Consider the following 66458-nt stretch of genomic DNA (forward strand, 5'->3'; position numbering starts at 1 on the left):
TTCATTTGCCTTTCCTTCTCTTCCTCATCCTGATGCTTCTTCTTTTGCCTTTCATCTTTTATCTTCATCATTTGTCTTTCATTCTCTTCTTCCTCCTTCTTCAATTGTCTTTCCCTCTCCTCTTTCTTATTCTTTTTTTTGCATTTTCCTCTCCTCCGCCTCCTTCTTCATTTGCCTTATTCTCCTTTGCTTTTAAAAATATTTTTGCTTCATCAGTTGCCTTTTCTTCTCCTCATCCTCCTTTCTCTTCTTCAATTTCCTTTCCCTCTCCTCCTCTTTATTCTTTTTTTGCTTTTCCCTCTCCTCCTCCTTATTTTTTTTTTGCCTTTCATTCTCCTCCTTCTTCTTCCTTTGTTTTTCCCTCTCCTCTGCCTTCTTCTTTTGCCTTTGTTTTTCGTTTTCTTCCTTATTCCTTTGTTTTTTCATCTCTTCATCAACCTTCTTCTTCTTCATCTTTAGTTCTTCACCATTCTTTCTTTGATCTTCAACCTCAAAATTTGATGGATAATCCTTCGCATAATACAATTCCAATGCTTTCTCCATGTCTTTATCATTCTCAATCTTCATTATATTTTGGTACCTTTCATAACGCTCATATAGATAGGACTGACGGATAACTTCTCTAATATTCATCCTATAGAACGAAGGGTTATTTCTTGTCTGACGAGCTGTAGACATTGCTAACCTGAACAACACATAAACTTAACTGCATCATTATACGTTACAACCGCCTTCCCAAGTATATAATAATATAAATTATCTCATTCGTTAAACAATCACCAATATTACAAATCATTGCAATATTTGGCTTCATAAGTAAACATCGTTGTAAGATTTAGCAAACTTAAGTACAAATCAAGGTAACTTCATAAATACACATCGTTAGTGCTTTAAATGTATAAATAGTTATTGCTTCAAACTTACAAATCGTTGTATAAATCGCAACATTCGTACATATCATTGTAACATTTGGCTTCATACGTATACATTATTATACGATTTATCAAAATTAAGTATAAATCGTGGTAGTTTTATTAAATCGTTATTGCTTTAAACATATAAATCGTTCATGCTTCAAACATACAAATCGTTGTAGAAAATTAGCCTTCATAAGTACATATCGTTGAAATGTTTGGCCTTCATAAGAACAAATCGTGGTAACTACTTTTCGACGCCCAGAAGGTGGTTAGGTACAAATCGATTTGTTTCAGTATAAAAATATGTGTTATTTAGCATGAAGACGGCCACCCAGTTGTAAGATTTAGCATTCAGATTTACAAATTGATTTATTTGTATAACGAAACCTTACACGAAACTCATCGAAACGATAGGACTTTTGGTAATCTGACAATGGAGGAGAAACACCCAGAAGGGAGACGCAGCCGATGGTGGCAACAATGCTGCCACTGCGTAGACGACATCAAAGGGTGCTCTGGCGGCAGCAGACGAAGGCAAAGGTTGCTCCGACGGCAGCAGACGACGGCAAAGGGTGCTTCGGTGGAAGTAGACGATAACAAAGGAGGGTCCGGTGGCAGCAGACGACGACAAAGGAGGGTCCGGTGGCAGCAGACGATGGCAAAGGGTGCGTCATCAAAGGAAGCTCTTGTTACAGCAGAAGTTGCAAAAGTTTACTATTTCGAGCAAAAATGGAATGTTTAGACTATTTTAAGAGTTAAGATCATCTTCCCTTTTCTGGATCAAGGACAATTTGGTCATTTTTCTCAAACCGACGTTTCACTTTTCTAGATGGAGGATATTTTTGTTCTTTTCTCAAACTGATGCTTCACTTTTTTAGATGGAGGCTGTTTTTGTCCTTTTCTTCAACCATCGTTTCATGACGAGAATGACGGTAAAGGGTACTTAAGTCTTTGCAACTCCGATCCTAGGTGATGCCGACACACACGGAGATATGAGCCCCACGTGCTTATATATGTGGTGCTCATTCGGACCCCCAAACACGAGATGTAGCTAACGGCCATCTTGGGGGGGGGGGCATATAACCTGCTTCGGCTATAGATCTTGACTTGCTGCCAATCGTCTTTAGGCGCTGTAGCAGGGACATCTTCGGTCGATTGTTGTAGTCTCGTAAGACATGTCACAGCGAGTGATTGGTAGAACTGCAATGCGAGCAACACCGAATCTTATGCTCGTATACGATCTCTTGGAGGAAAGTCTGGCGATTTAAACTTGCAATCTCTATCTGAAACTTTGGGTTGAAATCGAGGGAGACAGCAACACAGATTTGCACCAAGGAAACTCTCTCCATGGCTTGTGTATAGCTATCAACTTAGATTAATTGCCTCTGTAGGAATTGTGCGATTTCCTTGAAGACGTCTCTTGTCCAGCACTCCATGGACAAGCCGAGCACTCGAATCCATAGAGGGACCCGGTTAGATGCTTGGAGTTTCAACTCCATACCAAGAACCAAACCACTAATGGGCAACCAGAGCTTGTCCTTCGATTTTCCAATGACCATCGTAGAGAACATGCGACATATCCTCAAAATTGTTTAATCGAACAAGAAAGAGACTGACGTAGAGGAACAAACATAATTGGAACAACGAACTTCCATAGACCTCGAAGGGCTTGAAAAGCATACTGAAGTTCCAAACGCTTCCATGGATTGCCCCCGGAAAATCCCGCTAACATTGCCTATTTGAAGGGCTCCATCATCTCGGCATGGACTTCAGTTTCGATGATATTTCTAATCGGAAGGAATCACCATGATGGACTACCGTGGCTTTCAATAAAGATCCCGAGTAAGAAGATCCTTCCACGCGCCCAAGAACGTTGGTCCTCAGAAATAGCTTGATCACCAGAACTGTGAGCTGTGAGAAGCATGGTGCTTTTCTTCCCCTACTGGGAGGGGAACGGAGCAGCAGCAGCATCCAACGTTTATTATACGATTTTCTGTCAAATCCTTCCCAACTTTATGGGTGCAAGTGCCAGCCGCTGGGCCAGGTTTACAGGAAAAAAATCAGTACGTACTTTGGCCCTTTTGAGTGTCATAGTGGTATAAACAAAGAAAACACAAATTCCAATCAGATCACCGATGCCATTCAATTAAATAAAGAATAGCTTTTTTCTTCAATAAAAGGCCTGCATTTCTATGAATATGACCCTTGAGACAGCTAAAAAGAACAAAGCAGGTTATATGTTCCCCCCCGAACAGGGCAGTTAGCTACATCTCATGCTCGGGGGTCCCAAAGAGCACCACGTATGTAAGCATGTGTGTCTCGTATCCCCATGTTTGACAGCATTAATTAGTGTTGGAGTTTGATGCGATTGCAAAGACTTAAGTACCCTCTCCTCCATTGGTGCCAAAAAAAATGACGATTCTTGAAAAGGAGTGGTTGTAAAGACTTAAGTGCCCCGAAGATGCTTATTTAGGACCCAGTCTCTGCACTGCAGGATTATCTGAGAAAGAAATCTCCCCTGAAGGAGGCCATGAACATCAACCCTCTCACACTCTCTCTCCCTTCTATTTCTGCTTCTATGCACATCCAACAGAAGATCTTACATTGCTCCATCAAGCACCGGCTGACCTGCACATTGACTGTTGTGGAGCCTCATTCAGAGTTTTTACCCTTACAGAAGGAGGGTTTGGGGGTTCATCTCAGCGTGGGTATCATCATTCAACTAAATGAGTTGTAGATCCTGATTCAGAGTTTTTACCCTTATAGGAGAGGGGTCTTGGGGCTCCTCCCAATGTGGGTAGCATCATTCAACTTGAAGAGTTGTGGAGTCTGATTCAAAGTTTTTACCCTTACAGAAAAGGGGGGGTCTAAGGGCTCCTCCCAGCGTGGGTAGCATCATTCAACTTTTGATGAGTTGTGGAGTCTGATTCACAGTTTTACCCTTATAGGAGGAGGGTTTGGGGGCTCCTCCCAATGTGGATAGCATCGTTCAACTTGATTTATTGTAGAGCTTGATTTAGAGTTTTTGCCCTTACAGAAGAAGGGTTTGGAAGCTCCTCTCGATGGTCATCCGACGAAACAAACCTGAGCCATCAAAAATGTCTGTTTGAACTTTTAATTGTCATCTTCTTCTTCTTCCTTCTCCGTAAAACACTGTAAAACCCTCTCTCTCTCTAGACAAGAAATCAAGGGAGGCAAAGAGTTCTCCTTGGAGAAGGCCATGAACATCAATCATCTCACTCTCTCTCCCTTCTCTCTCTACTTTTGTGCACATCCAACAAACGATGTGCACTTACTATTTTATTTTGATTAAATGCCAGAACCTTGTATCCAGATTTTATAAATGTTCTGATTTTGGCCCCATATCATGACTGTTGTAGCACTTCTTCAACAAATCGTTATTTGATTGACAATATTCTTCAGCAAATTGTTGTTATGATTTTTTTGGGTCTCTAATGAGTTCCTACTATGATTTGTAGTATTTTTGGGTCTCCAACGAGCCTCACAATGATTTATAGTGTTGTTCGGTCTTTTAACTATAATTTATAGTGCTTTGGGGTCTCCAACGAGCTCCACATCGATTTGTAGTGTTTTCGGTCTTTTAACTATGATTTATAGTATTTTCGGGCCTCTAACGAGACCCACAGCGATTTATAGTGTTGTTGGACCTCGCTATAGCGATTTGTAGTGTTTCTTGCTAAACACTACATTGATTAGTGATACAAATCGCTATCCGAATCAGGACCAACTTGTCAGGGCCATATCTCCCTAACCAGAGATCGGATTTCAAATGCGTAAAAAATGGTGTCTTTGTTATGAAGTCTAGTTTATTACTGTAAATTTTCAGCGATTTTTATGATCATTTGATACCCCATTTGAATCTAAAATCAGACCCCTATTAGTCTACCTTATTTGAGTGACATAGGTTTTTATTTCAGTTTGTAAGAGTCATATCTCCCCAACGAAAGATCATTTTCCAAATCCGTAAAAAGGTCTTAAAATATGAATGGGTAAAAACTTTGAATCAGACTCTACAACTCTTCAAGTTGAATGATGCTACCCACGCTGGGAGGAGCCCCCAAACCCCCCTTCTGTAAGGGCAAAAACTCTAAATCAGGCTCCACAACTCATCAAGTTGAATGATGCCACAGTTAGTGTGCAGGTCAGTCGGTGTTTGATGGAGAAATGTTGGATCGTTTGTTGGATGTGCACAGAAGTAGAGAGAGAAGGGAGAGAGAGTGAGATGAGGTTTTACCCCTCTCTTGTAAGGGTAAAAACTCTGAATCAGGATCTACAATTCATTTAGTTGAATGATGATACCCACGCTGGAAGGAGCCCCCAAACCCTCCTCCTGTAAGGGTAAAAACTCTGAATCAGACTCCACAAGAGTCAATGTGCAGGTCAGTCGGTGCTTGATGGAGCAATGTAGGATCTTCTGCTGGATGTGCACAGAAGCAGAAAGAGAAAGGAGTGAGAGGGTTGTTGTTCATGGCCTCCTCCAGGGGAGATTTCTTTCTCGGATAATCCTACAGTGCAAAGACTGGGTCTTAAATAATCATCTTTGGGTCACTTAAGTCTTTTCAAGAATCCTCTCTTGATTTCTTCTCTGGAGAGAGAGAGGGTTTTACAGTGTTTTACGGAGAAAAAAGAAGAAGTCTTTGAAGAGTCAACATCATCTTCGACTTTCTGGATGGAGGACATGTTTGTCCTTTTTTTGAACTGTTTGTTTTTTCTTTTTTGAATGAAAGACATTTTTGTCATTTTCTCAAACCATCACTTTATGAGAAGAATAGCAAGAAAGGGTACTTAAGTCTTTGCAACAACACCAGAGTCCGATGCAAAGTTATGTCAACATACACGAGAATACGAGCCCCATGTGCTTGTATACGTGGTGCTCATTCAAAGCCCCGAACACAGACGTGGGATTCAGTGAATCATCGGGGGGGGGGAACATACACCACCCTCTCTAAAAAGAACAGGCGGGCAACTTGTTTTTGGCATATCACTTAACTCCTTTATCACATACAAGCATGTTCCGGGAAGGACTCAAGAGAGAGATCATGAAAACTTGGTCATGTTTGATTCTGTTTGATAGACCTGCTTCTTTGAGAGAGCGAAAAAAGTAACAATAATGGTTTCAGAAGAGGCTACAAATCCTTGCACTAGAATTGGATCTTGGTGAGTTTGTATTCAGGTCCAGCCTTTAGGGAACCAATCGGATCTATGCCAAGATCTTGCTGGCAATCCCAATTTTAACTGGTTGGAAAACAGAGATTTCTTGATAAGATTAAGATTAAGATTAGTGTAAAACAAGGTTGTCCTGGTGTCAAATCCGGGGGGTGCAGGTCAAGGGTACCCAAAGTGAATCCAGCTCTAATTGGGATATGGATCTTTCCGACCTGATTTGACCTGTTGGACCCATTAACTGCATTCAAGTCCATTGTCAGCTCTACATGAAACGCCATAGCCATTGTGTAGGCACACTTGAAGCAGTTTTACATCCCACTGATTGAGAAGGGGATACAAGTCAGAGGTACTCCTGACGGTCATTTAGATGCCGTTCATCTGTACAACGAACGGCATCTGATGAACATGGATGGTCCTTTTGTTTTCAGCCGCCCACTCCAGACCTTCTAGATGCCGTCCATCTAGAGCATGAATGGCTCCGAAAATATTGTGGGGCTCATCTGAAATACAAGCAGCCTTATCATGTAGCTAGGTAGTATGAAAATGGGTCAGATCCAGGTTTTGCAAATTTTGGCTGTTCTGGATCGGAAACCTCATATATTCAGCTGTTCCGGATCCGAACCGTTTGCATATATCCCTACATGTAGGGAATAGTCATCCAAGACTATTGCTCTCCCAGGCGTCATCCAAAAAGACAAGAAGTAAAGAGGCTAGAAAGCTTCATTCTGTATACAGTCATGAAGCTTCAGGAACACAATCTTTCTGTTTCTGGAGATCCAATATGATTCAATGATGCTGGCATTATCATTACGTGAAATTATTAAAGCATATACAAGAGATATGAGCATCAAAGCAATGAGGATGATAAGGTGAGAGACATTGGACTGTGATGCGCATGGTGTGAATGTTGGAGAAGTAATAGGACAGACTTGGGGGCAATCCTTGACAACGGGGTGGCTGGGACATTTAAACTGTGGATGTACATGGAAGGCCTGAATGTTTGAGGTTAATTAGGCAGACCCCTACCAGTCGGTTTTGAACCTGCAACGTCCCAACACAAGGTGACGTGAACTAGCTGCTCCTACCAGACAGGCGGAGCCCCTGTTGGTAAAAGCCTAACATCTAAGGCCTAAATGTTGGAGAAGCAAGAGTATGGAGTTTTGTGCTTAAGGTTGTGATGTTGGAATTGCTCATGTTGGGATGACAATTGGACTTATAAGTGTCAAATCGAACCCGGTCAATCTGGACCTAGGTGGACCTGCTGGCTGTAGTTGGGACCTTAAGGCACTTACTAGTTAAGCTACTCTTTAGTTGTGTGTGTGTGTGTGTGTGTGCGCGCGCGCGTGCACGTGTTTGTGCATGTGTGCAAAATGAAAACTAGATAATAGACCTAAATTGTTTTGCTTTGCTTTGTGCTTGAGCTTTGCTTACACAATCCTTCCTTGGTTTTAGACCATGATCGTTTATAGACCTGATTAATAAAAGAAATGAGGTGCCCAATCCACATATCTAAGATTTAGCATCCAAAACTTGCCTATAGTCTTTTTATTAAGATTCATCTTACAAAAAGAGAGTGGAGAGTTGTAGAGAAGTGTTGTAAGATTTTCTATGCTTGTTTATTCATTTGCATATAAGACTACTTGAATTATTCATGTTTTTGTTGTGATTTATAGATTTTAGATTCTTCTCTTTATTAAATCATTTATTCGAACCATTTGATTTACAACTGATATAGTCGAACTATATTTATAAGAATCAGAGACATGATGGGAAGGAGCACAAGCACACATGAATGCACACGATTTACGTGGTTCAGTTCTTATTAAGCTACGTCCATGATGAATCCTCACTCTCTCTCTTAATAGTTAGAGAGGAGGTTCTGCCCTCTATTAAATTCAAAATATTGCTGAGATTTGTTACTATGGTTTAAAACAAGGAAAGTTTTATTAATAAACAAAGGTTAGATGCAGTCTAACACCGTATTTATGAAAAAGATGAACGCAATGAATTAGAACTTGAAAACTATACATGTCACAAGGACACAGCCAAAGGAACAGGGCATGCCATTTTTGAGTAATTGTCTATTAAAAATAATATACAAGGGGACATGACACGGAAGTATCCTGTGACTGGGTTCATATCAAATATTATATTCAATCCCCACTATACATCTCACTTAGTTGTGTCAACGGGTCAGGTTTGACCCGGACCCACCAAACCCTATAGGGTCAGGGTTTGGTGATAAATAAGAATACCCGATTAGAATCCAGGTCGGACCCGAAAGTTCCAATTAATACATGGAACGGGGTATGGTTTTGTGAAATTTTACAACAGACCCGGGCCCGACCCGAGTTCCAATTAAGATCTGCAAATTTTCAATGCAAAAATGATAAAAAAATATTATTTTACCGGGTATGCATGGTTTGGGTCTGGTTCATGTAGTCCTTATAGGATCCAGGTATGGTTTCTCTTATGGTGGGTCTGATTAGACCCAGACCCGGTACCATCATCTCAAATCTGGTTTCACCTGGGTCCCAACCAAACCCTACCCGTTGACACCCCTAATCTCACTTGATGGTGATGCGTGTGGGGGTCCACACAGCTTCCAAGTGAGATGCACGGTGTGAATTGGATATAACCTGGTCTTTGTCTAATGCCAAGATCTCATGGATTTGTTCTTGCATTGAGGAACTCCAAGGAATTGATTTTTTGTAAACAAGGATCAGAATCCATGCGTTAAAGCAAAATTGGGAGAAAGAAAATGTTCTAGATTTGAAGGCGAGTCTTTCTCCGACCCCAAAAGAGTAATGCAATAGAGAGCGCGGTGCCTATTTCAGATATCCAAGATCTGAGTTCCAAAGCTTGCTTAATGAACATGATCTTTTTTTTCTGGAGTTCTATTATGAACAGAGAATAATAATTATTGGAAGATTTTGCATTAGATCTTTTAATTTGTGACCGGTGGATTTTCCTCCATTCTAATTGAACTGTATTTGTATCATAAACAAAGTTTGTTGACCTTGAATAAAGAATGTGTTAACATATCAACTCATCCAATTAAAGCTAATTAAACTTAGGATTTTCCATTTAATCATCTTCATAATGTGAAAAATGTAGGTGAATATCAAAATACAGGAATCACACATGGACACCCAGTGCATCCGTGCACACACAGGCGCACACACACACACACACACACACACACATATATATATATATATATATATATATATATATATATATATATATATATATAGAGAGAGAGAGAGAGAGAGAGAGAGATGTGTTCTAACACTACAAGAAAATTGTTAATTAGCGACGGAAATTTGCGACGGATTTTTTCCGTCGCTAATTAGCGACAGATTAGCTAGATATACAATCTGTCGCTAATTCGCGACGGATTAGCGAGGAAACAACTTTTATCGCTAATCTATCGCTAATTAGCGACGGATTAGCGACTGCAATTTTTTGTCGCTAATTCTTATTACAAGAACACCATTTTAGCGATGGATTTAGAGAGGGAACTCTGTCGTCGCTAATCCGTCGCTAATTAGCGACGGTGTAGCGACAGAATATATTCCGTCGCTTTTTTGGTATTTTGATTTACGACAGCTTAGCGACGGAATTATTCTGTCGCTAAATGTCGCGTAAATCCCTAATCTCATCCCTCTTTCTCTTTTTCCTGTTTCGCTGTCTTGCTCCCGCCCGCCGCCCTCTCCCTCCCGCTGCCCGTCGGCTCTCGCCACCGCCCGGCTGCCGCCGCTCCCCGTCCGTCGCTCGCCAGCCGTTCACCGCTCGCCAGCTGCCGCTCCCCGTCAGCCTCCCGCCACCGCCCGGCGACGCGTAGGTAATCATTTGCATCTGCATTTTCTTCTTCTTCTTCTTCTTCTTCTTCTTCTTCTTCTTCTTCTTCTTCCTCTGATTCCTCATCTGCATTTTTGCTTCCTCCGAAACTATCTTTTTATGATTATGTCTTCTTTTTCATTTTTCCCATGATGTTCAATGCTTCTTCTGACACCTCTTGTACGAGAACAACTTTCAAAGCTTGTTCTTTGAGCAGTGATAAGCAAACTGTTCTGAGCGATTTCCTCCATTTCTGTTATTTTTTGCATTTTGTTTTATGGTTTTCATGTGACATCTTTCTTACATTATCTCCCGCTATTTTTCTATATTTTTTTATTTTTTTATATTATGTCCATGATGATTATTTCTTCTTCTGACACCTCTTGTATGAAAACTATCTCTTGAAGTTGTTCCTTGAACACATGCAAGCGACTATCTGACCTATTTTCTATAATCTTTTTGAGGTTTTAACCGAATTACCAGTTTGTTTTCCAAGTGTTATTATTTGGAATATTTGTTTGGGCTAATGTTTGTTGGATGGGAAGATGTAACATCTTGTGCCATGTTTGTGTTAAGAAAAGGATTTTTGTCATTATTTTCCTTCTATTCAGTTTAATTTTCCTTTCCCTTTATTTCTTTTAATGATTGGGGAAACAAAGGGCATGATAGAAAAATATGAGTTTTAAAAGATTTTGATTGAGAAAATGGGAACAGAGAAATCCTAAAGAGAGTATATCATTATCCCATTTTTAATTGGTTGTGGTTTAGTTTATTGTATATTTTGCAAATGGTTTCTTAGTGTCTCTCTTTTTTATAATATGTTAGGCAAGTGGTTGTTTAGTATTTCTCTGTACTGGTTTATGAAATTTTTGTTTTGTCACCTCTTCTATAAGAATGATCTTCTATAGATCGTCCGTTGAGCAGAGATAAACAATTTATGATCCATTTTCTATTTTTTCTTTGTTCTATTTTTCTTTGTTTAGTCTTTTTGCTTCCTTTGCATAAGTGTTTGTGTTTCCCTAATTAGCTTCAATATTCATTGCAGTACATTACTTGCACACTTTATTTCATCGCATTTCATCATTAGATATATCATCAACAGTTTAGTTGTTTTTTGCATTGCATAAGTGTTTGTGTTTCCCTAATTAGCTTCAATATTCATTTTAACATAGTGTTTTTTACAGATTTCTCAACGGAACTCGCTTGTGCCCCGCCACCCGTGGTAAGTAAGTGACAAAAACAATGCAAATCGGGTAAATACCCGTGGTGAGTAAGTGATGCAAGCGCATCATATGTTATTTAATTTATTGAATGTAACACTTTATTGTTCACACACTCACTTAGTTGTTGATATCTAGGACTGCTTTGTTGGAGTTCGGAGATCATGTTGAGCATGATTTTAATGTATGAATATGAAAGTGTTCTTATTTTTGGAGTACGGAGTCCATGCTATGCATGGTAGTAGTTAGTGGGATATTGAAGTGTGTTTGCTGCAGGTACATGTTTGACATTTGTTTGATATGAATTATTTCGATGTATTGCAATGTTTGATGTGATTGTATCCATGCTTACATGTAGTTACTTTCAATTTGATTATGTCTTCCATGTGAAATTGTATACTGAAAGCATGCTTCAAATGAATGTATCGTGTCATGAATAGTTTGCACATGAAAATATTAAGTTATCAATGCATGTATCATAATTCTTGTGATTGTATGACATCATATATTGCATGATAAATTTGATATTTTCTTCATCATAGCATTCTGATGGTTCTCTTTTAACTGGTTAGGATACTATTCGTAACATCATATGACAGAATGACTGCAAACCGTGAATGGATGTACCGTAGAATAGTGGACAATGAGTTATCGCATGAATATATGGATGGTGTTGACAGTTTTATTGAATTTGCAACGGCAAGTGTCAGTACGGTAGATCCCACAGGTCGGATTAGGTGTCCCTGCAAGATTTGTAAGAATAATCGATTTGTAGAACCTCATGGCGTTAGACATCACCTATACAGGAAGGGTTTTGTGAGTGATTATTAGAACTGGATGTTTCATGGAGAACAATTTAGAAACGATTTTGATGCACGGGTGAATGTGGTGCACGATAATCCATATACGAATTTGATATTTGATGCCGCAGGAACAGAACTGGGTTCTGCTATGAGTTCTAGTGATGTAAGAACTGTCGTAGATGAAGAATCACCAAACGATACAGCTAGTAGATTTTATGATTTACTTAGAGATGCTGATGAGCCACTTTGGAACGGTTGTGAGAGTCACACTATCTTGTCTGCAGTTCTTCAACTAATGAATTTGAAGTCCGAGTATAATTTGAGTCAATCATGTTTTGACCGTTTGTGCATGATTGTGAAGAGTATGTCGCCTAAAGATGAGAAATTGCCACAAAATTTCTATCGTGCGAAAGTTATGGTCAACGCTCTAGGTATGGGTTACAAAAAGATTGATGTTTGTCCAAATCACTGCATGTTGTATTTCAAGGAGCAGGAAAACGACATATCATGCCCGTCATGTGGGCATCCTCGGTTCAAGCCAAAGACAAGAGGCAATGGTAGCACGAGATCAAAGGAAGTTTCATACAAGTCGCTCCGCTACTTTCCTATCACTCCTAGATTGCAGCGATTGTATATGTCTTCAAGGACAGCTAAACACATGAGATGGCATGCAAATAAAGTTCGACTGCCTAAGAACACATATGAGCATGTTATAATCACATATTCAGTTTTTTGACTGCCTTAGAGCACATATGAGCATGCTATAATAACATATAGAGTTTTTTTATTGCATTAGAGCACATATGAACATGCTATATATCATTTATGATAGAATCACATATAAAAAATTTTGGTTTGCCTGCCTTAGAGCACATATGAGCATGCTATATTCACATATTTAATTTTTTGACTGCCTTAGCACACATACGAGCATGATCGAATCACATATATAGTTTTTTGTCTGCCTTAAAGCACATCTGAGCATGGTAGAATCACATATAGAGTTTTTCTAGATGCCTTAGAACACATATGAACATGCTATAATCACATATTCAATTTTTTGACTGCCTTAGCACACATATGAGCATGATAGAATCACATATATATATATATATATATATATATATATATATATATATATATATATATATATATATATATATATATATATATATATATATATATATATATATATATATAACTTTTTGTCTGCCTTAGAGCACATATGAGCATGATAGAATCACATATAAAGTTTTTTTTACTGCATTAGAACATATATGAGCATGCTATAATCACATATTCAGTTTTTTGCCTGCCTAAGAACACATATGAGCATGTTATAATCACATATTCAGTTTTTTGACTGCCTTAGAGCACATATGAGCATTCTATAATAACATATAGAGTTTTTTTATTGCATTAGAGCACATATGAGCATGCTATAATCACATATAAAGTTTTTTTGCCTGCCTAAGAACATATATGAGCATGATAGAATCCCATATAAAGTTTTTTTTACTGCATTAGAACACATATGAGCATGCTATAATCACATATTCAGTTTTTTGACTGCCTAAGAACACATATGAGCATATTATAATCACATATTCAGTTTTTTGACTGCCTTAGCACACATATGAGCATGCTATAATAACATATAGAGTTTTTTTACTGCCTTAGAATACATATGAATATGTTATATATCATTTATGATAGAATCACATATAAAAATTTTGGCTTTGCCTGCCTTAGAGCACATATGAGCATGCTGTATTCACATATTCAATTTTTTTACTGCCTTAGCACACATACGAGCATGATCGAATCACATATATAGTTTTTTGCCTGCCTTAAAGCACATCTGAGCATGATAGAATCACATATAGAGTTTTTTTAGATGCCTTAGAACACATATGAACATGCTATAATCACATATTGAATTTTTTGACTGCCTTAGCACACATATGAGCATGATAGAATCACATATATATATATATATATATATATATATATATATATATATATATATATATATATATATATATATATATATATATATATATATATATAACTTTTTGTCTGCCTTAGAGCACATATGAGCATGATAGAATCACATATAGAGTTTTTTTATTGCCTTAGATCACACATGAGCACATGATAGAATCACATATAGTGTGTAATTTATTTCATTATATTTTGTTTATCAATACTGACTGTTCTTTTCTTGTGTAGGCTGTTAGCGATAATCAGGGTAGTGGAGCTGAAGGGACAGATAAAGACAATGAACAAGAAGACGCACAAAATCTTGGCGATGATTAGATGACTGTGTTGAAGAAGTTCTATTTTTTTTAGTTTTCCTAATTGTAATTGTTGAATTGTAAATAATTAAACTTCTTAATTTTAAGGTGGAACGATTAATTGTTGTAGATTCTTGTTATATGAATTTTTTTGTGTGGTTTATTTTTTATTTACAGAAAATATAAATTGTACAGGAAATAGAAATTGTACAGTTCTCGGTATTTAATTTTCAAATAATTTTTTTTTAATTTTTTTTCGTGTTTGCGACGGATTAGCGACGGAACCATCCGTCGCTATTCATATTAATCTAGCGACGGCATAGCGACGGAAGTAAATCCGTCGCCAAGCCGTGGTCGCCGTTTAGTACCGGCGGATTGGCGACGGAATATAGCGCTCGTTATTTCGTCGCAATTAGCGACGGACCTGGCGACAGAATAATTCCGTCGCCAGTTAGCGTCGAAATATTCGCGACGTAAGCATACTGTCGCCTCGTTGTCGCTAATTCGTCGTTAACCATGTTAGCGACGGATTAACGACGGAATGTGGTCGTCGCTAATCTAATGCTTTGTTGTAGTGTAACTTCTAAGCATGTGATGGCTCAGTATATCTTCTATGTTAGGAGGGGGATAAAACAAAAAAAAAACACGGTGGTACTTTAAGGAAATATATTTGTTACAATGTTTTGTATGTACAAATGACACAACAAATCGGGTAAATATTGGCTACTAATGAAGGTAAGGAACTAATGAGTAGAAATCACTTTTTTTCTTTAAAATATTTCTATTTTTTTATAGATCAAATATTACCAATGTGATCTACATGGTTTGTTTAGTAGGAAACTTATTTTGAATCATGTGATTATGACAAGTAATTAGGAAACTTACAGTTTGCCAAAATTTCATAGCTCAAAAGATCACATTGTTACATCAAAAAAGCACGATAGGCTTGATCCTTAGCAAACAAACAATGCCGAACACATCTATGTGGTTAATTAGATTAAATTTATACAACTTGCACCTATATATGATTTATAATTCATTAGTTCCTTACCTTCATTAGCAGCAAATACTTTCCCCAGCAAATCCTTTTTTCGTTTTTTAAGTAAACATGAACCATAGAGTGATCTGCATGGTCTGTTTAGTAGGAATCAACATTTGGATCACTAGATTATAACATCTGGACAGGTTTTTCCAATGATTAAAAAATTAACTGCTATAAATAAATTAATAAAATTAATTTTGAAAAAACAGTTTTTCAACGAAAAATTGCAACCCAAGGGTCGATCATTAGTAAATTGACCGTGCTTATCACATCGATGACGTCAGAGGAAGTGAAAATAACTTTGCATCATAAGATACAGAATGTTTATATATATAAACAATTAGGAAAATTTTCCAAAAGGCACCTAAAGTGTCAGCATTAATAAAAAGGACACCTAAATTTTGGAAAATTTTAAAAATGCACCTAAAAGAGAGAGGATTAAGTGAGAGGCACCTCTGATGATAACACTGTCAGAGGTGCCTTGGATGCTGTTCATCTTAAAAATGAATGACACCCATCAAACCGAGAATAAGGCTCATTGTGAGCCATTCTTTTTTAATCATTTGGATGTCGTCCATCCATTCATCTTGAGATCAATGGCATCCAAAGGTGCTCTCATGGTAACGGTATTACTGTCATAGCACACTCTAACCTGATCCCATCTCCTTAAAAAAATATCGTGGTTAATTGAAAAGGCCCGGGAGCTTGCTACTTTCGAATTTGCTGTTAAATGTGATGTGAAATTATCATTTTACCATAAACATCATATTTTCAAAAAGAATTTTTTTTTAAATACCCTCAAACGTTTGATTTTAATTCATGCTCACACCAAACGTTTGAGAGTTTGCAAATGCTCATCAGAGTTTTTTTATTGTTTAATCAAATTACTTCAATCATCAACTAAACTTGGATTATTCTTGGGTTAACACTAACTCATGTTTTGAAGTTACCACTTTACCCCTATAACTACAATTTTACTTGAAATCTTGACCTCTCTAACAAGAAACAAAATACCAACCACTACACCACACAACTTTGTTGTTAGCAATTTTTAGAAAAAAATATTATATAATTAAATTTAAATTGCAATAACCCAATCAACCCAAAAAAAATATTTGACAACTTTCAGTCCAAAAATACCAAAATGTGGCTTATCATACTATAAACTATGTTGTAAACTACGGAGCCACATCTCATAATAGTAAGCCGGTACAATCAGTTACCTAAAAATTAGGCCTCTTCCTATGAGAAAGAAATCACGATGAAAAAAAGAAAAGTTTTTTAAAAACTAGGCCTCCTCATATGGGAAAGGCATGTGGGTAGCGTGGTCATTTTAATAAATTTAAAACAGGATTTATAAGAGGTAATTAAACTGGGGTGATTTGATTAACCCATATAAAAACTTTGGTGGTCATTTGCAAACTCTCAAACTTTTGGTGTGTGCATGATGAATCAGACCCAAACGATTTGATGGGTATTTGAATATTTCCCTTTCAAAAAATGCATTTAAAAAGAGGGAAGGAGTCTTGAAGGGTTAACTAATTAACTTTCTTAACTCATCTTGGGTTAGTGATTACCTAGGTTAAATGGATGGAAGTTTATTTTTAATTGGCGGTGAAAAATTTTAGGTGCCTTTTTAACAAAATTTCAAAACTTAGGCATGTTTTTGATTAATGCTCAAACTTTAAGTTTTTTTTTAAATTTTCCAAAATAATTATAACAAACATGTTTCCTATTAATGGAGATCAAATGATCTAATTTTGGCTCATCTTCTATATTGTCATAGCCAGTCACATGGGCGGCATTCCATAGGCCTTCTGTTAACATAATGCCAAACACTTATAAAGTATTCGCCCCGAACACTGGATCACGCCTCGCCCCGTGGGGGTTACCATGTTTGTCAATCTCAGACATGAACAGTTTTGTTACAGTGTTGCTCCACTGAGGGAAGCTTCCACCTCCACACGGACCGACTTGCTATGCAGTTAAAAATATAACTCTGTTACCATGTCTGCAGAAATGGAGGGTGCTTACCATACCAAGCTCAGCATAGGTGGTTACTTTTCCAAAATAAGTGAGCTTTTGGCGATTATTTGAAGTTTGAGAGGATAAGATGGAGCCCAGGCTAGAGGCCCATGCATCTCTATTGTCTACCGGCTGTAGCCCAGCAACTGCTACATGCCATAAACACATCAAGCAGACTGCAGCACAGTTGATGTGATGCAACCTGCTGTCTACTGCACATATGTGCCTCCGGTCCAGGGTCCAAACTGAACTGCCTTACCCCCATATAACAAAAACAAGATTGTTCTGCAGGATACCTTTGAAAGAAATTGGCCCAACATATGCTTTAGGGCCTACAAGGGCTCCTCACACCTGGCTAGGTGGGTCAGCTTAAGGCAATCAAGTTGAAGGATGTTACGAGTTCGATACCTAAGATGCGTGTCTCTTGCCTTAAGGCTGAAGCAGCAGGCTCCTAGTAGGCAAGGGGGCGCGGCTGAGGAGTTCTTAACCACTTGGTGGTGGACCATATGGCAGAGCATCAATCTTCCAGAGTTCCAACACCTGGGCAAAGTTTCCCCTTGATAAATATCAAAAAGTAAGTTTTTGGGGATCACACACCAACATCAAACAGACTGCAGCACAGTTGATGTGATGCAACCTGCTGTCTACTGCACATATGTGCCTCCGGTCCAGGGTCCAAACTGAACTGCCTTACCCCCATATAACAAGAACAAGATTGTTCTGCAGGATACCTTTGAAAGAAATTGGCCCAACATATGCTTTGGGGCCTACAAGGGCTCCTCACACCTGGCTAGGTGGGTCAGCTTAAGGCAATCAAGTTGAAGGATATGTTACGAGTTCGATACCTAAGATGCGTGTCTCTTGCCTTAAGGCTGAAGCAGCAAGCTCCTAGTAGGCAAGGGGGCGCGGCTGAGGAATTCTTAACCACTTGGTGGTGGACCATATGGCAGAGCATCAATCTTCCCGAGGTCCAACACCTGAGCAGAGTTTCCCCTTGATAAATATCAAAGAGTATGTTTTGGGGGATCACACACCAACATATATGCTTTGAATAACAGAAAAAGTTTTACAGCAATCATGTATATGTTTTGTTTGGTAATTTAATACATATTTATGGCCTTAAGGCTATTAAAACTGAGAAACTTTTAGAGAAGAGATGATCTATACTGTATGCATGGAAATGACAAGAACCCCTATAAGTGACAAGCTTTCCCAACACTTAGCACAGTTGGCTATGAAAGTAGTAGGTGAAGGCATCCACATGTTGAGGGAGTAAGCCGATAGTCACATTGATGGTTGCTTCCTTATTGGAGCCCTGAACAAGATATGCAGCATGTGGAAGAGCAGAAGCTAGTGGGTATGCACTCATTGGATGCCCTTGCCCAAAATCCAGCTTGTCAAATGGGCACCTGGTCAAATCTGAGACCATGGTGAGTTCCATCAATGGAGGGAGTGGCACTTGGGGAGCTTCAAGCGCTTGCAGATACATCCTCACATAGCCGTTAGTGACTGCTTCTTTGGCTGCCCTTATCTTGCTAATTGTCTCCTCCAAGCTCTCCTCTTCTAGGGCCCCTACTGTGCATGACACAGAAGCCAGGACAAATGCATTCCCACTGAACCCTTTTGAGAGGGGTGGCACCAATTTGTTTCTAATGTTCACAGCAAATTGCAAACATACCATTTTGTCCTTGTGAAAGTTCAATGCCTTGTTTCTTGCCTGTATACACCATTATCACAGTTGAACATAAGTTGTTCAATCCAAAGATTGCATAGCTAGCAAAAAAAGGGAAAAAAAAGAGCATAATACCATACCAAAGGATATATTGTCTTTCAAAAAAAGAAAACGAACACCAAAGGATATATGTTTTATACTCGAAACAATGAGGATGGCATGTAGTCGACCAAATGATGACCTTATATTTTGCAGGGCCATTCTAGCTCTTAAGGTATACTGCTACATGAGAATGTATCGAGTCATAAATATACATACACATGCACAATATAATGTCCATTAGCATAAGAGGGGAAGTGCTAATTCATGAATATGTATATTTAATGACGACTTATCACTAAGTGTTAAATATTCCAAAAAATAAACCACATAAAGCTATTCATAACATACACACACATGCATGCATGTGCACACACACATACACATTTGCGCATCTATGTCCTTATTCATGCATAATACATGATAGGTTAAAGCCTAAGAACTTTTTCTCTGAGGAAACTTTCTAGGGACGTGGGTCACTTAATGAGTCTGCCTCCCGACAAAGTAAACCTCGGGTAGTCTTTGACCCCCATGCCTTACCACTACAACAAAGCAGTAGATTAGCGACGACCACATTCCGTCGCTAATCCGTCGCTAATCCGTCGCTAACCATGTTAGCGACGGATTAGCGACAACGCGGCGACAGTATGCTTACGTCGCGAATATTTCGACGCTAACTGGCGACGGAATAATTCCGTCGCCAAGTCCGTCGCTAATTGCGACGGAATAACGAGCGCTATATTCCGTCGCCAATCCGCCGGTACTAAACGGCGACCAGGGCGTGGCGACGGATTTAATTCCGTCGCTAAGCCGTCGCTAGATTAATATGAATAGCGACGGAATCATCCGTCGCTAATCCGTCGCAAAAACGAAAAAAAATCAAAAAAAAATTATTTAAAAATTAATTACCGAGAACTGTACAATTTATATTTCCTGTACAATTTATATTTCCTGTAAATAAAAAACAAACCACACAAAAAAATTCATATAACAAGTATCTATAATAATTAATCGTTCCACCTTAAAACTAAGAAGTTTAATTATTTACAATTCAACAATTACAATTAGGAAAAATAAAAAAAATAGAACTTCTTCAACACAGTCCTCTAATCATCGCCAAGATTTTGTGCGTCTTCTTGTTCATTGTCTTTATCTGTCCCTTCAGCTCCACTACCCTGATTATCGCTAGCAGCCTACACAAGAAAAGAACAGTCAGTATTGATAAACAAAATATAATGAAATAAATTACACACTATATGTGATTCTATCATGTGCTCATGTGTGATCTAAGGCAATAAAAAAACTCTATATGTGATTCTATCATGCTCATATGTGTGCTAAGGCAGTCAAAAAATTGAATATGTGATTATAGCATGTTCATATGTGATCTAAGGCATATAAAAAAACTCTATATGTGATTCTACCATGCTCAGATGTGCTTTAAGGCAGGCAAAAAACTATATATGTGATTCGATCATGCTCGTATGTGTGCTAAGGCAGTAAAAAAATTGAATATGTGAATATAGCATGCTCATATGTGCTCTAAGGCAGGCAAAGCCAAAAATTTTATATGTGATTCTATCATAAATGATATATAACATGTTCATATGTGTTCTAAGGCAGTTAAAAAACTCTATATGTTATTATAGCATGTTCATATGTGTGCTAAGGCAGTCAAAAAACAGAATATGTGATTATAATATGCTCATATGTGTTCTTAGGCAGTAAAAAAACTGAATATGTGATTATAGCATGCTTATGTGTTCTAATGCAATAAAAAAAACTTTATATGTGATTCTATCATGCTCATATGTGCTCTAAGACAGACAAAAAGTTAAATATATATATATATATATATGTGTGTGTGATTCTATCATGCTCATATGTGTGCTAAGGCAGTAAAAAAATTGAATATGTGATTATAGCATGTTCATATGTGTTCTAAGGCATCTAGAAAAACTCTATATGTGATTCTACCATGCTCAGATGTGCTTTAAGACAGTCAAAAAAACTATATATGTGATTATACCTGAGAGGGACCTGGAATCGAAGATCCCCTATCCTGAACAGCGGCCTTGATCTCATTTCGGAGAAAGGGGGCGACGGTGTATTGGAAGTAGTTATTCAGTGATTCATTAATGATCTCGCGTACATCATCACCGGAAAGAATAGTCGGCTGCTTGGAGCTTATGTCGGCGCAAGAAGTTGGTGAGCCGTAACTGGAAGAACCAATAACTGGTGAAGTGTTCATATTACTCCCAAACCCGAACACGCGACCTTTTTTGGGTTCACCTGCTGCAGTCACCCATGTTGTAGGATCAAATGATGGATGCTGAGTAGCGTCTTTGCCATATCGCTCTACCATTTGTTGCTCATATGCCTCCTACAAAATAATGTTTAAAGTATTCATTAATAATTAATGATAACATTATGATGACTTGCATATATATTGCAATGATTATTAATAGAATTAATACATACCGTTGTCGTTCTCGCCTTCTCTGATACGAAGACTCCCGTGATCTTCCGTTTATGTGTTTCTACAAACACATCCTTATATGGTACACTGCCTCCTTTTTCTGCTTCCTGCGAAGTTAAATGACAAAAGATTTAGTACACAAATTTGCAACAATACTTATAAAATTAATATTATATATTGATGAGTTACCATTTTCTTTAGGTGGCTCCCAAATGTCTTAGATCCACCTGTGTGTAGATGGGCTTCGGGCATCTTCGATCGATTTTGTGAAGCCTTCGCAGAGCGATTTTTAAATGCATCTTCCGCCCACATATCGCACATTTCATCCCAGTAATCTCTCCTGATAGTAATAGGACCATGGCCCTTCCACAGTAATGGATCATCTACTACGTCAGATGCTTTTTTTGCTGCAGTCTTCATAGTGTGCAGCATGTCTGCAAATCGATTGGCAGCCACCTTCTGCCACACCTTCCTTGCATCATTTTCTTCCACCGTAGTTGCAAAGCGATTCAAAGCCTACAAATATTTTCAGAAAGTTAGTAGACATTGCTTAAATAAATTAAATATGAAACACATTAACTATGAGGAACAACTGTATACCATGAATGAGGACCACAATCTGTCTAACACCTCCTTTGGGTACTCTTTCTATTGAGCAACTGGTCCTGGTAGATGTTGAAGAAGTGAATTCCTAATCTCCCGTACTACTTCTTGTGGCTCAAACCTCGTGCTGCACATGAATTGTTACACAGTAAATATCAATACAAAATATTTAAAAGATATGCAATAATTGAAAACAAAATACTTACGGTCGATTATTGATATACACTATTCGAATGAGTCTTCTTGTGCCAGCCTGAGAAGACCATGTTTCCTGTGTTGGCTGTTGACTTGTGCGATCAACTGGTGTAGGTGGGTCGTGTACAGGCGCAACATCATCTGTAAAAAAATACACACCAAGTTCTCAGAATGTGCATTTGAACTAATCAAGCATCTAATTAGTTATATGATATACCTATCACAAGAGCCCGTGAAGATGAAGGTTGAGCCTGGCTACTACTGGATGAGCGACCACTATAACCTCCACGAACCATATTCTAACAAATAACATATGTCATACAATACATTCAAATAATTCACATCAAGTATTACAATGCATTCAAGTCATTCACATCAAGCATTGCAATGCATTCAAATAATTCAAATCATTGACATCAAGTATTGCACTAATTCAAATCATTCGTTAATTGCATAAATTATAATACATTCAGATAATTGAAATCATTCACATCAAGTATTACAATGCATTCGAATCATTCGTATCAAGTATTACAATACATTGAAATAAAATTTGTAATCATTCACACCAAGTATTGCAATACAACTCACATCAAGTATTACAATGCATTTAAATAGAGGTTTATAGTATAAGATTTTGCTCACTAGCTTGAGAATTCTTCCTCGTCACTAGTTTGACTTTCTTCTTCTTCTTCTTCTTCTTCTTCTTCTTCTTTTTCTTCATTGTTTGCCCATCCACTTGGTACATCATTTGGATCACATTCCTCTATGAATGTTTCATCAGTCAATGGAGATATGACATGCATATCATGCGCAACATCGTGACCATAAGCGAAGTCACAGACATCATCTGATTGATAGTAATCACTGTCTTCAGCTAACTCATCTTCTTGTAACTGATCATACTCGGGGTATAGTTTGGATTTCACCTTGCAAACTGCCCACCATTCATTTCTATCTGACTTTTTTATACTCGGATATGAAGTATAATAAACTTGTTGAGCTTGCGAGGCTAATATGAATGGTTCATATGTTCCAAACCTGGATTTATGATTCACCTCCACAATGCCTGAAGCTTTGTCGAGTCTTGTTGCAGTTGGATCAAACCAATGACACTTGAATACCGTAACCCTGTTATTCATGCCTAAGTAAGTCAACTCCATTATTTCCTCTATAACACCGTAGTAATCATGTTCATTTTCACCGTAGCTGCTACCCTTGACACACACGCCACTATTTATCGTTGATTTGTTTATACCGTAGTCTTTTGTATGGAATCGATAACCATTTACGATATACCCGTTGTAGCATTGCACAACTTTGGTCGGACCATTTTCTAAATCACATATTCCTTGATCTTTAACATCACCATGGCGAACCTACGCACAGATATAAACAATTATTGTGATCACGATCAATTAAGTAACTTAGTGTTGTTTATAAGTACAAAATTTATGTTAGCTTCTTTACCAACTGTTTCAACCACTCCACAAACTTAGTTTCACGTTCTTTTTGTACTTCTGCATTAGTGAGATGTGAAACTTTGTTTTGCAACTCCAGATCAAATCGTCTGCAAACCACAAATACTTATATTACCGAGCCATGTATCCACATATAGAACATAAAAGGATTTATAATTGAGTTGCATATACATATACTTACTCGATGTATGGGTCGATCGCTGAACAATTAAAAAGAATATAGATGTGTGCTGCATCTTGCTCTCGATCTGTCAATAGCCTTGATCGGCAACTACCAAATGCATGCCCAAGTCGTTGAAATATCGACAGCTTGTCAGCTACAGTTACTTGTTCTCCATCATCGTTACGGGGCGGGCATGTGTAACGTGTTGAAATATGAGGTTCGAAGTACATAGATGAGAAATTTGAAATCTCTTCTAAAGTGTACGCCTCACAAATAGAGCCTTCTACTCTTGCTTTATTACGAACCTTTTTTTTTAGGTCGAACATGCATCTGACAAGAATATACATTTCAAATTTTAAATATCTGTCATTAAAGAGACAAATATAAAAAAACATATACCTTTCAAATGGGTACATCTATCGATATTGCACAGGGCCACCAACCCTTAGTTCATATGGCAAATGTATGATCAAATGTTCCATAACATCGAAAAATGCTGGCGTAAATATCTTTTCTAACAGACAAACAGTGGTGATGACAGAGTCCTCGAGATTCTTTACATCTGATACAATGACCTCCGATGCGCACAATGTTCTGAAAAATCCGCTCAACTCAGACAATACCCCCCATATAGGTTTGTCTAACATATCATGGAATGCTAGGGGTATCAATCGTTGCATAAAGATATGACAATCATGGCTCTTCAACCCATATAACTGTCCATCGTCAATCTTCACAGCCCGAGCAATGTTAGAGACATATCCATCTGGAAATCTCATTTGTCTCAACCATTGACATACATGTTTTATTTGATCAGGTCCGAGCACGTACTTCGCCTTTGGTTTCAGTACTTTGCCATTATACTCTTTGAGTTCCAATTCTGGTCTTTTACATATTAATTTTAAATCCATACGGGCCTTCGGATTATCCTTCGTTTTTCTTTTAATATTCATTACTGTATTGAACACATTATCAAACACATTTTTCTCTACATGCATCATATCCAAATTATGTCGTATCAATAGGGTCGGCCAATACGGTAGTTCCCAAAAAATAGATTTTTTCGTCCAATTGTGTTCCTTCCCAAATCCACGGAAGGGTGTAGGACTGCGGGCATCTGTTAATACATCTGGAAAGTATCGCAATCTTCTTAAAATCTCTATGCCAGACAATCTTGAGGATGGACCTTCCATTTCAGTTGTGCCTGCTGTAAATGCATTCTTTTGACGTCGGAACGGATGATCGCTGGGTAGAAATCGACGATGGCAATCAAACCAGCAAGGCTTCCTTCCATGCCTCAATCTAAAAGCTTTGGAATCCTCCATGCAGTACGGACAAGCCAACCTCTCATGTGTGCTCCAACCAGATAACATACCATATGCAGGGAAGTCACTGATTGTCCATAGAACAGCGGCCTTCATGTTGAAATTTTGTTTTTTGTGGGCATCATACGTGGTAACACCGTCATCCCACAGTACTTTTAATTCATCAATCAATGGCCTTAGATATACATCAAGATTTTGGCCAGGTGAGGTCGGACCAGGGATCAACAGAGACAAGAAAAGATTTGGACGTTTCATACACAAGCTTGGTGAAAGGTTGTATGGAGTTACAAATACTGGCCAGCATGAGTATGGAGTTGATCTACCCCCAAATGGATTAAATCCATCTGTACATAGACCGAGTCTAACATTTCACACTTCCATTGTGAAGTTCTGATGAGTACGATCAAAGTGCTTCCAAGCTTCAGCGTCAACAGGATGCGTGATCTTGTTTTCATCGTGTCAAACTTTATTTGCATGCCATCTCATGTGTTTAGCTGTCTTTGAATACATATACAATCGCTGCAATCTAGGAGTGATAGGAAAGTAGCGGAGCGACTTGTATGAAACTTCCTTTGATCTCATGCTACCATTGCCTCTTGTCTTTGGCTTGAACCAAGGATGCCCACATGACGGGCATGATATATCGTTTTCCTGCTCCTTGAAATACAACATGCAGTGATTTGGACAAGCATCAATCTTTTTGTAACCCATACCTAGAGCGTTGACCATAACTTTCGCACGATAGAAATTTTGTGGCAATTTCTCATCTTTAGGCAACATACTCTTCACAATCATGCACAAACGGTCAAAACATGATTGACTCAAATTATACTCGGACTTCAAATTCATTAGTTGAAGAACTGCAAACAAGATAGTGTGACTCTCACAACCGTTCCAAAGTGGCTTATCAGCATCTTTAAGTAAATCATAAAATCTACTAGCTGCATCGTTTGGTGATTCTTCATCTACGACAGTTCTTACATCACTAGAACTCATAGCAGAACCCAGTTCTGTTCCTGCAGCATCAAATATCAAATTTGTATATAGATTATCGTGCACCACATTCACCCGTGCATCAAAATCGTTTCTAAATTCTTCTCCATGAAACACCCAGTTCTGATAATCACTCACAAAACCCTTCCTGTATAGGTGATGTCTAACGCCATGAGGTTCTACAAATCGATTATTCTTACAAATCTTGCAGGGACACCTAATCCGACCTGTGGGATCTACCGTACTGACACTCGCCGTTGCAAATTCAATAAAACTATCGACACCATCCATATATTCATGCGATAACTCATTGTCCACTATCCTACGGTACATCCATTCACGGTTTGCAGTCATTCTGTCATATGATGTTACGAATAGTATCCTAACGAATTAAGAAAAAAACAATCAGAATGCGACGATGAAGAAAATATCAAATTTATCATGCAATATACTATGTCAAACAATAACAAGAATTTTGATGCATGCATTGATAACTTAATATTTTCATGTGCAAACTATTAATGACATGATACAATCATTTGAAGCATGCTTTTATTATAAAATTTCACATGGAAGTCAAAATCAAATTGAAAGTAACTACATGCAAGCATTGATACAATTATATCAAACATTGCAATACATCATAATCATTCATATCAAATAAATGGCAAACATGTACCTGCAGCAAACACACTTCAATATCTCACTAACTACTACCATGCTTAGCATGGACTCCGTACTCCAAAAATAAGAACACTTCCATATTTCTACATTAAAATCATGCTCAGCATGATCTCCGAACTCCAACAAAGCAGTCCTAGATATCAACAACTAAGTGAGTGTGTGAACAATAAAGTGTTGCATTCAATAAATTAAATAACATGTGATACGTTTGCATCACTTACTCACCACGGGTATTTACCCGATTTGCATTGTTTTTGTCATTTACTTACCACAGGTGGCCGAGCACGAGTTGGTTCCGTTGAAAAATCTGCACAAAAACAAAACAAATTAAGTAACAAACTAACTAATCATGAAACAAGATGAAACACTAACTAAAAAAATTAAAACAAATTAAAACAACTCTAACTAATTGAAAGAAGAGAAAAGAAAAATAGTATATATGTTAAGCCAAATCTAACTAGAAGATGCTAATTTAACAAACCAGCTATAACATGTTGAACCAGTCGACTAACATAAAGTCATAGACAATTTCTAATCTGAACTACTTAGCAAAGGAATAGTAAATCAATCAATTAGTTTACTAGAAAAGATGTGAACTCCGTTTAACCACCACTATCATAAAGAATTCAAATAGCCCTAATCTAACTAACTGATTGTTAGAACATTAAATACCAATCTATCTAAGAAAAATATAATTATAAAAGACTAATAGATTGAAATACTCTAACTAACCAGATTTCAAGAAAACAAATTGAAGTAAAACTAACTACCAGTAGACATTAACAAACTAACAAATTGATAAAAATTTATGAACTACTCTAACTAGAACAAACTAACAAATTGATAAAAATTTATGAAATACTCTAACTAACCACAGTTGATTAAATCTCAACCTAGCCAGTTGATTTCGATTTGAATTTTTTTTTATAATTAAATTTTTTTTTGAATTTTAAATCTCAACCTAGCCAGTTAAACCACCTGCCTTTCCGGCAGGGAAGGGGGTTAAACCCCCTGCCGGAAAGGCAGTTCCGGCATGGGGGGTTGACCCCCTGCCGTGCCTTTACGGCAGGGGGGGTCGACCCCCTGCGTTTTCGGCAGGGGGTCGACCACCCATGCCTTTCCGGCAGGGGGTCGACCACCCCTGCCGGAAACGCAGGGGGTCGACCCCCCCTGCCGGAAACGCAGGGGGTCGACCCCCCTGCCGGAAAGCACGGGGAGCAGCGGCTGGCGAGGTCGCCGGTGGCCGGCGCAGTCGACAGCAGAGAGGGGGAGACCTGGAGCGAAGCTCGGGGGCCACTGGGTCGCCGGAACTCAGAGCGGAAGCGAAGAGGTGGCTGCAGGGAGGATCGTCGGTCGTCGGCGGCTGAGAACGCCGGTTGCGAGTCGCCGGCGAAGGGGAGACAACACCTCCCGGCAGCAGCCACAGAGGAACAGCAGGGAGGAGGAAGAGGTCGGCGGCGGGTCGCCGGTGCTCGGAGTCCCTGGCGCAGCCGCTAGCCAAGCAGGGAGGTCGGCAGCGAGGATCGTCGGCGAGGCGGCGGCGGCGGCGGCCGGACGGTGGCGAGAGCCGACGGGCGGCGGGAGGGAGAGGGCGGCGGGCGGGAGCAATACAGCGAAACAGGAAAAAGAGAAAGAGGGATGGGATTAGGGATTTACGCGATATTTAGCGACGGCTTAGCGACGGAAACATTCCGTCGCTAAGCCGTCGCTAAATCAAAATACAAAAACCGCGACGAAATATATACTGTCGCTAATCCGTCGCTAATTAGCGACGGATTAGCGACGACAGAGTTCCCTCTCTAAATCCATCGCTAAAATGGTGTTCTTGTAATAAAAAGTAGCGACAAAAAATTTAGTCGCTAATCCGTCGCTAAGTAGCGACAGATTAGCGATAAAATTTGTTTCTTCGCTAATTCGTCGCGAATTAGCGACAGATTCTATCTCTAGCTAATCTGTCGCTAATTAGCGACGGAAAAAATCCGTCGCTAATTTCCGTCGCTAATTAACAATTTTCTTGTAGTGTACGGGTACTGACCAGTGAAGGCCACGTGGTGCATCCGGGCCACAGCAGTGTTTGATCCGCCATCCTTCATCTCGAGTGTCTTTATGCCCCCCCCCCCCCCCTGCTGGTCAGGTGTGCCTAAGAACTATTTAATTCTGCCTTAATAATTTTTACCGTTTGCACTGGCTGTAGGGTGTCAACTGGTTGGATTTGGTGCAGACCCAGGTGAATATGAACCTGGATCTATTTTTTAGGTGCTGATAATGGGTCCGGCCCGGTTACTAATCGGACCTCCTTTTTCATTACCGAATCCAACCCTATAAGGTTTTATATGGGTTGGGTGTGGGTCAAACCCGACTCATTGACACCCCTAAACTAGCAGACAGGGTAGCGGTAGAGATGGATCCATTGATCCTCCAGCCTGGGTTTTGATGCAACCCCTGCTGTCTTTGAGATGCTTTGTGCTATTGAGCCAGAGCCCTTTGCTGATCCGGGCTAGCAGTTTAGACCTCCAGCCTGGGCTCCACCTGATAGGCATTAGGTACCAATACGGCAATACCATTATAGAGATGCACCTCCGGGGTGTACAACAAAACCTTTTGGATATTGAACACAGAGAGACAAGGTTGTTGGCCATACCATGCAGAGGGCAACATATTTCCTGGACCCATTCCCCATGGAAGAAGCCATCTGCATTGATAGTTGGCAAGCATTTATTGCAGGTAGATTGGTGCTTATAGGAATTCATTTCTCTGAAAAAGGATATCATTTTGAACGATTTGAAGTCCAAAAGATACACTGTGAATCATACCGTCTAGAATGCCCCCTTTTGCTTTCCTCATAAATATGACACTTTTCACTCAGATACAGCAATGATGCTATATAAAACATGCCCAAAAAGACATCAAGCATCATGAGCTTTAAGGACAAAGGCAGCCGAATTAGATGATAGTACTGTAGGCTCAAATATACCAGCACAAAAATTTTCATTTTTTAAACTAATGAAACCAAGATCGTGTTCCATTCTTACATATACGAACATAATGCGTGCATTCAAATGCTTATGTGAGAGAGAGAGAGACAGTACCTTCCACACGTGTGTTGCTACAACCTCAAACGTGGTACACTCGCCGATATTCCTCTCAAGATTTAATGCTCTCTTAAAGCTGTCTATAGATTCTTTGCTGGGAGTATAAGTTTTAAAAACATAACCATTATGGAGTGTACTCCCCATCTGGGAGAACTCGCAGCCTCCTGCTGCTGCATCAGACTGAACCCATTCAGTAGAGGCCATTGCTTGTTGAATCAGTTGGAGAAGATGATAAAAGGGCACGACTAGGCTTTTCATGGGATCACTATCATCATTATTACCATCATCGCACTTAGTGGTGTTCTCACTGTTTGGTGTTACCAACAATCGACTTCTGTCGTGCACTGGCTCTACAAGCTCACAGCTCACGTCTGATCTTCCTGCTGTCATCAGAGCCCATGCAGTTAAAAAATTGAAAGTTGCTGGACCGTCAAACAAGGAATGACTCGTGCCCACGCCCACTGTGTACCCACCACACCCAAATCTTGTCACCTGCATGCATGACATATGGAGTCATGATTAGCTGCATCACCTTCCAATCAATGGAACCTGTATTTTCGTTTATAACCTGAAGAAACCACACACGGCCGTCATGGAGACATAATCGCCTTCCCAACAGCATAAAACTCGAGGCTAGGACCCTCGCCCTCAGGGCGTATTCTAGGCAATGAAACCTATATTTGTTCTTTTCAGATTATGCTTTAGCGTGTGGCCCACTCTCAAGAAGTTAGAATCCCTCGGCCACCCCCATCCCTCGCCGGCAAGGAAGCCTGCTACTTCGACTGCGGCAAGGGACATGCACCCGGATATCTACTCATGATATCCTTCGGTTTAATGCGTTAACTTGACCTGCCTAGTCAGGTGTGTGGAGCCCTTGTGAGCTTGGAAACTGTATTTGTTGAGATTCACTAAAATGGTGATGATTTTATGGGGCTAAGAAAAAAAAAGGATTATCAACTATACCAGAATGAATCATTTGTATGTGAAAAAGAAGGATATGCTTGAACAGAATAGAATTACGATGAAAAGTTTCAATCAGAGATAGATGCATAAAACAAAATATTGGCTCTGTGAAAAAGATATCCCTAAAAGTAAAAAAGAGAAGAAAAGAGGAAGCGCTTCTAGTCTTTCTGAAAACAATCGTAAGTTTTATATAATATGCTAAAGTCCTTAATTGCTTTCTTCTAATTCCATTTACTAAGCTAGTACAAGATGAAATTGCTTTAGCTGCTACAAAAGAGAAGAAATGAAAGTGAGCGTTTGTATAGTAAGTTTTTTATTTAAATTTTCTCACCTGAACAGCAACTAGAGGCATGTCAGAGTAGGAGCCATTGAAGGGTGGCCTGTGAACAAGCTTCTCATAGAATGGGTTATACTGTGATAGATCTCCAAGCTGTGAGATTTCCACTGGTGTGGAAGCCTCTACTAGGACTGCACCCTTCATGTTGCAAATGAGATCAAGCTTTCCACTTCCTGGGTTTATGGTGAGCCTTCCAGCTGCTGGGTACCAATAAGACAGTGTTTTCTCAAGACCCACCTTCATCTTCTGGACAACTGATTCAAAACCATCAGTGGGGGGCATGTAGAAGAAGATTGAGTACATGAGCGTGGGACACTTCCTGTCAAGATTGGAGAGAGGGAGGATCTCCTCATTCTCTCCGTTTTGATGGGGAAGGGGGTCTGGATAGACAGAAGTGAAACTCTTGATTATCACACTTTCAGACTCCATGGATAGTTTTGGAGGTGTGGTAGGCTCAAGAGAGGAAGGGCGAGGGTTGAAATAGGGAGTAGCAGTCGTGCAGAGAGAGTGGCTTTATTAATAAATATGCTATGATTAATGGAGAGTTGCATTTTGTGCTTTGTGGGACACCACAATCTCTCTCTCTCTCTCTCTCTCTCTCTCTCTCTCTCTCTCTCTCTCTCTCTATATATATATATATATATATATATATATATATATATATATATATATATATATATATATATATATATATATTCAAAATGCGGCTTAGAAAAACAAAACATTGTTAGTGTGTGTGTGTGTGTGGTGGGGGTGGGGTGGGGGTGGGGGAGTGGATAACAACGTGCACATGGTGGTGGTGTTGCTCACATTCTGCCATCATGGAACGTCCAAAAGGCACATCATGGGGGGACACAAACAATAAAGAGAACGGTAGACAAAAACAGAGGTGGGAAGAGAATTAACTGTGCCGAACCAAGAAACCAGGCTTGCTTTTGGGAGACTTGGTCAGCTCGACCCGTGAGTGGATCAGGTCCAAGGGTCTTTGGTCACTTTTCTGTAAGGCAACTTGGATGCTGTCCATCTAGGAAATGAACGGCACCCAAAACTCATCAAATAGGATGGTCCTCATCTAAATGGGCCTCGCAAAAAGTTTTTATGCCATCCACTTATGGCTGCACAATAAGCTGAGCTAGCTCGGGCTAGGCTCGAGCTCAACTAGTTTAAACCTGGCTCGAACTCGTTCGAGTAGGTAAATGAGCTGAGTTTGAACAAGACCTCAAGCTCATTAAATATAAACGAGGTAAGTCTGATCAGGCATTGTATAGTTATATAAGAGCTAGTTTATGAATATGTAGAATATATATTTGTTGGCTATTAATCACAAAAAAACATGTTTTACCTAAATGAGCAAGTCGTGTGCCTTTAGCATACGAGATGGAGCTAGGGTTTGAATCCTTAGTTTCTTTAAATGAAATTAGCTTGAGCCGAGACAAGCTGCGCTGGGCTTGAGCTTGACCCCAGCCGAGTCTGTACAGAAAATGTTCAACCTCTGCTTGAGCTCGAGCTGAGCTTCAACATATATTTCTGGGCATGCTCATCTTTTCCAGCCTAAGCTCGGCTCAAACCTGGCTCTTGTGCAACATCCACTTTCTAGATGAATAGCATCAAAGGCCAAAAAAAAAAAAGATAGATGAAATTAGTGCAAAACATAAAACTCTCAGTACAGTTTTCTATAGGCAACTTTCAGTGCATTTTAGGTACCGTAAATGAAGGGCTTCCAAAGTGCCTTGTACAAAAAACTGTCCAAGGCCTCTTGGGCGAACACAGATCCCATCATTTGAAATAGGAGCAGAAATTCAACATCAAGGGACCAACCTACCTAAGGGTTTTGAAGGCCTGCAGAACATGCAGCTGTGCCCCAAACAGTGCTTTCGTGTCTCTTTGCTTGTGAAGAGTGACATGACCTTTTTGGATGCATGTAAGCTTCCAATCTTATTTTTGTGCACAATCTGTTGTTGAAACTTGAAAGGCAGCCCAGAAGGGCCTTTTCTTCCTTCATTATTGGAAAAGAACTATAAAAGACAGGCAACAGTAATAACCTTGTAATCAGACAAGTTCACATCAATGCATTGTACCAACACCACCAAAGTAGCCATTTATGGTCCCCTTTTTCTGCTTCCCCCCCCCCCCCACACACACACACACACATATATATATATATACAGAGAGAGAGAGAGAGAGAGAGAGAGAGAGAGAGAGAATTAATTAGCCAGAGTATTACATGAAGTATGGCTTACATGAAGTAGAAATGTTATGGATGGACTCTTATGCAAGCACCACACAGTCCTGCATAGAACTCCCTTTACTAAATGCCTATTGTGACTCACTGATAATGCTCAAGATGATTGACTGCATCCTACTATCCAACAACTTTGAGAGAATGTGATATGGGCTGCCCAGGTTGGAGGGCCAATAGCGCCGACGAAAGGCGTCCCTATTGCTCTCTTTGTCACTATTATAGACCTATAATGATAACAAAAAGTGGTCATATAGTTTTGGCCGTTGTTAAATAAGAACAATGACAATTATAGGTTGTTGTTAAAGGATACATCTCAATAGCGACGACTTAGCATATACCAATGATGATGTATAACAGCGACTAACCTATAACAGTGATCTATATTCAATCTCATCGGGTGATGAAGTGATCCTGAAGGAGGAAGACCATGCACATCCTCATTATGCATATGGCGACATTTGTTAATTTTATGCAAACAATATTAGATCATACTACAACATAAATCATAGAAGAATATTCATTATCATATAAGAACAATATTAAATTTGATATTATACTGGTTATATTGCATACAATTATGAAATATAAACAGAGCAATAACACATGCACTTACAATAGGTAGATGTTCAACTGCATTTATATCAAAATTTGGGTCTAGCTATGTGTACACCAACCAATTAGGACTTTTTAGCAACACAGGGTATTCCTTTTATACTTGTGATGGACACATGCTGCAGTTTCACCACCCGACCTCTAAAATTATAAGTTTATAACTAAAATCATGCACATAGAATCAAGTTCAATGTTGATTGAAAAGAAAAAATACATAAATACCTAAATGCTAATTGAAAAAAAAACATAAAAAACTCAAATCCTAATAAAATATTCATGGTTCATGCTATTCAAAAATATAAAGTAAATCAAAACCTAAATCTTAAACAATTATCATTCACGTATATATGCTAATTGAGGGGGAAAAAACTAAATTTCTAAGTTTGTAACTAAAATTAAGCATGTAGAATCATGCTTATTGTTAATTAAAAATAAAAATACTAAAATTCCTAATTAAATATTCACCTAATTTATAAAACCTAAGACCTAATTAAATATTCATGCTATTTAAAAAAAGTAAATCCTAACAAACAACTTTCGTATATAGAATAATAAAAAAATCATAAAATTCTAAGTTTATAACTAAAATCAAGCATGTGAAATCAAGTTTAAGGTTCATTGACATGAAAAAACACAAAAATACCTAAATGCGAATAGAAAAAAAATTCAAAAACCTTAAATCCTAATGAAACATTCAGGGTTCATGCTATTTAAAAAATAAAAAATAAATCAAAAGTCTAAATCCCAAACAAACATCATTTATATATATATATATATATATATATATATATATATATATATATATATATATATATATATATATATATATATATGCAGTAATTGAAAAGAATCAAGCATGAGATCAAGTTTAATGTTGATTGAAATAAAAAATACAAAAATACCTAAATGCTATTTTTAAAAAAAATCACAAAAAAATATCTGCAAAGCTTTGCTCAAAGGATTTTCCCACAAAATTGGTAACAAATATCGAGATTAGAAACTGAAGTAGATTAAAGTTTTCCAACTCCAGTCCCAAACTGCTCCAAGTTTTAATTCAGAACAATCCACGAAGAAACTCAAGTCATATATCTCCATCTGGAGTCATGGACATCAATGAAAATTAAAACTTAGTTCAACTTTTCAAGACAAAAAATTGAATGTGCTTGCGTTGAAACAAATCAGGTGCATTATTTTTCAATACCACGGTTCTCTCAAGGATCGCAACAGCCCATCACAAATTGCAATTCATGTTAGCTTGTAAAGCCCTACAGGATAGATTTAAGAAATTTTCTACCAAATTGTTAAATGATTGCATGAACTTTTCTAAGCAACAAACTCAACATTCTGGGGATGAATTAACAGTTAAGATCTACAGAGCGCATGTACGCCTCGATGATTTTATGCATGATAAATGCCTACATGAGCGCACTAAACACACTGATTGTATATTATATTCTATTAACGCTACCTATGTGATTATCAATTTTACATCTCAGCAAATCTTATTGGAGCAAACGATACAGGTATTAAGCCAAGCAACCAAGGACCATAGGTTGTCAGCAGACAAGATTAAAAATCACATTCATCATGAGTGACCCATGAATAGACATGTGGTTTGTTGTTCCCTAAGCAGCCAGTTTGACCCAGATTAACCGACTGAGCTACATAGCCGAGTTTCCAAATCTTTAAGCTAGGATAATAATAACTAAATAATCAAAAAATTTAGCACAAACATCTATCCATTAACTTAGGATACAATATGAAAATACACAATCTAATCATGTATTATAATATATGAAAGCTCATGCTCTATTTATCATTAATGAAAATACCATATTTTAATATGTAGTCAGCTTCTTGTATTTTTAAGATAACCAAGCAGAACTGCCAAAATGCATTATAATCTCTTTAACATCATGTAAAATTATTTTTATGCCAAAAACATTTACAACAATTTTCAATGTAAAATTGACAATCAAATGAAGGAATTTTAATGAAGTCTAAAAGAAACAAAAATAGACATGGATATTAGCTTTCTAATGGGCCAAGAATTACTTAAATTATGATATAAAATCATTAAGTTATGTCCAGTACAAGAAAGCAATATCGAGAGATTTGAACTCCAAAAAATGGATTTAGAGTAGAACCAAGATCTACAAAAGGTATGACCCGCTCTCTAAAAAATCAATTTTTAACTAAAATGAAATGGCCGATTTATATATATAATTACCAATTTCTTTAAATATTTTGATTGGCTGAACACAACCAAGGTTGTGTTCCACACGGCCGAACCCAGCCCAGGTTGAGATCGACAGAGGAGAACCCAGCCTAGGCTGGGTTCGACAGAGGCGACAACTAGGGGAGAAGAAGAATAAGAAGAAGAAGAAAGAGAGGAGAAGGAGAAGAGAGAGAGAGACCTTTGAGAGAGGGGCAAGGGTTCGATGGTGTCTGCCGAGCAGGGAGGCCAGGTTCCAGTGGCATCAGCCGAGCACAGAGGGGAAAGCCGGGGTTCGGTTGCATCACCCGAGCTGGGAGGAGAGAGGTCAGAGAGAGAGAGAGAGAGAGAGAAATATTCAAAAGGGGCCGTCGGGACCTAATTATAGACTCAATAACGGTGATATTTATGTCACTGTTATAGAGTAATCTATAACAACGACATAAATGTCACCGCTATTGACGCTAATCCTTGTATATATATTTAACGATCGCACATGTCACAATTAATGTTACATCTATAACGGCGATGTTGTAATGTCATTGTTATTGATTAATAATGGTGAGATTTATTAATCGCCATTAGAGACATATCTTTAATAGTGATATATGAAGTTGTTGTTATAGATATATCTATAATGGCGATATATAAAATAATTGTTATTACAACAATTCAACTCCAACAATAGCAGCGACTTGTTGAGTTGCCACTATTCACCCTCATCCTTGTAGTGAAATGGGTCTAAAAATGATAAATTCATAGCGTTGACCATCTTAGGCAAGAGAGCAATTTAAGCGCGACCAAACACTTTGAGCAGGTTGGAATAATGAAATAATTCTACAAACACGGAATATAAGTTTGATTTGACAGCCTCCCAGAACCAAAGAAAAAAATCCATGAGGTACTTGTCCATGCCAGGGGATTTGAGCCTCGACAAGCCCTTGACAATATCAAGGATCCCCTCTAACCATAAAGGAGCTTCCAACAAGGTGTCATATTCCATAGCAAGGTGGCAGTATAGAGTGGCTCAAATACAGGCTGCTTCAAAAAGATGGCAAAATGCATTAAAACTGTTGAGAGCAACTTGTGACTCTCCACAAGTACCCCATCAATCGTCATAAAGTCATGCATGTTTACACACTTTCTGTTGGAAGCATAGCTGTGAAAAAATCTGGTGTTACCATTCCTGTCCTTTAGCCAAAGGACCCGACAATGATAGTGTCACTTCTACTCATCCCTTATACACCATTCCTTAATACGGGCAATGAGATCACCTTCCCGATTTCCTACCAAAGTCTCACCAGAGTCCAACCTCATACCACCTAGTGCTGAGGCAATGGACATGGCAAGCAACTTGGCTTCCAACGCCGCAATCAAGTAAAATTTTGAAGCACCATTTTCCCTCAACCACTGCCTAGCCTCAGCTCGAAGGCAAGAAAGCTTCTTGTGAAAACGAAAAGCAACTCAAGTCCAGATTGATCCAAGAAGCCCCTAAACGCAGTCGCATTCCTTCAACAAATCGGTTTATTGGAATCTGATGGGAAGCCATCCGAATTGCCTCTAAGATGAAAAAAAATGGTTGTTGCATGTTCTTGGGTCAAAGAGATTGGGGGCAATAAGACCCACTGGTGGAATTAATAAATATATGTAGAAAATGTTGTATTAGGTCGAGTGGGATGCCATTATGCCATCAATTGGGGCCACCGAAAGAAATTAAGTGCCATTGACTTTTTTTTTGAAAGGCAAGCTGGGGTTAGGCATACCCCTATTAGTTATACAACAATAACATTGGGATTTGAACTTGCAACATCCCAACACAAGGTGACGTGCACTAGCTGCTCCTACCAAACAAGCGGAGCCTCGTTGGTATTAAGTTTCACTGACTTACTAGGTTGTCACTTGTCACTGTAGATTACTCTATTTAATTTAAATGTTTTAATATAGAAAAATATAATTTGTTATTAAAATTATTATTTAAGACAAAATAACACATACTAGTGTTTAAATATAGCATATCATGCCCACAACTCATGTCGTGTCCTGTAGATAGTGGACACCTTGACATATGTATATTATGACTATATGGGTAGCATAAATTGGGTCAGGTATAAATGGTTTGGGTTTTTATCAAACCTATTTTTTAATCAAGTTTAAAAGTTACACACAAAATGAAATTGATACAAAAAGGTTTCTGATTTGGTTTTGGGTATAATCTTGTTCCAGTTTTTGGAGGATTTGGTATGAGATGGATCATATTCATAAATGTTCAAGTATAAATTGGTTTAATTTTATACAATAGTAGGTTTAAATTGGATTTATTTATGTATGAAACCAATTTAATTCAAACTCAAACTTTTAAATTCATACAAGATCACGTTTAGATTGGGTTTAATTCAGTATGAAAAAAATCTAATTCAAACTGGATACAAAAGTTGTAATACCTGCAAATTTTCTATAATTATTTAATAAATAAAGATGAATTTTTACATCTCAAATTTAGGTTGAATTGCTATTTGAATGTGAATTTCGAGCTAATTTAAATCTCATTTTGAGTTCAATTTTATTTAGGATTTAATTTAAATTTGGAATTGAAATTCAATTTGAGATTTAATTTCAATTTGAATTTGGGCTTCAATTTAGTTTGAATTTAAAGTTTAATTGAATTTGCATTTGAATTTAGAATTTAATTAAATTTAAATTTAAATTGAATGTTAATGTGGATTTAATTAAGAATTTAAGTCAAATTTGAAAATACATTAGGAATTTATTTGGAATTGAATTTGAAATTAATTATAATTAATTAAGTAAAGTGGATCTATATGGTGGGGTGCCCTCCTATGTGGCCCCCTCTTGGATCTAGAGTCCATTATGGTATTGACCAAAATTAGTTAGTGGAATCCAAGAAGGAGGAGGACATCCTTTCCTATCTTTTCACCGTATCAAAAGTAAACAAAAAATAATAATATAAATAGGTTCCATAAAGTATTAGAAACCTAGGAGTCTTGATCTTTCCTAAGTGATTAGGAGTCCTCTTTAGTAACGGAGTCTCTTTAGGAAAAGGGTGGAAGAGTTTTAATTTAATTCAAACTCATATCCCTTTCACACATTTTGGGAGAGACCCCATTGGAAGGGGTATTTTAAATAAATGTTAATTTGTTAGGTAACTACTAAAGAACCTACTATTCCTATTAGTTTGGAACTAAGACCCTATAAAAAAGATCCCTCACATGCCCCTCATATTTCTCTCTATTTTTTTATTTCCTATTTTTTTTTGGGGTTTTTATGTTTTCTTTTGGTTTTCTTTCTCACTCACGCCCCATTGGTATAGACCTCTTAGGTATTAGTGTGGATGTACCTCCATTGTTGATGCAGCTGGTGAAAGAAAGGTGGACAAGAAGTTAAAGGGTACCACTAATCCAACATTTTTGGTGAGGTAGGTGTACTTTAACTTTGGTGTGTGCATAGTGCCAAGGTGTGTGTGCATATTGGAGAAAATTTTCAGATTTACATATCAATATGAATATCAGCCATGATTCATGTTTTTTATATGGAGGTTTTAAGAAACTCCAATGAGGTTTTTGAGAAAAACGTTTCTGGGAGATGTATCATAAAGCAAGATGTTCTTCGTGAAAAACATGTTATATGAATTTTGATTTATTATTTGTGTTAGATTTAAGTATGTACAACCTGTATTAAATTAGATTCATGTTATAACTTATATTTGTATGCTTGACTGGTTTAATATTCACAGAAATAAAATCCATAACCATCTTTGGGAAAATCAATTTTGAGCATGGATGCCTTCTTTTTGGAAAAATGGTTTTCTATGTGATTAATGAAATCGTGAGATTTTGAACAAACAAATTTACAATTCTATTACATACAATGTGCCCTATTCAGGACACTCCACTTAGTTAGTAATATTAATTTTAACAGTTCAATAATAAAGTAAAAAATAACCATTTTTATAAGACTGACCATATATTTGCTTTAAAAAATTTTAACTTCACCATTTTTGCAGCCATAAATTTTACAAATTGATTTTATTATTCTTAATTGATATGTATTTGGAGGTAGCACAGTTGGATAATCAAGAGATCAGCATGCCTTTGATTTTTAAGAACATAACCAAAACCTTTTAGAATTTATATGTTAAACCTAACATATTTATAATGTTTAATGTGATATTCACAATTATGTCGCACTACAAGAAATTACCCTTTTATTGGCGCGCCTCTTATGCAGCCCCGATAATAAAGCTTCTCTACTGGCGTAAAACATGCTCGTGCCAGTATAGAGGTGTGTTATACTGGCACGACAAATACTGCGTAAGTTTAACATATTTACTGGTGCGATGACATTTTGTGCCAATGAAGTAAACAACTTTACTAGCTCGAAACTGGCTCGTGCCAGTGAAATAAACATCTTACTGGACCAAAATAATCTCATGCCGGTCAAGATGTGTATTATACTGGCGCGACATTAATTCGAGTTAATATAACATTTTTACCGGCATGATTTTTTATCACACCAGTGGAATATAGGTCTTTACTTGCGAAAAAAAATCATGCCAGTAAACAATTGATGCCTCAAGCTCACCAGAGAAGCGCCTCATTAGGTAGGGACCTGGAGGCAACCAAGTTAATATTACCTTCGAGTTTAAACTTGGGCAAATGTGGATTTATGTTTTGAAACTCACTGTCCTCAAATGATGTCTAAGGTTCGCTTGAAGGTGTCTTAGGTTCACTTGGATAAATATAGAATCAGGTCCTTGATTAGCTAAATCATACTCAAATTAATCACAAATGCACATTAAAATTTTCACCAGCAGCAACCTTCTGCAGTATGGTGCAAGAGGACAGATGAGCTTTTAGATGGGCCAATGTTGTACATGTGACACCAACAGCCTTTGACAGATGGGAGGAAAGGCTTGCCAACATCTTTGAAGGACGTCCATATGATATGAGCTGATACAGTTTCTAAATTTCCTGTTGACATTCAGGTAAAGATTTTGCATCTTTAAGCCCTGTATGAACATGATGCACAGTGTTCTGCTTTCTAGCAAAGGTTTTGAGAATAAAAATTGACTGACCAACCTTATGAAATATCTTCTCTTGCTAATCAACTGCCGCTGAATGTGCCCGTGTGTGCTCTTGACCCGAAAGCCAGGTAAAACCTTGAGCAGTATGGTGCAGGACAGATGAGCCTGTAGATGGGCCAATGTTGTACATGACACCAACAGCCTTAGACAGATGGGAGGAAAGGCTAGATGACATCTTTGAAGGACGTCCATATGGTGACAATTACTATAAGGAACAGAGATTTTTTTTTTCTTGCTAAGTTTTTCAATATGGAGATAAATAAATATATACGTATTAAGTTCCTCAATAGCTCTGTGGTAGAGAGAGGTCAACTGTTAATTGGCTGGTCGTAGGTTCGAATCCTACTTGTGGAGATTTATTGATTGACATATATATCAACAAATAACTAATTAAGTTATTAAAATTTAGTTTTTTTTAGCAAATTACCATTATTGACTGTTAATGCCGTCGTTGATACTGAAAATGTGTTTTTGAACAAAATGAGCATTAGTGACGGCTATAGCCGCCACTATAGGTCTTCTCATGAGATGGAAGTAACCATCGCTAGAGATTTTATTTAGTGATGGTTTGACGTATCGTTAAAATATTTAGTGACAAGACATTCAGCGACAGGCATTGGGACTTTTAGTGACAGATCCTGGGGCCTTTAGTGCCGTAAAACTGTCACTAAAAGTCTACTTTGTTGTAGTGTGATTTGCATCCGAAAAAAATGACTCTACTCCAAATTATCTGAGTCTATGTTTGCCTCAACAGGGTTTGACTTACGTTTATTTTATTATAATCGGAAATTTTCGAATCTAGTTTTTTCAAAAACGCACCTTCTCCTGGTTAGTTAAAAAGGCCCAGGAGTTCACTTCCGTCAGTTTGCTGTTAAATGTGAAGCAGAATTACAATTTTAGCCTCAACATGGGAAGGATCAACCTCACACAGAAGTAAAGGGTAAGATTCTAATCTCTTTCTGCATAGGACCAACCAAGAACAACCAATGTAGCAAAGGTGAGCCTTGTATGCACTACGAAATTCATGTCCTCAATATATATTCAGAAATAAAATAAAACATAAGATGGGATCACTACAAGGATGAGGGTCGACGTTAACAATGCCATGCGCAAGCTTTACTTCGAGTGTGTTTCTTAGTTGTTTTCTTATGCCCATTTGCAGAAATTAAGTGATCAACATATCCTCTTTGGGAAGGTTTTAGAAATTTTTGGGAAATTGAAGTTTTGATCATTTTGTTTAAGACTCCTCTTTCTCTTTGGATAGATGGGAAGAGTTATTCTTTGTATGTTGTTTTGAGAGAGAGAGAGAGAGAGAGAGAGAGAGAGAGAGAGAGAGAGAGAGAGAGAGAGAGATGTTGCAGCTTTGCAAGTAATGTTGGAGAGCCCTTGAGGATGGACGAAAGCTAGACAACTTGGTTAAGATCCTTGGGTGGGTGGGAATGTTTGTAATTTAAAAAGCCAAGAAACAGGAAAACAAAGTGAAAAGGAAGCTTTCAAAGGTTAATTAATAAATTTACCCTTTTAATTCATTTTAGGTTAGTAATAACCCAGGTTAACCGTGTAAAAGTTTAGGTGCATTTTTATTCACAAACAACACACATATCACCCTTTGATTGCCTGGTGGCATCATTAGCAGGTAGGTGCAAGTGTCACAGCTGCAGTTGCCGCCACACTTGCATCCTTCAGTCTCGTACCCTCCAATCATCTCAACACCTTCCAAGTGCCTGCACTCCCAATTATATCACATCAAAAAGTTGACATAATTCACGATATGTGAGAAAGGAAGAAGAAGAAAGAGACATGATCATTCAATATTCCTTAAATTATTGAAAGAACAGAAGAGAGGAAAACATACCCAACTCGAGGAGCAACTCCAGCAATCATGATCTCAACAGACTTTTCTCCAGAGAAAGCGAGATCCGGAAACATGTTGCATCTGTAACCAGAAAATGTTGTACAATCAAGTTACTTAAATCTCCAACAAAACCAATTATAAATTCTATGATTACTTGAACAAAATCATAAAATATTGGTCGTAATTATATATCTGTGTCTGTATGTTTTACAGTAATGATAATACCATAGTCACAAATATCCTCGATATATACTTCGAAAATATCGTAATATTATCCCGAGAGCCACAAGCCATGACAATATCATCATTCCCACATTTCCAATGTACTGAGGTGTTTTCTCGTTTTTTATATTTTAAATTTTTTAAATTTGATGCTTTTTATTTTTTCAAATATTTTTTAACTGTAAATGGGCTTTGATTCTCTCTACGTTTGCCAAAAAACAAAAATCAATTTATTGCAAGATTTTTCCTTGCCAATAAATACTGAGAAAATGGGTTCTACAGATAGTACTGTAGAATCAAGTACAAATTAAGTAATAAGACCTCGTAATCTGATTTTCAATTTTATTTTATTACATTCATACATATACTTTAATGAGGAGATCAGATTAGACAGCAACTCTTTTTGCATGAAATGGTGAAAACTGGAAACCGATCTACCATTATTATACTAAGAGACAAAAATTTCTTACAATAAGAATGATTTATAGAGCGGAGAAATCTCATTCCATGAAAAACGGATGGGGAAGTGGCGGATTTGTGCTATGTTGGGTTTGACTTGGAACTCCATGATAGCATAGATGGTGAATGGTACAAGCCCATCCGGGCCTTCAATGCTTTAGGGTCTACATCTATGGCCATATATGTATAAAAATTTCAAGCATATTGCACTAGAAGCCATGCAACCGTGCATGTCAAGTTGGGAGATCTGGGTTTGGCATGATCAAGGCTTAGAAGAATCTGTATCATGTCATTATCTATTGTTCCACCACCTGTCTTATATATATATATATATATATATATATATATATATATATATATATATATATATATATATATATATATATATATATATCGATTACCAACTTCGTGGGTGGTATCTAAAATAAAACATTGAGGCAAGACGATATAAGATCAAAACCCAATAGTTATTATGCCAAAAAAATAGGCGTTATTTTGAAAAACAATTTTATTTATTTTCCTTAATTGCATGTTTGGCTTATGGCATAAAATGAAAAATTACTAGGCCAGGCTTACTTAAGAAGTTTCTGCGTTCAAGTAACTTACAAAGCAAGGCTTTCCAATAATGGTCTTTAAATTTCGTATAACACGGTTTAACTACAAAGTATTTGAATTAAACTTAGTTATCTAATCACTTCGAATCTTGGCCTTGATTGGTGTAGGGCACCAAAGAGTTTCCCATTCCACAAATTCTTCAACGATAGTTCGTACTTCTGCCAGCTTTTGAAGAAAATGACGTAGTTTGGATTATCTGTGATAAAACGTTTCTAATTATTAATCTCTGCTGCCATTCTGACTTTAATTTTTTTTAAACATAGACCCGGTTGGGGCGGATCCCACCTTTTTATTTGAATTGATAACCCAAAAAAACAAACCCAGCCCCAAGACCCGGTTGCCGTAAAACTCCGAGGCTAGGACCACTTGCCATTTTTGTCGTGTCCCTGGTGACACGACCAGACATGCTTTGACACGATGATTCGGACATGGATTCGTACAAGGTACATCCATGATTTTAATATTATTATATCTTTTAAAAATTTTAATGATATTAGAATACAAATACATTTTTAAATATTAAATTGTCAGAAATTAGTTTTTTAATGACGACAAACTAAAAATATCTGGGACCTGGTGTCCTATTTTTAAAATATGTTCAAACATGTGAGTCAATATTTGTGAAATAGGCAACGACTCTAATTCAACAAGGACTCTTTAATTTGAGGGAATATATATATATACAGAAAATTGTGTTTTCAAGGGTTTCTCGACGCTATTTTCACCAAATCGACCCAGTAGATGTGTTTGGCATGGTGGATTTGTTAGGAATCAATAACTGAAACATGTTTTCTATTGAAAAATTGTGATTTGTGGAGCTGTGAATATTTATGAAAATTTAGTGCCTTTGATTTTTTAACCCTACAAAACTCTGCCCGTACGTTGGAATCTGATGTGCCAAGAGCCCATGCTTATAAAGGCAAGCATGTATATCACATTAAGTGTACAGTCATAATCTAAAAAAAAAAATACTTTGTGCATATGATCTCATAAACTAAGGATCAGCGTAGCCCAACAAACAACTTTACAATTTTATTACATTCGATGTGCCCTGTTCAGGACTCTCCGCTTATTTAGTAATATTAATTTTAACAGTTCAATACGAAAGTAAAAAATAACCATTTTTTTTATAATAAGACTAACCATATATTTGCTTTAAATTTATTTGACTTCAGCATTTTTTTTATAGGCATGCTGGGGTTAGGCAGACCCCTACCCGTTATACAACTATACTATTGGTTTTGAACCTGCAACGTCGCAACACAAGGTGACGTGCACTAGCTGCTCCTACAGACAAGCGGAGCCCTCCTTTGGTTGAGTTCAGCATTTTTTTTTTAAAGGCAAGCTGGGTTTAGGCAGACCCCTACCAGATATCTCTTAAGCCCCATGTGGCTGTGGGATTCGAACCTGGGCCTTTAGCTTGTCACAGGACCCCGCTTACCACATGGGATACCACATCTAGTTGACTTCATCATTTTTGCCATCATAAATTTTACAAATTGATTTTATTATTCTTAATTGATATGTATTTGGAGGTAGCACAGTTGGATAATCAAGTGATCAACGTACGTGCCTGCATCCACATAGTATTATTCTTAATTGATATGTATTTATATTTATTTATTGGTCGTTCAGTGCTCCAGATGCGCCTGCATCCACATAGTTGAAACCATGAGTGTAGGCTAGCTGCTTCTTCTCAATCATATATCATATATTCATTCAAAATAATTTATTTGAAAAGGGTCATGCATTGAATAATGTTTTCTTCACATAAAAAATGGTTTTTTCAGTCATGAATTTTTGGTGCATTGGATGCAGTGATCTTTGAAGATCTTAAAAAATCAACTTGCACATCACAGTCACATTTTTAAAACACTTGTTTTTTTACTAAGAAATGTATGTAGATCATATTTGCAGAGTTTGGTTGATAAAAAATGTCACAAATTATGAAAAATATTGGATTCTAATATTTTTTACTCTGTACTTTATAGTATTTATTTATTTGTTTATCTATCTCTGTCTACTTATTTAGTTTTTTTTTTCATATTGTACACTTTTTTTAAGGTGGTCTAACCTACAAAATTTATTCATAATCCTTTTTATGTTTTTAAATATTATCTTGAGTCCTTTTAGATAAAGGAGAGTGCATATATACAAATAATAATAGAATCATGTTCAACTGGACGTCTAATGTCTGACTCATTTCAGCTGATTTCCTAAAAAAAGTCATTTTGAGCAGATTTTTTCGATAATAAGGCTGGGGGATTGAGGCCCCTTCTTCCTTAACTTATTTCACCTGAATTTACATTCTTAACATTTTGCCACTTTAAAATGAAAAAAAATTAGGCTTCTTGTCTTCTCATCGTGGTGGTCAACGTGACGCAAGTGATTTCCGTATGAAAAAATATGGAGTAGAAATGTGGAAAACTATTTTCCCACCATCCCCACGCCACATGATTCACTTTCTCAAGAAAAGTGAACTGTAGCAATTAAAACCTCCACAACATTATATTTTGAGAGCTGGGAACTTTCAATTATTTCGAACGTGATCCTAAGTTATAGTGATCATGAATCCACTTTCAAGAATTGAGGTTTTTATCTTGTTGATTTAACAAATCTCATGAGGTCTAGCCAAAGCTCATGCACTTCTCGAGGAGAATTCAGCAGATTCCAATGTAAACTCATTGAATCTAGAATGACCCAGCGAAGTAGAAAAAGTTTTTATTTTTGGACCTCACATTTTACGAATATGTTTTAGGTCTACATTTTGTTCATGCAAATTAATATTCTTTGTGTACTTTTGTAGTTTTTTACCCTCTGAGATCCCACTAGAAATATTTTTTGTTACTTCAGTAAAATTTGACAAAATAAAGGGTTAAACCTTATGCACTTTGTTGTCAGCTTGGGACTTTTTTTTTTGCTTTTATATTATTAAATTGGTTCGCTTTCTGATAAAGACTAACCAAGGCCCATGCATTTTGCAATAAAATTTCACTAAAAAAGAAAGTGTTCATCATTTTTTTAATGCATATATAGTTTGTTGCTAGATCTTGCTGAAATATTTGCATTTTTTGTTGAGATATTCAAGGAACGCAATGTGCTAACTACTTATAATTCCGAAGTAGTTATTACAAATAAAGATGAACGTGATCTACTGTGAGTGAACCTTTAAATCATGAAGGTATACTTTTTTTCATTTTATCTTGCATTAGAATGCCTATAATTGGAAGACAAAAACACTTCAAAGTTCATCAATTAGATAAAGGGGATGGTTTAATATTAATGCCTAACAGTATGCCCCCAAAAGCAGCATATATATATATATATATATATATATATATATATATATATATATATGAGTGCTTCTATGGTAGCACCATAACTTGCGGTGTTACACACTTGATTGACATAGATCCAAGCTCTAATATAATTCAATGCAAAATCTAACTATTGGATCATGTTTAACATGTTTTATTAACTATTTTCTAGTATTAAAGTTGACTAAAATATGATATTTTATACCATTTTTAGACCACCCTTATTTTTATGAATTATGAGCCATTGATTTTTGCCTTCTCAAAAATAGGATCTTATGATGTATTAGATATGATAAAATCTTCTAACATAGTAAATAAACCATGTTAAACCCATCCATGTGGTTAGATCAACCATTTGATGGTTGGATCCATAGACAAGAGTGTGTACACCATATGGTATCATGGTACATAGGGATGCATACCGAACCGAGCCGACTCGGGCTTGTCCGCATTGTAAATTAGCCGAGCTTGAATGACCTGTCGAGCATGATAAGGCTAGGTTTTGTTGCAAACCTAATATATATAATATCTTTGCAAATAATTTTGCAAGTGCATGTTACTATTATGGGTAGGGCATTAGGCTTTCTTCAGAATGTGTTGGATTTGAATCCTGTCTTTTGCACCTTTTGTCACTGAGAATTTTTTAGTATGTATACAATTGTTTTAGTAACAATAGTCAAAAGACATGCTTTGGCTTGACGGGTTAATGTTAGAGAGGTTGGGGGGATCAAATCCCTCCACAAAAACAATTTTCTTAATAGATCTTATTGAAGATCAGCTCCTACTCGAGCTCAGTACCGAACCCAGTTTGGACAATGCCTTACAAGCTCGACTCCGAGCTCGAGCCGAGCTTGGACAAAGTCGTTTTGAACCAAGCGAATTCGAACAGCCCAGACTCGGCTCGTGTGCATCCCTAATGGTACATAACCACCTTATACATACACTATGGTAATGATATGGTACCCCCAAATGTCAACATCTTTTGGGAGGGATTGCAACTATTCTTACAAGCCCCTTTTAGAGGCGCTTGAGAGCTATCAATCCCAAGACGGTTTTCTCTTACTGTTGTTTATGGTTCGGTTTCTTTCCCCCCAGAAACGACGATTTTTGTGCAGAGCTGAATGAAATTGGGGGCTAGCTCTCCTAAACTCTAGTGCATTGATGAGGATTTCAATTCCCTTAGATCCAGCAATGATGAAATCTATGGGTCAGATCTACTAGATCAATGAGCTCTTCAAATGAATTTATTCACCATTGCAATCTGTATGAGGTCCCACTTGGTGGAGTTCTCTTCTCATGTTTTTGTCTCTTCAAAATTTGTTGATTAGTGTCATGATTTAATTGGCCTTGTCCGCTCGCGATCGGCGTCAGATCATGGGGCCCTGATTATTGTGTTCAACACCGAATCCGAACCCGCAAACTGGATTTCATATCATCTTGGTGGTCGGCTCGGATTCAGGGAAAATGGGTAGCCTTCCGAATTAAAATCTGGTTGCTGCATGTTCTTGGGTCAAAGAGAATGGGGAAATAGGTTTGCACAAATGCTACATATGGAAGAACAACATGCCCTATTGCAAGCCAAATTAGACACTGAGGCAGGGCGGGCTAGATGATGATATCCACGAATGGAGATATAGCGGGATGAAATAAATTGAACCAATCTAAAGTCCCTCACCCACTTACACCCTTTTAACTACCCATGATCAGAACAGCCAACACCCATTCACAAAATTGAACCTATCTAAAGTTCAATTATATACCCTGATCCAGTTAGGTTGATGAGTTCAAGTGTCTTACTGGATCCAAATGAGCCGAACTCATTAATGATGTCCAAGATCTTTTTTTTTTAGGAAAAGGTAAAAATTTATTAAGAAGAATCACATAATGATGTCTTTGATCAATTCACAAAGAACTTACTAATAATTCTACACCAATTCTCGACAAATACAGGCAGAGATCCGGTATTATCCAGTCACAACTCACAAATGTCACCAGTTTGTTCAAAATCTCACAATTTTATCATGAAGATTTCAGAAGATACAATCCCAAAAAATGGCAATATTTTAAAATATCAAAATGACATTTTAATCTTGATATTTTCATGATCTTTATATTTTAATATTTTTCTTTGATTTCCTTATATATTTAAAATTATGTATACTAATATTTTCCAAAGATTTCCCCCCCAAAAAAAAAAACACAAAGAAATTAATTTATTGCAAGATTTTCCTTTAAGAAAATCCTGAAAAGGAGATTGTTTTTGTTTGTTTTTTTTTAAGGAAAGAAAGTTCAATTAAAGAAAACCTCAAAAATTGGTAGAGTACATGTCCAATGGGTCATTATCTGAAGTGTGGGATTGAACTGGGAAGAACATGCGCATAAAAAGAAGGTCTACTTTTAACCAGTGAAACTGATGCAATGATTGATATGTCATTTCCAAATAGAAGATCCCGATCTATTGCTATTTAGAATACCGATTTGGAGCCTAGGCTGGTTTTTAGTTCAATAGTCATTTTGGCGCAAGCTTTACTTGTGTGTGTCTTAGTTGTTTTCTTATGCACATTTGCAGAAATAAGTGATCAACGTATATAGAGTAACGGAAGAAGGTAAGAAATTTTTGGGAAATAGAAGTTTTGGTCATTTTGTGTAAGACTTCTCTTTCTCTATTGGTAGATGGGAAGAGTTATTCTTTGTATGTTGTTTTGAGGACTTGCAGGTTATGTTAGAGGGCCCTCGAGTATGGACGGAAGCTACACAACTTGGTAAGATCCTTGGGTGGGTGGAATGTATGTAATTTGAAAAGCCTTGAAACAGGAAAACAAAGCGAGAAGGAAGCTTTGAAAGGTTACTTAGTAAATTTAGTTTTAGGTTAGTAATAACCCAGGTTAAATAGACGGAAGTTTGTTTTTTATTAATGGTGTAAAAGTTTAGGTGCATTTCTTAAAAAATTAAAACTTAGGTACATTTTTTATTCAGAAAATGATTGTACAGTACAGCAAAAATGACATGTTTCAAAAAATGCTCTATAATTTACTAAATCCGCCAAATGAACAATTTTGCATGTTCTCAATTTTCTCTAGATGCTATTACTCCTCGCAGGTGCAAAATCTTTTATTTTCGCATGTCATGTCGCTAACCTAATACACCCACGAAATTCATCAAGAAAATCACATCCGAGATTGCGATTTTTCAAAAAAATTTGTGAAATTCCAAACAATATGCAAAAATCATTAAATTTGTGAAAGTTTGATAATTGTGAAATTGCTGACGAGTGTCGCATGAAGTATTGCGAAAGTTTGATATTGTGAAATTTCTTATTTGCATCGCACATGTATTGTGAAATTCCTTTTTCTTATGAAATTTTGTCCCATAAAAATAATGTTTCATTTCTCAACTGCCTTTTTTTGCATTTGGATGACATTTTTTGCAACCCCAGATTTTCTTGTGATCTCCAAGCCTTTCAGTGAGCTTTCAATGACATTTAGACAAATATTACGGCAACCAATGACTTTGCAAGAATCTCGCAAATACGGCAGTTCACCAACAGTAAAAAAAACCTCAAATTTTGGCACCCCTTCGACGAATATTCTAGTGATTCTCCTACGAATATTCCGATAAAAACCATCAGCAGTGGCTTCATCAGTGTCCCTCAACTGAGTTCTTTTTTGATAAAGTTATTGACAGCTAGGTTTTTCAGTGAATTGTTTTCCACAGATGTTTTTTTAGTAAAAACTTTTTTGTTTTAAATTTGTTATATGTGTCATTATGTCCCTCGGCTGGCTTGTTTTTGCATGTATATTATCTAGTTTAATCGGTTTATTTTTATTTTTTTGATGTGTAGAACATTGTATGTGAGTTTTCTTGATTTTTTTTGGTTTTTGCATATATATTATCTAGTTTATCGTCAGAATTTTATTTCAAGATGGCACCAAGTATGAAGAGAAAAAACGCACATTTTACACCTACCATTACAAATAAGAAAATAAAAAGGCAGAATGAGTTGGTCTGGCTATAAGAATTTGACGATTATATGGTGTTTCATGAGACTTATCTTGACACATACAATAAACTTGTCACTCCTATAGAGAGGGATCCTGCTCTAGCACCAAAAGTCTAGTTGTTAGACCTTGTCTACCAAAAATACAACCTCAACATTATATAGTACAAAAATTTATGCACATTCAAGTTGTTGTATGCACTTTCAACATATCAACTATTAAAATTTTTAGACTAGCACACAAGTCATGTTGATTTTGCAAAAAAAGTGATGACATTGCAGCCAGATATTTGTCTCCCATCTCGAAAGCATCGAAGGAGGGAGAGGGGGATTTATTGGCGAAGAAGTGTAAGTTATTGGCTCATAGTGAAGATGTTTTCAAACTCGATACCTAGCTTGAACAAGATGAAGATGAAGACACTTGCAGTGGTAGTGGCGAAATAGAGATGTAGGTTGTGTTTAGGTTGTCTCTAAATTGAAGGAGTAGTCGATCATTTGTGGAGGAGAGTGAGGTTAGGGTTGGGGCAATTTTGGAGGGTCTTCAGGCAAAAGATGAGAGCAATATTGGGTTAAATATTTCAAATAGTTCATCCTCCCCCTCTTTTGGTGAGAGTGAATGCTTCGAGTAGAAGGTCGCAACAGCAAACAATATCTGGGGTGTTGAAGGATAAGTACTTTTCTATATTTATTTTGTATTTAACTGCCACTTTATGTTAGATCATCCATTAAAAACAATTGATTTTTTATATTACATCTATGTAAATCAAGAGTATATTACACCAAGCTATACTTGTTCAATAGCATAATAAATGTACACACACACACACACACACACACACACATATATATATATATATATATATATATATATATATATATATATATATATATATATATATATATAGACACACACACACACACACATCACGCATGTTATGCATAGCCTTGTGTTTATTTGTGACTTGTTCAATAGCATAATAAATGCACACACACACACACACACACACACACACACACACACACACATATATATATATACACACACACACACATCATGCATGTTATGCATAGCCTTGTGTTTATTTGTGTGTTTGTGTACTTGGATTCCAAACAGTAAAATGTTAGAACAATTGAATATGTGCATGTGAGTATAGCAACCACATCAGCTTGTACTATCCCACATGTACCGATGCTTCTACCACAAAGCACACTCGTAGTTTTTAGAACTAGCGGAGTCATACAAGGATTTATTAGATCAAATGTATTTCTGAATATTCTTGAAGGTGACCCCATGGAACATCGGCTATAGTCTCGTAGATTCTATTGTACAGTTTTAAAGTTTGTCTTCAAACATATTCATTTTCGGAGACATTGAGATGATAATTACATTAAAAGACTGCCAAGAATCACTGGATTGAAGTGTCGTGAGAAGCTAATGACTTGACGTCACAGAGAATAATTTAAGAATTTTGGTCGTGTCCTCATAAATATGGATGGTGGGGCATGGGATGGTGTTGGGGTAAAGTTATCATGGTTGAGTAACTACTATGACCCCACAATTGAGTTGTGGTAGGAATATGGTGCCAACTTTTGGATAAAAGGGTAGAAAGAATATGCAAAACAACATCAGAGCATTCTTACTCTATTTTTTTTGTGCATACTTATTCATTGACTCTGGTGAGAAGACGATCCATGGATTATACTTCAAATTATTTCAACCATTGACTTTCATTGATGAATATGCATGAGAAATTGTTGTTCTTACACACATTTTAGCAAGTGTTTTTGCCCAAACTTTAGGTGTATTTTTTAAAATTGCCCTATTATAATTGTACTTTAATTTCATCATAAAGACGTGTTATCAATAATAACTCAAATGTCTAATAGGTAATTTTTTCACTATATACTGAGATATCTATTCTATCCTCAAGATTGAAGGCGTTAATTAAAGCAGAACTTATTACTTCATTCAAACATTTGTGCCACCTCTATGGAATACCGAGGCAGCACATCTATATACACATAAAGACCATCCAAAATACACTAAGCTTCCGAAAAGGCATAAGAAAACACGCTAGGCCATAGCAATGGAGCATTATACATAGAACACCCTATATCCAATTGTTGTCCCAACAGACACAAGACTCTGCCATTTTTATTCACATACAACACACATATCATTTCCCTTTGATTGCATGGTGGCATCATTAGCAGGTGCAAGGGTCACAGCTGCAGTTGCCGCCACACTTGCAACCTTCAGTCTCGTACCCTCCAATCATCTCAACACCTTCCAAGTGCCTGCACTCCCAATTATATCACATAAAAAAATTGACATAGTCCATTATATATGAGAAAGGAAGAAGAAGAAAGATAGGTAGGTAGTATGAGACATGATCATTCATTATTCCTTAAATTATTGAAAGAACAGAAGAGAGGAAAACATACCCAACTCGAGGAGCAACTCCAGCAATCATGATCTCAACTGACTTTTCTCCTGAGAAAGCGAGATCAGGAAACATGTTGCATCTGTAACCAGAAAATGTTGTACAATCAAGTTACTTAAATTTCCAACAAAACCAATCATAAATTCTATAAAAACTTGAACAAAATCATAAAATATTGGTCGTAATTATATATGTGTGTCTGTATGTTTTACAGTAATGATAATACCATAGTTACAAATATCCTCGATATATACTTCTAAAATATCGTAATATTATTCCGAGAGCCACAAGCCGTGACAATATCATCATTCCCACATTTCCAATGTACTGATATGTTTTCTTGTTATTTATATTTTAAATTTTCAAATTTGATACTTTTTATTTTTTCTAATATTTTTGTTAACTGTAAATGGGCATTGATTCTCTCTACGTTTGCCAAAAAACAAAAATCAATTTATTTCAAGATTTTTCCTTGCAACAGTGCATGTCAAGTTGGGAGGTCTGTTGGACCGGGAAGTCCGTTAGGCTTGGCAAAACCAGCATATTGGCCCTATTCCTCATTTTTAGTCATGTATAGAATTATATATATTGAACAATCAAAATTCAAAACACTGCAAGATTGCAATAAAGTTCTATGCCCAATATGGTATGGACCCAAAGTTGCACCAACAACAAAGAAAGCCAAACGTTGAGACAGGGTTTCGTTTGTTTGGTGGCCCAAATTCGTTTGCTATGGACTCAAGTTACAGGCAGAAGGAACAAGCACTACTTCAGGCAAAGCCAAAGGCAAGAGTAGACAGGATCAACCAAAAGAGAAAGAGGGAGTTAATTAATTTACCCTCCACAGCTTGATCCGCAGCTGCAGCCGGAGCCACATCCACAGTTTCCTCCGCAGCAAGACATTTTTTCTCTCTCTCTCTCTCGACTTTCCTTTTCTTCTCTTTCTTTCTTCCCACAAGCTCGACTTATCTCCCTGCAATCCTACGCCATTAGGCTTTCCCTTATATAGAGCGACGAGGAGGTGAAACCGTCTTTCGTCACCACAGACGTGTCATGATCTACGCTTAAAAAAATATGTATCATGTCACTGTCTATTGTTCCACCACCTAACTGTAATATATATATATATATATATATATATAGGAAATGGAAACCTACAAAATACAAAACCTAGTAAATGAAACATGATAGTTGATTCTATTCCATTCTAATCTCGGGTCCTCAGCTAAAAACCCTCATGCTATTATCGGTGGTTTATGGGCCTACTACTTCTGCTCGTAAATGTGTATTTTGGGAGGAGCTGCGTCAAATTGCCTCTTTGGCGCCGGACCATTGGTGTATTATAGATATAAGACCAAAGCAAAATAGCTCTTATGCCAAAAAATTAGGCGTTATTTTGAAAAATAATTTTATTTATTTTCCTTAATTGCATGTTTGGCTTATGGCATAAAATGAAGTCAAACACTCAATAATGGTGTGGAAAATGTATTAACTGGGCTTACGTAAGAAGTTTCTACGTTCAAGTAACTTACAAAGCAATTTAAATTTCTCATCCACTCCTGGCCAAGTATTTTATGTCATTAGCTCTGACGTTTTTCATGCTGCCTGTGCAGTCTAGGAAAATGAAGATATCACTTGGATGGGCTTAAATATTTTGGGATTTTTCTCTTAGCTTCCTATTCTTATATGTTGTATACGTAACTTTCTCTGTTTTAAGGTGATTTCTCATCGTCTTTAATGTTTAATGAATTTTCCTTTACTCTCAAAAAAAAAGATAGTGGATTTTTGGTGTTTTTATCGAAATTCTGATCCCATAGATGTGTTCAACATGATTGATTTACTAGAAACCGACACTTGAATATTGCATTTTGGATGAAAAAAATGGTATTTAGAGCCTCAAAAATTTGTGAAAATTGTAGGCTGTTGATTTTTTGAAACCTTATAAAAACTTATTCATGCATCGGAATCAAATATTCCAAGAAGTGATTCCTATAAAAACAAGAATATAGATCACATCTGTACCGTCAAAATTTCAAAAAAGACACAAACATTCATGAAAATCTAATTACATGTTTCATTTAGTAGCTTTTGTATTTTTGTAGGTTTTCATCTCTCTCTCTCTCTCTCTCTCTCTCTCTATATATATATATATATATATATATCGATTACCAACTTCGTGGGTGGACAACTTGCTTGGGCCTCGTGTTGGTATATGAAATAAAACACCGAGGGAAGACGATATAAGATCAAAGCAAAATAGCTCTTATGCCAAAAAATTAGGCGTTATTTTGAAAAGCAATTTTATTTATTTTCCTTAATTGCATGTTTCGCTTATGGCATAAAATGAAGTCAAACACTCAATAATGGTGTAGAAAATGTATTAACTAGGCTTACGTAAGAAGTTTCAACGTTCAAGTGACTTACAAAGCAAGCCTTTGAATACCAATGAAATGGTCTTTAAAAATTAGGTGTTACTTTGAAAAACGGTTTTATTTATTTTCCTTAATTGCATGTTTGGCTTATGGCATAAAATGAAGTCAAACACTCAATAATGGTGGGGGAAATGTATTAACTAGGCTTACGTAAGAAGTTTCTACATTCAAGTAACTTACAAAGCAATTTTAATATTATATATATTATATATATATATTATATATATATATATATAGGAATGGGGACGGTGCAACCAAAGGAAGATGCAACATCTGTAACCAATGCTGATGTTTGCACTGCCACATTTACAAACGGTTTGGATTTTTCATTTGATTACACATGGCGTCTATTTTACATGTTGAAGCATGTTCGCTATTTACGAGCTCACTGGGTTGGATGGATGCTGGTAAACAAGCCCAACGAACCGAGACACGGGTGTTCAAGTTGGGCCCTTTCTTGTGGCAACCCGAGCCGAGTTTGAGCTCACTGCAAGCCCCAGTTAAACGAGCCAACTTGTCTATAGAAGCCTACATATACATTATTCAAAATTAAAAATAATGGAGTTTAAACTTTAAACATGATAAGTCGAGTTCAAACTAACTCGTTTACAAAAAAAATGTGCTGCCCTATCTCTTCAAACGGTAGCTGTCTGGTTCAACGCAAAAATCAGTGTATTTTGTGGAGCCCATAGCCTGAATGGAACAGGTATAGTTTAAGGAAACAGGGTGGCACTTTTTTTTTCTGGAATCACATTACATTTTTTCCTATGATAGAAGAGATATTGCTGAAGAAGACTAATGCTTTATTAGATGGAGTTGATCCTAACTCTTGTAAGTGGATATATGAGGTAAAAGGTACTCGCAACGGTTCTATTGAGAACCATAAAGAGAGACTTGCAATTAAAAGATTTTTCTTTTAGAAATTCGGTATAGATTTTGATGAGACTTGTAGAATCATTGTTAAATTGACTTGTGCAAAGGTGATTATCTCTTTGGCAAGTTGATGATTTTTTTGGTCGACATATATTAAGAATACCTTCATGGAGATTTTGATAGAGATTTATATTGAGCAACCAACTATTTTTTCTTAATCACTTTCTTGTTAAATATGTATATAAACCTAAGAAATGGTTTGAGAAAAATTACAGAATGCTTATTGCTTTATGGTTATAGACCATTTCATCTTTGTTTATGAAAAAGACTTGCTAGTACTACTGTTGTTCATCAAATTGGTTAAGATCTTATCAGGACTTTTGAGTCTGCCATGCTTCAACCAAACTATCAATAAGGGAGACGTGTACCTTATTTTATGTGTAGGTATATGAATGCATAAACTAAAAGGATGGCATGGTTATTGCGTTCCTTCCAGCGATCAACTAATGCTTTTTTTCTTCTTTTCTTCACTCGCTCACGTCCTGTGCCATGTTTGTGTGATGCTTTGTTGCTAGACTGATCGTGAGTTGGGTTTTGAATCTCATACCAACATGATCAACATCCACAGATGGCCGTTTGACCTTACCCGACCCAAACATGGGCATAGCCCCATACTGCACGGACAACTCAAATGGTAACGCTTGGCCCTTAATTACAGCCATGGCCAAGGACGATTGCTTCACATGGAGTCATCAAAAGAGCGACCCTTCAGTCACATTCTAATTAAGGTGACCGGTAACATTGCTTCACATGGAGTAATCAAAAGAGCGACCCTTCATTCACACTCTAAATTAAGGTGAGCAAGTCAGGTCAGAGCATCAGAGATCACCAGTTCATCCATGTGATGAACAGAATCCCAAACATATTTTTTTGAAAAAAAAAACATCAATGCCTGCACATTGGATGGCCTCCTGTTGATAAAACCCTGTCTCACTTGATCGAAATGGGTGATCAGGTGCAGCAGTATACTTAAAGTGTGCAGTCACATTGCACCCGACCTCAATTCCACTAAGACTGCCCTTTTCTCCAAACCAAGTCAAGCCAAAGCTGATCAGAACTGCTCTCCCCTCTCTATCTATTAATCACCAACTTCTAGAAAGAGGAAACTCAAACTAACCTAGCTAATTTTAGTATTCAGGTTTCACCTTTTATCATTAACCTTCTTTCAAAAGGTTAGTGGTTACACTGCCTGAAATCAATATTGGTTAACGGTTAACCTTTTTGAGAAGGTCGAGACCATTGTTGTGTTGGAGTTGACTGCACCAATTCGGGTGGGCCTAGGCTGCACCTTGGTTCACTTAAAAGAACAGACCCACTTAGGGGATCAGCTTGCCCAATAAAGAAGTGATGAACCCTGAGAGAGAGACGAGTCTAGGGGGTAGGAACTTGCAATAGAAAAAGAGACCCTTAGAGGGGTGAAATTCATATTTTTTTTTATTTCATGCTTCAATACAGAAAATGAGGACTATATATAAGCCAAGGTGAGCTCTTAAAAGCTACACAAGTTACAAGTTACAAAGTTAAATCAAAATCTAAAATTAGGTAAAACCTTGAGACCCCTAGGCTAATCTTAGGTATACTTATTTGGACTAAAACTAAAAATGAAGGCAACACAGTATAAATTGGTTTCACACTTGGACTACCTATTGACCACAATTAAGAAGAGCTTTCAAGAGGGTACACAAGTTCCACGAAGTCCATAAATATGTTGGGCACTCAATGGGTGAAGCTTACTTGATCTTCTTTGACCATTTTTATAGGGGCATCCCACAAGTGGGTCCCAATTGAGTCAACTTCTTCAAAAATAAGAATGGGTGTCATAGGCTTGGGCCCCATTTGGTCTTTCATGCTAGACTGATAAGGTGATGCCTCAGGGATGGGTCTCATAAATTAAAATACTCCGAGCTTGGATCCCTATACAGAGATTGGGCCTTTGGATTTGGATTGAGCACCTCCACAACTTGGTCTACATCAAGTACTTGGACCACTGAATTCGGACCTGGATCCGAGTCCACAAGAAATGGGTTAGTATCTTCCCTTCTCTCTTGAGAATTGCTCTGTCCCTTAGGGCAAGATTATGAGAGAATGATTTTAAAGGGTGTAATCAATCTCCAATGTTGGTGCATTCATTCATATTTTTTCAGCATATTGTCTTCCAGCCCTTAGAACTACTCGATAGTCGTGCACCCTTCCAACAAATGAGTTGTCTGCATAAGTGAGCTTCTAGATGAGAGTGCTCACTTCATCGGTGGTAGATCTTTGCGGCCTTCCACCGGGATAAAAATAGTGAATGGATCCATTCCAAACATTCGTACCACCATCCATATGACATTCTCTTTGTGTTTTTATTGAGATTTAAACTCAATATTTTTTTAGGTCTTAGGGGGCTTCGACTTATTCACCACTATGAGTTTGTGAACTTCAGCATTAAATATGGACAAGTTTTCATCCTTGTTCATCTCACAACATTTAGGATGGGGTCTATGATCCATAGCACCTTTTTAAATTATTCCTACTTTTTGGGCCAGTTGAACTCACCCTTGGTTCCTTGTATGATCTTGGGACCCACTTCAAGACCACCCAAAAGGGACAAATAATGTATATTATAGGTGATCGTGGCATCGTCAGGAAGTAAGAATTTTCTCATATAGATGACCTCTTCAACCAACACTTGGCAGTGGGCATTGGCTTATGGACCTCTCTCAATGGTCTTCTTCCACTCTTGTAATTTTTCTCTATAGTTTCTCTTATATGCCTTGCTCCCCAAATTACAATTTACAACAAATATACTCAAGTTGGCCTTCTAAACTCGTCAAGTTAAGGCATTGCTGACATGAATTCCTAGATCCTTCTCACCTTGGGGTTCAAATTCGTATGTAATCATCTTGACAACCTGTTTGTGTTGAAAAGGGTTCCTAACACCTTGCTTCATAGGATGCTTAATGCTCTTGTGGTCTTTGCGTACCACGAAGTGCTTTCCAAGAAGATGCATTCTAAGTGTCAAATTGATGGTAATCATTTTCTTCATATACATCGGCAATGCTTTGGCACAGTTGTTGAGGTTTTCAAAAGTCATTAAGTGGCCTTCTAGCATTAAATGGGATATTCTCCTAATGTCACATCGAATCCTACAATGTACACCTTAGTGACTTTGGGCAAGGTGAGCAAGAAAGACTTGCATATGGCCTACTTAAGTGCCACAAAGGTGAGTCTGAATCCTTCTGACCCAACGAATGCATCCCTTTCTAACCTTAATTTCAAGGTGCTGCATTAATGTTTTCATCATCTAGTTTGCATATGTGACCCTCCACAATGGTGAAAACAATCTTCTCAAGGCCTTGAAGTGTGTGAGATTAAGCCAAGATGTCATAATCTTGATTTTCTTGGATTTTACACATTTTCCTAGTTTGTTCATAACATGGACATGATAGGACATTATAGGGTGCCCTAAGTTACAGGAGGTCTATTGGGTCATGAACTTACACTCTTTCATGGTGATATGATGGTTTTGTTAGGAGGTGAACATGTTCTCAAACTTAATCCAAACCACCTTTCTTTCTTCGTTACTCATTTTCTCTACCTTGGGCATGACAAGGGAGGCCTCTTGAATGGCTCTAGAGGTTTTGAGGGTCTTTACTAATCTCACTTTATCTCCTTCTACCATTTGCATCCTCCAAGTGAATTTGGGTTTCACTTTGGAACGTACCCTTAAATTAGCTTTCTCCTACTTTCATTGTTTGCAAATCTTTAGCTAATCAAGGGGGCGACTAGGCTTCTTTACGAAGGTTGATTTTTTTAGTCTTTTATCCTCTGCCTCTGCCTTGGTGAGATGTTTTTCTAGGGTTTGAAGATCTTGAACCATGAGCTAATCTCATACTTCTTCCTTGGACTCTTTCTCAAATGCATTTACCAAGGTTGGTTTGAGTCCATCCTCGTGCATGGTAGAAAAGTTTTTGTGAAGTGAGGGTCCAAACTCTCTTAAGAGTTTTGTTTCGAATGTGACCCTATTGGGTATCCCATGTCATTGCTCGTTCCATTGGTTATATTCTAAATTTCTGCCCATGAGGAGTTCTATGGCACACCCCTAAACTATTTTGAGAGGATTCATTAAGCTTGTATATCACCTTTTTGCAATACATAACTCATCATGTGAGTTTGTTCCCATGGATGTGGAAAAAAGAGCTTTCGATGCTTGTTGAAGTACACTACTTTGATGTGCTATTGAGTCCATTTGTGTATCCTTGATCAGTCTTTCGGGAACCATGTCAACCTCAACGACAACAACAAGACTGCACTTGTCAGTTTGGTCAACGTGTTGAGGCAATGAGGCTATTTTGCATGTCAAAAAATTGGCACGCTCTTTGAGCATATGTCTACCTTAGGAAAGCAGGTCGAAGCAGCTGATGTGCAGCCTTGACTTTTGCCTAGTGTTGCTGCAGTAGATTCATGATATTTTTAAGGACGATTATGAAATCGACTAAACGATTTCCAACCATATCGTGCTTGGTGTTGCTTCTCTTCTTGACGAATTTGCTGACAAAGGTGGAACTAATTTTAAAAGTTTAGATGAATGAGCATCGTTCGCTCTAATACCAATTTGATACACTCTGATATCACTTGATGTGCTCTAATACCACTTGATACATTCTTGGGCCTGGGTTAAAAATTTTAGGTAGCAAATAGGCTCAGATAGGTCTATATCTAAGTCAATAGGTTAAACAAGGTATAGGGTACTAACAAGGTTAATTAGATAATTCGACACCATAGAAAATTTCCAAATTTTAAGGAAGGGTTCTAGACACCTTCTATTAGGTACGATTGGAGTTTTAAAAGCAGCCAACACAGGGACAGGGAGAACGGACTTGGACAAGTAGCAGGACAGTCCAAAGATAGAATGAGTTTTTGGGATATACATGCCAACTTGTAAAATCAAGATTTCTATAGAGAGATCTCAATAAATCATGATTTTTACAGGGTAGACACTACACATTCTAAGGTGTAATGAGTCTAAATTTGATACTCAAACTACTTACAGATTGAACTTGGTGATTTTCCTAATTCTAACAAAAAACATGGTTCATAAGATTTTTAGTTTTGGCAGATTTGGGTTCAAGGCTTATAAACTAGGTTTGGGGTTAAGGCAAGGTCTTGGTTCAGTTGGCGGAAGGTCAGAGTTCCATAGATTGGGCTTGAAAAGGTCGAGACCGCCATTGTGTTAGAGGTGACAAAACTAAAAATAGAGTCAACATGACAAAAATGGGTCTCACACTTAGACTACCTCTTGATCACAATTAGGCTGAGCTTTCAAGAGGGCTACAAGAGTTTCATGATGTCCAAAAATAGTCTTGGCCGCCCAAGAGGTGGGTCTTACTCTTCTTTGACAATTTCTAGAGGGGCATCTCACAGGTGGGTCTTGAGTCAACTTCTTCAAAAATCGGAACGAGCATCCTAGGTATGGGCCTCATTTGGTCTTTAATGTTAGACTAGTGAGGTGGCACCCCAGGGATGAGTCCTATGAATTGAAATACTTAGAGCTTGGATACTGGATCTGAACTTATCACTCTTGGATCCCTATGAGGAGATTGGGCTTTTGGATTTGGACCAGGCACTTTCACACCATGGTCACCATCAAGTACTTGGACCATTGAATTTAGACCTAGAATTGAGTTCGTAGGAAGTGGCTTGTGTCATCCTTTCCCCCTTAAGAATTGCTCAGTCCCTTGGGCAAGATTCTGAGAGGATGCTTTCAAATAGTGTAATCAATCTCAAACATTAGCGTGTCCATTTGTATTATTTGGCAGATTTTTTTACAACTCTTAGCACCACTGGGCACCCGTGCATCCTTCTAACACATGATCCATCTGCACAAATAAGCTTTTAGATGAGGGAGCTCACTTCCTCGGTGGTGGATCTGCTATGGCCTTCCACCAAGATAAAAAATAGTGAATGGATCAATTCCAAACATCATCGATCGTACCACCATCCATATGACATTTTTTTGTGCTTTTAGTGAGATTTGAACTCGAGACTTTTTTCAGGTCCTGAGGAGCCTTCAACTCATTTACCACTATGAGTTTGTGAACTTCAACATTAAATAGGGACAAGTCCTCATCCTTGTCTATCTCATGATAATTTGGGGCAGGGTCTACGACCCATAGCACCTTCCTTAATTATTCATTCTTCTTGGGCCAGCCAAACTCACCTTTAGTTACTTATAGGGTATTGGGGATCAATTCAAGATCACCCAAAACTGACGAGTGGTGAAGGAGATCGTAGGCGATCTCGACGTCACTAGAAAGTAAAAATCTTTCCAAATAGAAGACCTTTTCACCCAATACTTGTCTGTGGGGGTTTGCTTTTGGACCTTCTTCAATGGTCATCTTTCATTCTTGTAATCTTCCTATATAATTCCTATTGCATGCTTTGTTACCCAAATTATAATTTACAAAAAATATATTCAAGTTGGCATCCTCAATTCGCTGGGGTAATGCATTCATGGCATGAATTCCTAGGTCCTTCTTGCCTTGGGGTTCAAATTCATACATCATCATCTTAGTTGTTCTAACGAAGGGTCGTAAAACCTTGCTTCATACGATGCTTAATGATCTTGTGGTCAGATCATGAAGTGCTTTCCAAGAAGATACATTTTCTCCTTTCAAGTGCCAAATTGATGATAATCATTTTTGTTACGTACATCAGTAATGTTTTGTCATAGTTGCCTAGTTTTTTATGAAAGTCATGAGTTTACATTCAAGCATTAAATGGGCTCTTCTCCTGATGTCACACACATCGGGTTCCACAACGAACACTTTAGACACTTCAAGCAAAGTGAGCAAGGAAGACTTGCATATGGCCTGCTTAAGTGCCACAAAAGTGAGTTTGAATCCTTCTGACCCAACGAATGCATCCTTTTCTAACCTTAATTCCAAATTATTGCAATGTTTTCATCATCCAGTTCACATCCTTGACCCTCTACAATGGTGCAAGTAACCTTCTCAAGTCCTCAAAGAGTGCGGGGTTAAGCCAAGTGGTCATATTCTCAATCCTTTTGGATTTTACACATTTGTCTAGTTTGTTCGTAACATGGACATGATAGGACATTATAGGGTGCCCTAAGTTACATGAGGTCCATTGGGCCATGAACTTTCACTCCTCCAAAGTGATATGATGGTTTTGCAAACCTTGAGAGTCTAAGGAGGTGAATATGTTCCCAAACTTGACTGAAACCACCTCTTTTTCTTCGTTACGCGTTTGCTCGTCTGCTTTAAGCATGACAAGGGAGGCTAGAAGTTTTGAGGGCCTTTACTGATCTCACTTTATCTCTTTCTGTCATTTGGGTCCTCCAAGTGAATTTGGGTTTCACCTTGAAACGAGTATTGAAATTGGTTTTCTCCTTTTTGTTTGGTTTGTAGACCTTTAATTATTCAATGGGTCGACTAGGCCTCTTTATGAAGATTGATATTTTTAGTCTTTTATCATCATCCTTTGTCTTGATGAAACATCTTTCTAGGGTTTAGAGATCTCGAGCCATGAGCTAATCCCATATTTCTTTCCTAAACTCTTTCTTGAATGCATTTACCGAGGTGGGTTTGGATCAATCCTCGTGCAGGGCACACAAGTTTTTGTGAAGTGAGTGTCTAAACTCTCTTAGGAGTTTTGTTTCGAGTGTGACCCCATTGGGTGTCCCGTGGTATTACTCATGACACCAGTTTCATTCTAAATTTTTGCCATTGAAGCATCCTATGACACACTTTAAACTATTTTTGAGAGATTCATTAGGCTTATACATGGCCTTTTTACAATACATAACTCATCTTGTGAGTTTTTTCCTATAAAAGTAGGAGACAGAGCTTTCACCACTTGCTAAAGATGAACAACACTTTGATGCACTCTTAGGTTCATTTGTGCATCTATTATCAGACTTTTGGGAACCATGTCGACGTCGAAGATGATGACAAGACCACTCTCGTGGGTTTGGTCGAGGAAGCGGGTTAGAGCATTTGTCACACAACCTAAACTTTCCCCTGAAGTTGCGGTAGCAAATTTTTGATGTTTTAAAAGCCGGTTATGAAACCGACTATGCGATTTCTAAATACGCACCACTTGATGTGCTTATCCTCTTGGTGGATTTGCTGATGATGGCATAACTCATTTTGAAATTTTAAAAGAAAGAAAATAAAAAATAATTAGTTGGATACATGGGAAGTTGCGAACTCGTTAATTATTACTATTTACAAATGAATTTGGGTCGGGCTAGCAAAAAAAAAAGTGAAGAAGGCAAGAGAGAAAGATTTACAAATGAATTTGGCAAAAAAAAAAAGAACAGTGAAGAAGGCAAGAGAGAAAGATTTACAAATGAATTTGGCAAAAAAAAAAAAACAGTGAGAAAGAACATTTCTCACCTAATCCTATTTTTATCATTTTAAGCAAAAAAGAAAAAAAAAGAAAAACTTGGATTGGAAGTTGCTGAGATGGCTCAATCTCAGCCTTAGAAAACATACCAAAAGAACACAATCCCATCTTCTAGAACCATCCTCCCATCTCCAAACCCTCTCTTAAACCCATCGACGAAGGAACCCTCCGTTCTTCCTTCT

At 37.5% G+C, this 66458-nt stretch overlaps 3 protein-coding genes, 1 long non-coding RNA gene, 2 other non-coding genes and 1 pseudogene across 6 annotated transcripts in view; 3 read left to right on the forward strand and 4 right to left on the reverse strand.

Annotated features, from left to right (window-relative positions):
• Positions 1-10092: 10092 nt before the first annotated feature.
• LOC149838502 (small nucleolar RNA snoR1) lies at positions 10093-10187 on the forward strand. The gene has a single exon (XR_016432269.1). It is a non-coding gene; the product is annotated as a small nucleolar RNA snoR1 (small nucleolar RNA).
• A 110-nt stretch (positions 10188-10297) lies between these two features.
• Positions 10298-10388, forward strand: LOC149838503 (small nucleolar RNA snoR1). Its single transcript, XR_016432268.1, has one exon. It is a non-coding gene; the product is annotated as a small nucleolar RNA snoR1 (small nucleolar RNA).
• Positions 10389-18553: 8165 nt separating this feature from the next.
• On the reverse strand, positions 18554-19015 carry LOC149838504 (brassinosteroid-related acyltransferase 1 pseudogene; annotated as a pseudogene).
• A 1088-nt stretch (positions 19016-20103) lies between these two features.
• Positions 20104-21297, reverse strand: LOC149838505 (uncharacterized). The gene is made up of 2 exons (XR_016431971.1): positions 21135-21297; positions 20104-20298 (listed from the first exon to the last, which is right to left on the reverse strand). It is a non-coding gene; the product is annotated as an uncharacterized LOC149838505 (long non-coding RNA).
• Positions 21298-29533: 8236 nt separating this feature from the next.
• Positions 29534-31849, reverse strand: LOC149838506 (brassinosteroid-related acyltransferase 1-like). Its single transcript, XM_090008260.1, has 4 exons — positions 31415-31849; positions 30118-30612; positions 29670-29720; positions 29534-29557 (listed from the first exon to the last, which is right to left on the reverse strand). Exons 1-4 carry the CDS (start codon positions 31847-31849, stop codon positions 29534-29536), a joined length of 1005 nt encoding a protein of 334 aa, XP_089864386.1.
• Positions 31850-54225: 22376 nt separating this feature from the next.
• LOC149838507 (metallothionein-like protein type 2) lies at positions 54226-55467 on the reverse strand. The gene is made up of 3 exons (XM_090006628.1): positions 55338-55467; positions 54501-54581; positions 54226-54353 (listed from the first exon to the last, which is right to left on the reverse strand). The coding sequence occupies exons 1-3, from the start codon at positions 55400-55402 to the stop codon at positions 54263-54265; spliced, it is 237 nt and encodes a 78-aa protein (XP_089862754.1). The 5' UTR covers positions 55403-55467; the 3' UTR covers positions 54226-54262.
• A 10922-nt stretch (positions 55468-66389) lies between these two features.
• The window catches only part of LOC149838508 (heat shock protein 90-5, chloroplastic-like), a 6881-nt gene continuing 6812 nt past the window's right edge, over positions 66390-66458 (forward strand). The window contains exon 1 of the mRNA XM_090006626.1: positions 66390-66458. This exon is cut by the window's right edge and continues 328 nt beyond it. The gene's annotated coding sequence lies outside the window, so the exon portion shown is untranslated.

This window comes from Nuphar pumila, chromosome 5 (assembly GCF_984573655.1).
Source record: "Nuphar pumila chromosome 5, dmNupPumi1.hap1.1, whole genome shotgun sequence".
Taxonomy (NCBI): domain Eukaryota; kingdom Viridiplantae; phylum Streptophyta; class Magnoliopsida; order Nymphaeales; family Nymphaeaceae; genus Nuphar; species Nuphar pumila.

Coding starts and splice junctions, on each gene's coding strand:
- LOC149838506 (XM_090008260.1), bottom strand. CDS start 31,849: ATGGAGTCTGAAAGTGTGATAATCAAGAGTTTCACTTCTGTCTATCCA. Junction 29,721..30,117: donor TAGCAACACACGTGTGGAAG/GTACTGTCTCTC, acceptor CTATCAATGCAG/ATGGCTTCTTCCATGGGGAA. Junction 29,558..29,669: donor AATATGTTGCCCTCTGCATG/GTATGGCCAACA, acceptor AATGCCTATCAG/GTGGAGCCCAGGCTGGAGGT.
- LOC149838507 (XM_090006628.1), bottom strand. CDS start 55,402: ATGTCTTGCTGCGGAGGAAACTGTGGATGTGGCTCCGGCTGCAGCTGC. Junction 54,582..55,337: donor TGCGGATCAAGCTGTGGAGG/GTAAATTAATTA, acceptor TTCTGGTTACAG/ATGCAACATGTTTCCTGATC. Junction 54,354..54,500: donor GGAGTTGCTCCTCGAGTTGG/GTATGTTTTCCT, acceptor TTGGGAGTGCAG/GCACTTGGAAGGTGTTGAGA.